This window comes from Panthera onca, chromosome A3 (genome assembly GCF_046562875.1).
Source record: "Panthera onca isolate mPanOnc1 chromosome A3, mPanOnc1 haplotype 2, whole genome shotgun sequence".
NCBI lineage: Eukaryota > Metazoa > Chordata > Mammalia > Carnivora > Felidae > Panthera > Panthera onca.
In genome coordinates this window covers 25,425,878-25,490,000 of record NC_138341.1, presented here as the reverse complement: position 1 = coordinate 25,490,000, position 64,123 = coordinate 25,425,878, and the positions used below count along the sequence as shown (strand labels likewise).

General features: G+C 48.8%; 1 protein-coding gene across 1 annotated transcript; it reads left to right on the top strand.

Moving 5' to 3' along the window:
- Positions 1–3,742: 3,742 nt before the first annotated feature.
- On the top strand, positions 3,743–61,331 carry LOC132677453 (xanthine dehydrogenase/oxidase-like). Its single transcript, XM_078444821.2, has 36 exons — positions 3,743–3,882; positions 10,246–10,303; positions 12,122–12,218; positions 13,652–13,760; positions 16,979–17,105; positions 18,051–18,112; positions 21,448–21,516; positions 21,851–21,940; positions 23,073–23,214; positions 25,576–25,668; positions 26,272–26,423; positions 27,474–27,567; positions 28,922–29,031; positions 31,353–31,537; positions 33,320–33,494; positions 35,224–35,307; positions 36,763–36,932; positions 39,024–39,147; positions 40,765–40,884; positions 41,352–41,448; positions 42,401–42,525; positions 43,310–43,443; positions 43,862–43,949; positions 45,066–45,152; positions 48,882–49,073; positions 49,242–49,387; positions 50,181–50,262; positions 50,815–50,910; positions 52,208–52,336; positions 53,005–53,079; positions 54,567–54,619; positions 56,303–56,417; positions 57,449–57,514; positions 57,778–57,966; positions 59,257–59,433; positions 61,063–61,331. The coding sequence occupies exons 1-36, from the start codon at positions 3,841–3,843 to the stop codon at positions 61,111–61,113; spliced, it is 4,005 nt and encodes a 1,334-aa protein (XP_078300947.2). The 5' UTR covers positions 3,743–3,840; the 3' UTR covers positions 61,114–61,331.
- Positions 61,332–64,123: the final 2,792 nt, after the last annotated feature.

Sequence of the window (64,123 nt, the reverse complement as noted above, 5' to 3'; positions counted from 1 at the left end):
ACAGCAGTGATGCAGTTCTGCTCCCCCACCCAGGGCTCACCACCCGGGCGTGGAAGACACTTCAGCCACCAGCAGGCTGGATTCCAGCTGCACTGAGAATGCCATGCTGACAGTCCTGCGTGTATGTTCCACGTTAGGGGAGAACCGTTGAAGAGATGATTTCTCTGCTGCGGAGTGGGTAACAGACAAGCGTGCTGTGGCATTATTGGCAAGTCAACCTCTTTGCCCCTCATCTTCTTTGTCTGGAAAGAGGAGATAATAATAACTTCCCTGCCCATCTTGCAGGGCTGCTATAAAGATCAAATGAAATCATAATACGCTATTCAGGTGTCAAGAATGTGATTAGGGCTGGATAACAATCTAGATGTCTGGGAGCACACGGGAAGGCAGGTCCTGCACAGCGATGTTCCGGGAACATAGCAAAATCTTGAATCCAGCATGAGCATATCTAAGAGGGAGACCAGTCTTAGGAAACAAACAAAAAACAAAAACAAACTTCATAAAAGAAACCCACCTCCCCCCCGCAAAAAACAAACAAACAACAAACAAAAAACAAACAACCTGAGTAATGGAATATTTTGCAAGAAAAGTGATTCTTTTTTTCTTATCATTTATTTGCTATTGAGAGACAGAGAGAGACAAAGCATGAGCATGGGAAGTGCAGAGAGAGGAGGAGACACAGAATCTGAAGCAGGCTCCAGGTTCTGTGCTGTTAGCATAGAGCCTGACACAGGGCTCGAACCCATCAACCACAAGATCATGACCTGAGATGAAGTTGGACGCTTAACCCACTGAGCCACCCAGGTACCCCTGTTTTTTTCTTTTCAAGTGAAGTTTGTCAAAAGTGAAAAAAAAACAAAACAAAAAGAGAAAATGCCCTAAGGTACAGATCAAAATGCAAATTCAGGTGTGAAGCAAAGAAAGGACCCCCCATGGAGTGAGGCAGCCCAGGCTGGTTCAGGACTGGCAGGAGGACTTCTGCAGGCATCAGGACCTGCCAGGACATGTGTGTGGCCTGCCTGCCCGAGAACCCCTCCAAAGTAATAGAGGCTCGACAGCTGTTGTCTGGCCCTGAGCAGACCTCCAGAGAATATTCCAGAAGTTCTCCTGAATTGCTTTTCCTCCAGGGGGTGCTTGGACCCAAGGGAGCTCACTGTTCCAGAAATAAGGACTTCTCTCGGCAGTGTTTTCATTCTTCACTCTAGTGATTTCCCACAAGTGTTGTTCCAGAAGGGAAGATGCTTCTGTTCAGGGGGCCTCGGGACTCATTTGGCCTTTCTGTGGACTTTGAGACTTCACGTGCCCACACAGTATCTATTATAAACCAAGGCATTCCTTAGGGAAAACAGGGTAAGTTCACATAGCGTAAGCCATAGTGGCCCTATTTCAAGCCCCGAGATCCCATTCATTCAGCCCAAATTTGAGAATTCATCCTAACATTGAAAGCATATGCAGGAGATCTTCAGCTTGGGGAGGTGGGGGGAGGAAATGCTTACTTTGGACTGTTTTCTTCTAATTTGTGACATGTTGAAAACTTACAGAGAAGGAAATGGTCCTTGTTTTCTGTTGGATAATGATCAACCATAGAAAGTCAAAGTTTTGCCAAATCTCAGTATTACGGAGATAAACCAGTTACTATAGTTAGTACAGAAATAAAACCTGAATGACAACAAAGGCCCTTATTAAAAATTTATTTCACTTTTGTTTTTTTAATGCTCACAGTAACAGAGGAATTTCATGTCTAGATAGAGAAAGAGGCTGAAGGTCAGTTGTCTAACCTGGGTCTCATTTAATTCTTACTAGATGGGATTCTTACAAAGTAGGCAGTCACCCCCATTTCATAAATGAGATTGAGACCAAGAGAGTGATTTTTGCCAAAGGTCACACAGCAGTTCTAGAGCCATTATTTAAGCCTGATTACCCAACCCTCAACACTGAGCTCTTTCCTCTGCCCCCCACCTTCACATTGAGAGTCTCCTAGGACTTTGGCTGCAGTCTAGCCAGGAGGAAGTAAAGGGCTTGCAAAACTGGTTGGATCAGTGGATAGAGGAAAAGCCTGTCAACCACAGAGATGTGAGTGTGGTCAGGGAGTATTGCCCTAGTATGAAATACCACCCAGACTCAGTCCTTCTACCTCTCCCCACCTCCTTCCTCCTTCTTCCTTTTGGAGCACTTCTCAATCTTGCCTCTATTGACATTTAAAGACCAGATAATTCTCTGTTGTGTGTGTGTGTGTGTGTGTGTGTGTGTGTGGCTGGGGGGGTGGGGGTGCTGTCCTCTGCATTGCAGGGTGTTTAGTAGCATCCCCAGCCCCCAATTTCTTATCCACTAGATGCCAGTAGCACCTCTCAGTCATGGTAAGGACATGGGAATATTTCCTCCCGCCAACCCTCCAGTTAAGAGCCATTGTTTTATGGTGACGGGTCATCCCACTTTGTTCTGGACTGAGAGGTTGGTCCCAGTATGAGTGTTTAAAGCAGGATAGTGGGGACCAAACAGGGACGCTTGGTCACCCTACAAGTGAGATTTCATCTCCTGCTTAAATAAAGTCTGTGGAGCAAGAGGGCATTGTGTTGACAGTGTCCTGGCAGTCTGCGGTTTCAGTGAGCTGTTGCTACACCGACTACTTCTGCCTGATCCTCCTTTCTTCCTCCAGGTAGCCTGCGAGGGGCTCAGGGGAAGTGACCTCCTTCAAGTGACCTCCATCAGAGAGGCTGGCTGAGTAGCCATGTGCGTTGTTAGAGGACTGAAGAAGACGGGCGGGAACACTCGTGTGTGTGCACGTGTGTGAGCTGGGAGGCACAGGTGGGTGCTGACCACAGAGAGCCTATGGCGCCGTCCAGGTGGGCGACGTTCAGGTGTGTTCACACCAGAAATTGATACTGGATGGGAGAAGGCTTTCAGCTCTGTGTTAAGTTGGCCTGTGCCTCTATGGTGTGGCTGTTTTAATTTATTGATAGTATATTGGTTTATTGTTGATATTTTGAAATATTCTTAGGAGTTACTCTGGGAGCCAATGAGAGGCCTTTCCCTGAGAGAAATAAACAAAAGAAAAACTTCAAAAATCGTTTGTTATCAGGATGATTTTTCTTGTGCTGTTGAGAATACAGGTGCAGTAGTTGGAAATATTTGGGTTCTTGGCAAACTTACCAAGTACTACTAAAACGTATCATTTGCCTCTCAGGCACTCAGCTCTTGGGGTCATGCATATACCCATTTACAGGATGAAACCAGCTGAGTTCTGAAGACAACAATGCTGAGGTCCAATGCTAGGTTTTGCTTCTGGATCACTGGGCTCCGTGGCTTGTGACCCCTGTGGTCCTCCAGGCTGTGGGAGAATGAGTCCTTTGTCTAAGTGCTGAGTCTGGGTTGCTGTAAACCTGAATGGTAAAATGACAAGTGTGGACGTGGAGGGTGTGGGTCATTTCTACTACCGTGGCTCTGCACATGGCCCTTCTTCCTTCTGTGGCTGCAGCAGCGGGGAGAAGAAGCAGGTTCCATGAGGGCAGTGCTAATGACAGCAGGTCACCTGGTGGCAAGGCCCTCCCCTTCCCGGTTTCTGGGTTTTTGCACGGGCCTCCTGCTGTGCTCTTTGACACAGGTGTGGGGAGGGCGATTTACCATGTAGGAGTGTTTGCATTTTTCTTGATTATGTAAACCGGTAGCTTTTGCCAAGAACACCCTGTGCCCTGAGGCTCTAGGCTGGTTTCTTCCCATTGGCTGGCCAGGTTTCATTTTATTGGGAGGTGTAGTTTCCAAGTTGTCAAGGGGCCATACCTGCTGGTGCCTCTTTGGAGCAAAGCACCTGGAGGCAGGGGGCCCACACCCCACCCCGTAACAATGACAGTGGATGAGTTGGTTTTCTTTGTGAATGGCAAAAAGGTAAGATCGAGCTGGCCTTTGGGCTGGCTTCTCCGCTCCCCCGAATGGAAGTTTGTCCTTTGGAAGAGGCCTGTTCTCTCTTTCCTATTCTCTTTCTCTCTCTCCCTCCAAAGGCTTGCTGCATTTGGGGTAACACTGGGGAGAGAAAACCTTCTCAGAGCTAGAACACAGTCAAAACACTCCAGGGGCAAAGGAGTGGGGGGGAGGCAGGCGAGAAGAGCGGTCTCAGTTGCCAGCGACTCTGCAGCAGCAGAGACCCTGGCACAAAGCTGGAAAAGGGCACAGGGTCCTTCCTGGGTGAGACTGGAGGTCACCCACCACGCCTCCGTCTTTGTGTTTATTCCAACACACCCTGAGGCTTTCGTTGTTGTCTTTACTGAGAGAAGAAGCAGGAACTTGTTTTCTTGCTAATACCGGGAAAGAAGATGTTCGTAGCCTTTGATTCAGATATTTCACATACGTAAATGTGACAGCTAACTTGTGAGGACATTTACTGACATCTTGTGGCAAGCCACAGTTTTTTTTTTTTTTTTCCTCCCCGTAAGGGGCATGTTTCTCTCCCCCTCCCCCCCTCCCCAGTATTGCAATAAATGTTTCTAGTCTCTTACTTTGATAAAATAGCCCCTTGGGTGACCTCCATTGGTGCATAGGGACGTGGGGAAGGTAGGGGTTGTGGAGCAGAGGGGGCCTTATGATGTGGGTACCAGTCTTCCAGGCACAGCAAGGCTATGAATCTTTGCCAATTTCACTGCAGGTGAGGGGTGGGGGGGGTGTAAGCACGTGCCTAGTCCCATCCCCTTTCCCCCACCACTGCTGGGGTACCCTGGCCTGCTCCAGAAACTCAGTAGGGAATGAGAGGGACAGTAAAAGGACAGCCATAGTTTTATCTTGTAAATGGCCATGTGTCCAAGGTGCCCAACCCCCTCCAAACAAGGGTAGTTTTATCTGTTTTGCTCTATTGGCACTTTTGAGTTGAGAGATTGGGTGACGTTTGAGGTAATTTTCAAGAACGAACATGTACTTCACAGGGCGGGTAGTGGTTAAATTGTCAGGATGTGTTTGCATGACTAGCAAGGGAATTGCGTGAGCCATGGCAACATCCATGCTCTGAAGACCGTCGGGTTCAGTTTGAGTGGTGCCACCGGGAGGCACTGAGGATGAGGTCAGCCGTGTTCTTCCGGGTTCTTGTGTCTCTCCCTGTAGATTTCTTTTCGGGACTGGCATCTGGCAGCTAGCCATGAGGCAGGGCAAACTTCCCTGTTGACGCTTGTGAGACTTTGGCATCTGACATTTCCAACAACTTTGTTGCACTCAGCGGTTGCGTTGGAGAGTGTCAAGAAACAGTAGAGTTGGCTTTCTGGAAGGGTTACCCGCACAAAGCATCTTCTGTGGCATTTTTCTGGTCAATGTTTGCGAGTGAGCACCTGGATTCAGTGACTTCCAAGGCCGTGTCTTAGTCTCAGATTCTATTATTTGTTATGCCATCAGTTTGTGTGTGACAGGACAAGATTCTGCTCTTCTTTAGGGATGGTGTGCTGTGACCCACTGGATCTGAAAAGGACATTTCAGGGTCCAACTGGCTTGGCAAAGCTGTGTCCCACGTATTTTCGTTTCACTTTAGAAGAGCAATTTCAAATTTCTAGATGGTGTCATCACATCACACTCTACTATCCCTGGAAGCTTTTCCTATTGTCAGTGTCTGTGATGCATACTCAGGTTCTAAGTTATAAACCTGTGGCCTCTTGAGAATCTGCTAGAAAGGGGGAGAAGCAGTATAAGAAGTGATGAGGTGAAAGCATTGCTTGGGAAACAAGACCAAGCAGGGATTCCCAGGCAGATCAAGGCAGCTGTGAATAAGTTTGTTTCCATTTCTATTTCCAAGATCTTTCTATATCTAACTCTTTTGGTGTTGGATATTATGCAGAGAACTTACCAGAGAAGCCGCTGGAATTGGTGACTCACTCTTTTTTTCTTTTAAATTTTTAATGTTTATTCCTGAAATAAAGAGAGAGAGAGAGAGAGAGAGAGAGAGAGAGAGAGAGAGAGAGAGAGAATGAGCGGGGGAGGGCAGAGAGAGAGACACACACACACACAGAATCTGAAGCAGACTCCAGGCTCTGAGCTGTGAGCACAGAGCATGATGCGGGGCTCAAACCCACCAACCGCAAGGTCATGACCTGAGGCAAATTCAGACACTTAACCGACTGAGCCACTCAGGCACCCCAGAAATTAGTGACTCACTCTTAAATGTAAGCCTCTTATTCTCCCTGTGTGAGACCGTCCAGGACTCTGTCTCCACCAGCTCGGGTTCTGGACAGGGTATAAGATGCCACTGATCAAATACCTCAAGTGTTTTCTGTGGCAGTGATGGGCCTTGATGACCAGTGTCATATCCTCTGTTGTAGAGTCAGAGTTGGAGGGAAAGAAAGAACTGCCTAGGATTTTGGTGTTATCGTAGTGACAGTCATTTTGGTGGGTGGGATTCTAGAGGCAGTGATTCTGTTTCATGGAGATTGAGGCACCTGGAGGAATCTGGCAACTTTGGCACGTGGGGCGCAGCCAAAGGTGTCCACGAGTGATCCCCACAAGAAGCAGGTGGCAGCTACAGAGAGCCTCTCAGTGGCTTCCACTCACTCACTCACTCACTCACCCCCATTTACAAGCTCCTCCGTAGACTAAGCCTGTGGAGTATGTACACACTGGAGGAATATGATCTCTAAGACCAGGCATCAGCCATTCAGGAGGTTGTGAACCAGTTAAGGAGAAGGATTTTCATTCGGCAAAGTAATATATTGCAAAATGTGTTTCACAGAAAACTCTCCCCATGAGACCCTCTTTTCAGATATACCTTTTCTGTTTTAGAAGAGGGTGTATTTGTTTATTTTTTTAATGCCTTCCCAGAATCTTATTTTATTACTATCTTTTAATATAATTTATGGTCAAGTTAGCTAACATACAGTATATACAGTGTGCTCTTGGTTTTGGGGGTAGATTCCCACGATTCATCACTTACATACGACACCCAGTGCTCATCCCAACAAGTGCCCTCCTCAATGCTCATCACCCATTTCCCTCCCCCCGCCCCGCCTTCTTAAACCACTTAGCACAGTGTTGGCACATAACAGGTGCCCAATTAATGAGGACAGAATGAGTGCATGAGTGCTAAAAGCCCTTAGAAATCCTCTACTCAAGAAATTTAGTTTGTAAACTTTGCACTTTGAAATTATCTTAAATTTGCCTAAAACATTGTAAGAAGAATACAAAGAGATATTACAGACTACTCACATTCACCAACTTAACATTTTGTCACATTTTACTTTATCATTAACTTTGTCATTCTCTCTCTCTGTACGTACACACACATACACACACGCACACACACACGTCGAGATGTTTATATGGTACACACACGTATTAGATTTTTATGTATCTATTTATAGATATGCATGTAGATATATAGATGTATATAAGTACCTAATTAATTTCATATATTTATTTATGTATGTAATTATAGGAATAAATACATAGGGTATACAATTTTCTTCTTGAACCATTTGAGGGTAAATTTCTGATATAATGCCATTTTACCTGGTAAACCAAGCGTAAGAATATTCTTATAGAGCCAGTGTCTCTAAAAATCAGGGAATGTGGTATTGACCTAACACTATTATCTAATCTGCCACCCCTCTGCAGCATATTCCAATGTCCCCAATAATGTCATTTTTAACTTCTCCTAGGGTCCCAGGGTCATACCACGGCAGGGTCCCAAGCCCGGGACCCAGGGTCATACTCCGTCAGTTGGTCGCCATGTCTGTTAGTTTCCCTCAAGCCAGAATGGCTCCTTAGCTTTCCTTGTCTTTTGTGACACTGAAGTTTATGAAGAGACTAGACCATTATTTCTTAGAATGTCTCTCATTTTGAGTTTGTGTCATGCTTTCTTTTGATTAGATTCAGAGTCTGCATTTTGGGCAGGAATTCCAGAGAAGCGATAAGTGGCTCTCAGTGCGTTGCATCAGGAGGCACATGGTGTCAGTCTCCTCCATTATTTGGGATGCAAACTCTGATCACTTGGTTATGGTGGCATCCACCAGTTTTCTCCTCTTTAAGATTACTTTTTTACCTTTTAGAGTTAATCAATAATCCATGAGAAGATCCTCTGAGTCTGTGAAACTATCTTGATCATCAAGCTTTCACCCACTAGTTTTAGCTCCCATTGATGTTTCTTGACTTGGTCAGTTATTGTGCTGATTGCAAGGTTAGGCTAACTGTATTCATTAGTTGGAACTCTTCTGTCAGAAAGAACTTTCTTTCTCTCCAGCCTGTTTATTTATCAGTTACCACTTTGGACTCGTAAATTTTAGTTTTATTTAATGGTTTATAATCCATTAGAGCTATTATTTGTTTTGATGCTTAAATTTTATCAGAGCAATCTGCTGAACCCAGCATTTCCTAAGCTCATATCCCCATGAAGCGTTTGTCCTTCAGAATGCCCACTGGCCCTGTCAAGAGAGGATTCTGTGGTATTTGCTGGAGCAACCCTGTGGCCGTGCTGTGAGGTGGCACAGCCATTCTCTGTAGGAATTCAAGGAAGGTGGGACCAGGTGTGCCTGGAGTGATATAAAAAGTGTTTGCCGGAGAGGTTTCACTGGAGTATAAAGTCTAGATTGTCAGGAAAGTAGAAGAGGAAAAGGCTGGAAATGAAGGTTAGTAACATAATGGAAAAAGGCCTTGGAAGACAGTCTAAAGAACTTGGATGTTATCTTGAACATATGGGAAGGCACGAAAGGCACAGAACAGGGGCCAGATGTGATGAAAACCAAATTGGACGATAAGCAGAAGCTACAATTTGGGGGGTAGTAGTAAGCTAAGAGGCTTCTTTCTGCAGGAAAGGAGGTAGGAATCTTTATTTGTGTGTTTATGACTTCTCTGAGAGAAAAGAAATAACTCCTTGTGTGCACTTTGTAACCAGGACTTTGGACAAACTGGATCTGTGGGGTGTAATAAAAGAAAGCTAATTTGTTTTTCTACTTTCCTTGAAACTTTCTTCAAGGGGCAAATTCTGTCAGTTTTATGACTTGTTGGGTTTCTCCTAATCAATAAAGCAGTGCTGTGGTCATTTCTAAGTTTCCATACACAGTCTCAGTTCAGGATAGAGAGGTGAGGATAGCAAGAAAGTTCTCATCTAATCAGTGCTGGTTAAGATGGCTTCCCACCACGGGGAGCATTCAACTGTAAGTCTCACGACATCGGGCATGTGCTTTCCTCTGGCCTGCAGCTCTTCCTCAGTCTCCAGTTTAGGGAGGACTACTCCACACAGACTCTGTTGGAGGTCCCATCGCCCTCTGCAGTCAGCGTTCTGGGGATGATTTAAACAACTCCACACCAACTTTCCCTCTTCTGCATGGACTACACTAGGTCCTCAGGCAACCCTCCACATCCTCTGCTTTCCCAAACTCTGAGAGTGCTCACCAATTCCAATGCTGCCATTTCTTCTTCAGTAAGCCTATCTCTAGCTTTTAGATATGCAGACCGCTATATCCCCTGTCTACAAGGGCTGTATGTTAGCTTCACATGTAGGGCTATGGAAGCCCCCTCACAAAGTTTGAGGCATGAGATACCTCCTCTCCTCAAGCTTAACAAGATGTAAGTCTCACAGTACCATTCTCTGGAAAGAAATTCTTGTCACAAATTCTCTCTTTAATCATCCCAATCACCCAAACCCTATTACCCTTGATAACATATGATGAATGTGAGTAGTGAAATAGGTTGTCATGGATTTCCTTTGACTATTTGCACTGAAAACTGGTACCTCACTTTGTAGACCACATTTTCATCTTGTTGAATATATCATTTGTGGACCTTTGGGTTGAGATCTCCTCCACATCTCACATGTGTTGATGTTATTGACTGTGCTAGCCCAACACACACAATATTCCCTGTGACCACAGGCCAACAGACTGGCTCTCTACCGTCTGAGAATGTACATGCTGGGAGGCATAGCCAGAGACCTGCATGCTGCCATTCTTAGTTGTCCCTGGCATTCACAGGTGTGACCTAACAGCTGGAAATGAGATGTTTGACTTTAAGGGGGCTCTGCCTTGGCCAGCCCAACACGGCAGGCGCAATACCTAAGCCCTCCGTGGTAGGTGCAGAGCAAAGCACTAAGACTTCTAGATTTGGAAAATATCGGCATGTACACAGAACGGCTTGTAGATCGTATGTTCATTCTTGTGGAATTATCAAGAAAAAGACCTTGGTTTTCATGATATATTTAGCACATCCCTATTAACTCCACAGATTCTTGGGCAAGACAGTGGCTAAGTATACCTAGGATATCTTTTCTTTTTGTTTTTACTCTTATAGGTGGTGGAGAAGAATGCGGACCCAGAAACAACCCTTTTGGCCTACCTGAGAAGAAAATGTATCCTGACTTTGGAGGGGGAGGGGGCGATGGGGACTCATTCTCTAGGCCTTATGTCACTTTCTGGTGACGGGTGGGAGGCCATGAAGTGTGGAGGACAGAGCCCTAGAGTCTGGCTCTGGGCCCCTGCTTTGTAGCTCTGTCACTCAGCAGCTGTGTGACTTTGGGAAGTCATCTGAACCTTCCAGGAGTAAAATTATCTGCTGTCCACTGAGATGATTCTTCCTGATATTTCTTAAGATCTCTTCCAGGTAAGACTCAAGTGATGCCAGGGTTTAATCCAGGGTGTGTAAAATGAAGAGCTGTGAATGGCCCTCATTAGCCCTAGTTAAGCTTCACCGCCATTCCCCTTGAGGAGGGGGCCTTCCTCAGGAGATCCCTGCTGACCCATAGAGGGCTTCCTGGCAATCTTCCCAGCTCTGTGAAGGCGGAGGGAAGGTCGGAGGAAGGGGTGTTCTTTGGGAAAGGATGCCTGAGCTGGGGAACTGTATAGAGGTGCCATCCATTGTGGAGATGGTAGGCCCCAGGAGGCACGGGACAGTGGAGTCCTGAGGGGCCCTTGGGATGCTCCTCTTCCCTCAGCGAAGGCAGGGTTCTGTAACATCTAATACCTTGTGGTCTTTCAAGGTAGGAAAGTACTCTGAGACCCTAGAACAGAGACAACAGAGAAAATATGATAGGAGGTGGCATTGAAAGAACACTTACTATATGTAGGTGGAGTTCAAGGTGATTTTCATATGTGATCTCACTGATCCCCATAGCCATTCCTTTGACAGAGGAGGAAGTGAGGCTGGCACATGAGAAGGTCCTGCTTCTTGCTCATGTTCTGGGCAAATGCTAACAGAGCCCAGGCTAAAGCCCAGAGCCAGGCTCTTAACCTCCTGACCATACTGGAAACTATTCAGGGTTGGTTGCCGGGATGATGCTCATCCTGACCTCCTCTCACCCCAGGGGCAGGGATGTCCAGTGGCTCATTCAGGTGATATGTCCTGGGACAACAAAGGATTTTTTCAGTTCCCACAGAAAAAAGTCTGAAGTCCATGGCCTTACCTCTAGTTCACTCGCCTCTTATCAGATGGTGTCTGGCTCTCGTGTACTTTGTCCTGGATTTTCCATCTGGAGAGGGCAAGTCTGGCCTATTCCTTAGGCATGTTAGCAAACTCAAAGTTATCAATTTCTGCCAGTGTATGTAAGAGATGGCTCCAATAGTGGTCCCCAACCTCAAAGAATCTTCCTTTTAATTTATGTTCACATAGCCTATGTGGATATTCAAAAGCTCCTCATCCAACCCTAATTTTGGTTCCTGGACTTCATCACCCAAAAGGTTCAAGGTGAAGAGGTGAGACTCAGTAGGTCCCAGAATAGATCAAAGTCTCTTTCAGGCGGGAGTGGTTTTATTGCATACCCAGCCGGGGTGATGTGAGGGCTGCCCCACATGCTCAGCCTTTGAGGTGCCAGATTCACCGGCTCAGTGAGACCACAGGGTTGGGAGCCTAGAAGAGCATGCCAGGAAGACCCTGCAGTCAAGAAAAATCTCCAGGATCGGAGAGCAGTGGGACCCCAGTCCCAGGGAATACTTGGGTGCTGTCTGATGGGACTCTGATACCTTTCTTCTGTGCAGTGGGGATGATCCCATTCTCTGCCTTCTGGAGTGCAGTGCAGCCTTTTCTGGAGGCAGAGGTTGTGTGGGTCTGCTGCCTCCTTGGGTTGAGGGGCTTGAGCCTATGTGGGGTGATGACTGGCTCTGCACATGCACTTCCCAGCGGCCCAGCAAAGACACTTCTGTGAGTTCATGTTCCTTAACCCTTGCCCATCCAGTGGGGCTGAGCGGGACCAAGCTGGGCTGTGGAGAAGGGGGCTGCGGGGCTTGCACGGTGATGCTTTCCAAGTATGATCGTTTCCAGAACAAGATCGTGTATCCTTTGCCAGCTGGCTGATTGTCCATGCAAGGACTGTGATGCAGGGGTCAGGTTGTGAGTGCGTGTGTGCATGTGTGTGTGTGCATGCACACGAGACCTTTCTTGATGTTTATTTAGTTTTGAGACAGAGAGAGACAGAGCATGAAGGTTGAGGGGCAGAGAGAGAGGGAGACACAGAATCCGAAGCAGGCTCCAGGCTTGAGCTGTCAGCACAGAGCCGGACGTGGGACTCAAACTCACAAACTACAAGATCATAACCTGAGCCAAAGTCAGAGGCTTAACTGACTGAGCCACCCAGGCTCTCCTGAGACCTTTCTAAGATCCAGATTAATTTCCCATCCCACGAAATGCTTTACTTGGTCTCAACTGCCTATGGGATAAAGTCCAATCACTGTGCTTAGCACTCATGGCCCATAGAGGAAGGTGTGCCCCACCTTGCCTCTCCAGTTTTCTCCCTTCGTTGGACCAGCATCCCACCCCTGGGACAACTGTGGACTCCTAACACTCTCTTCCCGCTGATTTCCTGGTCTTTGCATAAGTTGTCATCCAAGTCTTAGAGTGCCCTTTTTCTAGGCCTTCTCTAGTTGGCTAACTCTTGCTAGCTCTTTCAGACTGGGTAAAATATTACCTCCTCCGGGAAGCCTTCCTTGACCTCCTAAGGTTGGGTTGGGTACCCCTTGTCTGTGCAGGTCCCACAGCGCCCTGTGCTCAGCCCTCCTGAAACGCTTACTATAAACTCTTTAGATTGCATCTTTATGCTGGCTTCTATTTTCCTGAGTTGACCACAGACTTCTAAAGAGCATCGTACACACCTCCATTTCCTCAGCCCCCAGCAGAATGCCTGGCATGTGACTGGCCCTCAGTAACTGATGTTGAGTAAATGGATGAGGGGTTCATAGAAAAATGGATATCAGGAAGCTCTGTGTAAGGGGCTGGTGTCTCATGTTCCCCGGGGACTGCCCCTCCCTGTTCCCCACAGAGCATGGGAGAAAAGGAGGTAGCTGAGAGCTGGGGAGCAAAAGGGACTGGAGCTTCTGAAACTGGAGAGGCTTCGGAAGGGCCCTACAGAGAGAGGAGCATACACTGTGCCTGGAACCTGTGGCAACTTCCTCTTGACTCAGCCTCCAGGGTCGGGCTAAGAGGTGACTGCGGGTGACCCTGGCGCCCGTGCTCCAGCTCGGAGGCCTAGGATGCACTGATGCATGCTCCATAGGACCCTGCAGGGGCTCGTGTCTCCCCGGGGCATGGCGGGGGGGGGGGGGGGGGGAGGGGCTTCCTTTGTTGCTAGCCCAGAGTCCTGGGTGGAGACTTGAGGACAGCGGTGGAAGAGGCCAGAATGTAACGTAGAGTGAGGAGTAATGACACAAAGCGTCTCAAAGTCTCTGATGGCCTGTGTGGACAATGAAATGACCTTAATCTGGGGCTCCAGCCACTTTTCTGCCAATGCCTGCCTGGCCCCCATCTGCTCTTTGCATCATGTTGCCGTGACGACTGTGGAAGGAATAGGAAGCACCAAGTCGAGGCTGCATCCTGTGCAGGTAACTGGAGGAAACAGAAGCTCAGCCAAGGGCTACAGACTTGCTTTGGAATGTGAGGCTGAGTGTTACTGCCTGGCCGGGAGGTGCTGTGGCCCGGCCACCTCTCCATCTCCTCTGGGGGTGATGAGGTGGAAAGACGAGGCCTCAGGCCGAAAGCTCCCTCCTGGGACCATTGCATGACCCCAAGGGAACCACGAGGTCAACCAGATCTGGTGGCCAGGGCAGTCGGGTCATGCCAGAGCTCGAAGGGGGAAGGGGCGATGGATCTCCCCACCCAGCCCCCTGAGTGTGCTTAGGGAACCCCTGTCATCTCATATTCAAGATTCCAAAAGCTCTGTGCTCTTGATTAAGAAGGCTGCCTATTCCCTGCTCCCTCGAATGGTAATTCCATGGCTCCTCTCATGTCCTGCCTGCAGAAAATACAGATGTGAACTACAATGCCTCTATCGTCACTAACATGGAGGTTAGGATGGGCTTAAGAAGAGAATAGAGGCATCTGAATGTCTGACCGAGGCTTTTTTCCTGATGGTATCAGGCCACCTGGCAGTGGATGGAAATTAGGTACAAAGAGTGGACAGTAATCTGAGAGGTTTTGTGGAGAGAATCCAATGCTTTGGGGCAACGTGGAAAGAAATGATAGCAGAGCGCTGTGGGAAGGGAAGGCCCTTGTCCCCAGAGTGTGGGGAAACTGATGCAGGGGTCTTCTGGACATTATAGTCACAGAAGGTACCAGAGGCAGGCCCACTGGCCATTTGAGGAGACATGTTGCTCAGATCGTGCCTTTCTTGGGCACTTTTACGTGAATGTGGGGTCAGGGCCTCTGGCTGAGCAAGCTGGCTGCATTCTAGGGGAGGCGTGAAATTTTATTTTGAGCTTAAATTTCTTTGAAAGCAGATGAAAGAACAGTTTAAACACAGGGATCATGTCTGAATAATCAGCCAAAACCCTCATTTCCAATGGTACAGGTTCTTATTCCCAATGCACTTATTTTGGCCCCAAGTTGTTGTAGAGCCAGATTTCACTCCCGCTTTTCCACTGGCTTTTCTCTTGTGGTTCCTATGACACTACGCTTTGTTTGAATTCTTCCTACTTCCAAGTTGGTGCCCTGTGCTGGCTCCCTGCCGGTGGAGGTCCTGATTACTGCAATGTCCTCCTGGCTGGGGCCTGGGCCCTTCTCCTCTTGCCCTGCACACTCCCCCTAGGCAAGTTCATACCATCTACGTGTGCACAGCACTCACATTTATATCTTCAGCTTTGACCTCTCCTCACAGGTTAGTTTCATATTTCCAACTGCCTACTTGACACCACTATGTGAATGTCTAATCTCAAACTTGACAAATCCTATTTGGCCCCTGACTTCTTTCTTCCCCAGTCTTCCTCCCTCTGAATCAATGGCAAAAGCATCTGCCCACTTGCTCAAGACAAGACCTAGGAGTCACCTGTGATTCCTTCTCTCCTGTATCACACCCAATCCATCCAGAAGTGGTGTCTACTTGACTCCCAAAGCCTACAATGGCTTCTTCATCTTCTGTCAGTTTCCCCAATTACTGCCTGGTCCGAGTCACATTCCCTCTTGCCTGGACCATTGTTGTGTCCTGGTTCCTGTTTCTACTCTTGTCCCCTGGAAACCATTACGTAGCCAGAGCTAGAATGATTCTTAACAAACATAATTAGATCCTATATACTCTTCCCTGATCCAAATCAGGTCATTAAATTCAACTTCCAAGTCACGTCTTCAGAGTGGCTGTTTCTGACCCCTCCAAGTAAGCCACTGGTCACTCCGGGTCCTGTCAGCTTGTACTAATTCTCTACATAGTATTGGCCTCCACCTGGAATTTTCTTGTCTCTTTTGTCAGTTTCCCTACTAACTTCATGAGACTGGAGACCTCGTCTCTCTTCATTGCTCTGTCTCCAGTGCCTTACCATGTGTGGCATGTACTAAGCTCTCAGTAAATATTTATAAAATGGATGAACATATATGCCAGGCGCTGGAAATGCAATATTTTAGCAATTTTATTTAACATAAGTCCCAGGAGAGACTCTGAAAAGACAATAATAATGATGATGATAATAATAATAATGTAATATGGAGAATCTCCTTGAATGAAAAATCTTGCATAAAAATCTTCTATATGACACATTTCCAAATTCGTATGTCCCCACTGGACTTCAAGGGTTTCCTTCACTTAAGAATGTAGTGATATTCCAGTTTGGAAAAAAATGTGTTCATCTGTTATTTTATTATTATTATTTTTTTAATGTTTACTTATTTTTGAAAGAGAGACAGAGACACAGTGTGAGCGGGGCAGGGCAGAGAGAGAGACACACAATCTGAGGCAGGCTCCAGGCTCCGAGCTGTCAGCACAGAGTCTGATGGGGTCCTCAGACTCACAAATCGTGAGATCATGACCTGAGCCGAAGTCAGAGGCTTAACTGACTGAGCCACCCCGGCGCCTCATGTTCATCTCATTCTTAATAAACGCTGATTGAGGGGCGCCAGGGTGGCTCAGTTGGTTAAGCCTCTGACTTCGGCTCAGGTCATGATCTCACAGTTCTTGGGTTCGAGCCCTGTGTCGGGCTCTGTGCAAACAGCTCAGAGCCTGGAGCCTGCTTCGGATTCTGTGTGTCCCTCTCTCTCTGACCCTCCCCTGCTCACACTCTGTCTCTGCAGGTCTCTGAAAAGTGAATAAACATAAAAAATGTTTTTAAACTGCTGATTGATTTGGATTGCAGGCTAGTGCATTAAAAGAATATGACACAGCTCTTCCATTCACTATGTGCGATTTTGGCTAAATGTTTTAAAACTCTGGGCCTGCTTCGTCCTGTGTCCAATGCAGAGAATGGAGGGTGAGAAGTCCTTCCGGTTCTACTGGTCAGTTTTCTTTGAAGAGGCTTTTCTGTGAATAACTAGCATTGGTCGACTACCTGTTATGTGCCAAGCATGATAATATCAAGGGTGTCATGTGAATTATGTCATTAAATCCTCACCACAGCCCCAGAGATAAGTACTAGGGTGGTCGTCATGATACAGATGAGGGGCCTGTGGCTCCCGAGAGGGTTGGTAACCTGGCCAAGGCCACAGTCAGCACTAAGACTGACTTTGTGCAGTGACTGCTACCCCACGCCACCTGTCGACGTGGACTGGCTTCAGCTGGGTCATCTAGAGAGCCTGAGAGCGTTTGTGCCAATGCATATGTGTACGTGGTCTGTCCCCTTAGGAGAGAATTGCCAAAAGCCATGGCTCCCAGTGCGGGTTCTGCACCCCTGGCATCGTCATGAGCATGTACACGCTGCTCCGGAACCAGCCTGAGCCCACCATTGAGGAGATCGAGGATGCCTTCCAAGGTACGGGCCTGGAGGCACAGCCTAAGGGGTCGAATAGCAGCTGGGGCTTTGCGGAGGTTAGGGAAGGGCCAGAGTGTCAGCCAGGAATGGGTTGGGAGATGGGACACTGCCTTTTGGAGGAAAGGCTCAGGTACCCCAGCGTGGTGGCTACGGTCTGCTGGGAGCTTAGCCCTCTCTGAGTTTGAAGAACACTCACATGGTCTGGAGACCTCCTGGGTCTCCTGCCTTAGTGTTCATCTTCCCGAGGTGTCCTTCAGCGCTCGGATGGGGTGGCACTGCCTGGTTGGCACAGGAGGAGATCATGTGGAAAATTCCACAGAGGCTAGTCACGTGGCTTCCATTCTTCTCAGCTTTTATTAGACAGGATCCTGCAAAGGCCATTTAATGAGGAAGGTGGCTGTGATTCTGAGCCTTGGGCAGGAACTGGCTTCCCACTTGGTCTTTTGTGAATGGGCTCAGAACCCTGGGCATGGTGTCTGTGCCTCTGAATTGAACAGAGAAGACTTGCGTCCTTTCACCATTTCAATTCATCATCGACTCAATCAGTTGTTTTGAGTCCTATCATATGTCAGGCACTATACAAGGTACAAGGGACACAGGGATGTCCCAGGGGATGAAAGATGGTCTCTATGCTCACGGAGTTTGCAGTCTGAATGGGAAGAGAGATTATAATGTAGTTTGATAAACTCATTGAGAAGGCCATGACCAGACACCAGGGGAGCGCTCAGAAGACACCTGATTCGGTCTGGGCAGTGTAGGAAGGCTTCCTGGAAGAAGTGATAGATGTTTTGAAGTCAGAAATACGAGGAGGAGGACAGGGTGTTCCAGGCAGAGACAACAGAATATGTAAAGTGAGTATTCAACTGAGCCAGGAGTAAAGTCACAAGCCCCTCACCTGCCCCCGGTGCCTGTGCTGACAATGCAGCTTTGTCCCTTGGCCCACAGGAAACCTGTGTCGCTGCACGGGCTACAGACCCATCCTCCAGGGCTTCCGGACCTTCGCCAGGGTAAGTGGGGGCTCTGGGACAGCTCCTCAAGCAGCGACACTCCAAAATCCCAGTTGGCAGGGTGCAAGGGCCCCTGGAGGAAGAGGAAAAGGGGGGATGGCCAGCTGGTGGATCTACCTGCATTGGACTCTGTTGTCTTTGTTCCGTCCACGTCAGTAGCACGAGGACTTCCCTTCCAGGGAAGGCTTGTTCCTGGAAGAAGCACGATGCCCAAGGCTAATTTCCTCCAGGGCATTTGGGTCTGACAGTGCTCTTGTGGCCCAGGTGCTGAGCCCTGGTGTTAAGTAACAACCCAGCCCACCCCGCAGCTGCGCCTCTCCTCCTTCCTCTCCCAGCTGCTTTCCGTGGTTGGCACCCTGTGGGGCCTATAAACCTGCTAATGAGGTCTCCAGACAGTGTGTGAATCCCTGCAGTGTTCGTACACCTCCGAGGGAGAAGTCTGGGGCTGGCTGTGCGGGCGCTGATTACATAAACACGACACACACCTGCCATCTGCCAGGGGAGGCGGACAGAGGGCTGGCCTCTCCCTCCTTGGCTTCTCTCCCCAGCTTCTACCTGGCCCCCCAACAGGGTCGAGTTGACTCTGACCCCAATCAAACCGTCTCATCTCAATTTAATTTTGGGTTGGGGGCAGAGTCAGATGCCTTTCACTGACCTTTCGGGGTGCTACATTAGGAAAAGGATATTGTATCCAGATGACCACAAAGAGTGGAGACACAGACAGAGCCTATGGGAGGGAGGGCAGCCCACTCTGCTGAAGGCGTTTGATGACAAAGAACAAGGAGGTGCGGATTTAAATGAAAAAGATCCAAAGACTCCTCCAGTCTTGGAGTCTGCAGACCTGGGTTCAAATCCTAGTCTTTCACTTACCCGATGTATGACCCTGGGCAATTTCCTTGTTTCTCAAATGGGGATTATAATGGCACATACAATATTATAACGTTATAATAATACATATATAATTATAATAATATTACGAAATTATATAATGCCTATAATAATTCTTATAGTGTTTGTGGAAAGTACTTCTTGTAAAGCCCTTAGAACAGTGCCTGGCACATCTTAAATATTAAGTATTTCTTCTCTCACGCAATATTTGATCTACATAAATTGCTCAAGCTTCCCTGAGAGCCAAGGATTGTTAATCTCGCCCACGTATTTATTTCTTAAGAGGCTTCTCAAAGAGCTACAATCTTATCAGCCCTCCTACTTTCTGAAAAAGTGAAGGGCTTTTGAGTGTAGTAGATGGTTATGTCCCTTCTCAGGGTTGGAGTTTTATCATCGTTGAAATGGTCCTCGACCAGCTGCCAGGCGGTGTAGAGCTGAGTGGCCTGAGCTCCCCAAATGACTCGCACACAGGGTGTGCTCAGAAGCTCATGCACACCAGTCGTTGGAGACCCCTGTCCCCAAGGTCTTATTCAGAGCCTTTGAACTCTGACTTTACCCACCGTTCTAACAAACCTGCCTACCTCATTTTCATGCCCATAGCACACATTAGGTAAGTGAGGAGGATTTGCCAGAAGGAGGCACACTGTTCACAGCAGGAAATGGCACTGTCCATCTAGCAGCAGGGAAGGAAATGGAGGAATAGTAAAATGAGCACAAGCCTAGTAGTCTAGTACGCTGAGAAAAGGAGAAATCTCTCCAGGGGAGAAAAACCCAGCCTTATCCAACCTCATTGACATTAGACATTGAGGGAGTGACACATTATTGTACATCCCAGTAATTTATGTCATGGCCATGGCAATGGATTATCAAGAAGAACAATGTCAGGAAGAATGAGCTGACACTTCATCCGGAAAGGGTACTTTGGGGAAATATATCCTTCCCCCGCCAAGCACCGGGTGAGCGAGGCCGATGGCTTGCTGTATGCAGGTTCCCTCGCTTTGGTTAGGGCCTGGTGATTCTCCTGCATCACCCCTCTCCAGGAAGACAGCTGAGAAGAGACACTACAGGGACATTTATTTCTTCCAGAGGAAAAGGCAAGGCCATGGTGGGCGGGTCCAGAGGAGACAGCACTGTGACATCCAAGGCAAGGCTGTGAGTGCAGAAGGTGGCTGTGCACGGGGCAGCACGTGCAGGGACTGAGGCCAGGGCAGGGTTCTCTGTTGGTGACAGGTCTAACAGCACTTTCTTAAATTTTTTTTTTTTCAACATTTTTTATTTTTATTTTTGGGACAGAGAGAGACAGAGCATGAATGGGGGAGGGGCAGAGAGAGAGGGAGACACAGAATCGGAAACAGGCTCCAGGCTCCGAGCCATCAGCCCAGAGCCTGACGCGGGGCTCGAACTCACGGACCGCGAGATCGTGACCTGGCTGAAGTCGGCTGCTTAACCGACTGCGCCACCCAGGCGCCCCTAACAGCACTTTCTTAAAGGCCATACTTTCAGCCTCCGTGGCCCTTTGGGGACTTTCCTGGGCCCACTAGTGGGGTGTGACTCATCCCTTGGGAACTGGCAGCACGGAATGGTGTTTCCCATGATTCAAGTGCAGAAGGGCCACCCCAGACCTGCTGCTGTAGGAACTGGCTGCCTTGGAGGGGTGCCCAGGGCAATGTCTGGGAATTTCTCCCACCTTTGTCTCTGAGCATGATTCCATGATTCTAGAGTGTCTCCCAGGTCCTGAGCTGAGACTCCGTCTTCTCAAGACGGCTCACTCAGGTGGACCCACCCTTTCCCCACCCTCATTTCCTTCGTTCTGGGAGCTCTACCCTGTGCTCTGCCCCTGGCACCCTGAAAGATCTTGAGCTAGTCTTTCCCCAGGGAGATGGGTCATCAGACCTGTACCCATCCTCAAGCATAGGATCACAGTGAGGAGGGAAGTATGTCTAGCTTTCGTGAGGTCATCTGGCACACTGGCTGGACACCTCTTTGAACCCAACACTGGGCCCAGACATGCTTTGAAGGAGCTCCACAAGACCCCAGCCTGGAAAGAGGCCATCCGGGCCCCCTCAGAGCTTGACTGATGTAGAAGTAGAGGCTCTTGGGGGCCCAGAGAATAAAGGGAGAAAATGGAGCTAAAGATATGTTTTGGTAGAGTAGGACTTAGCTTTAATAGAGACATTTTCTCAAAATTTCCTGGTGCTTCCAGGAGAGATCTTACTTGTCTAGTCATGAGTGACTTAGTCTTCATCAACCAAGAAAGGGAGAGTGGTTAGAGCAGAGGTCTTCCGTCTGCACAGAGGTCACTGGAATGGGAGTGGCTGGCGGCTGTTTCTACTGATGCTGGCACAGCAGCAGGCCTCAATTTCGTTGAATATTCATGATCCAGGGTCTGTAGCTTCTGTGCAAACTCTTTGCAAATATTTCTGTGTGAATATCTGTCATCTTTCTAGGATGGTGGGTGCTGCGGAGGAAGTGGGAACGACCTGAAATGTTGCATGAACCAGAAGACAGACCACAAGGTGAGTGGGACCTCCTTTCTCTGGAAGCCTGGGGGCCAATCTCAGATCCAAGGAGCAGCGGACTCTCTTCACAACCTCAGCAGTGCGGCCAGAAGAGGAAACGTTGATGCCCACCCTGAGCGGGGGGAGGGGGGGGTGAATGTGCACATTAGCCCCGGGGCCTCTGCCGAGACCTCCTTGTTCCTGCTTCCCAGGAGCAGCACGGTCCCCCGCCAAGCCTGCTGGGGTGGGGGTGGGGAGGTGCAAACAAGCTCGCTTGGACAAAGGATTGGGTAGATCATACAGGCGTTTTAGAGGAGGAGATGAGGTATCACTCATCTGTTCCCTTTCCCAGCAGATCACTCTCTTGCCATCTCTATTCAACCCGGAGGAGTTCATGCCCCTGGATCCCACCCAGGAACCCATCTTCCCCCCAGAGTTGCTGGTAGGTGATGCCCCGCAGAGAGGCCCCGCTAAGTCTGTGTGCCATGAGCCCCTGGAGACCCACTTTATTCATACCAATGGGGACCTTTGTGTCCTTGTCCTTTGGGTTTTCCTTTCTCCTTCTGACACTGGAGGTCAAGTCCCTCTGTCACATACTCCCAAAGGGACCCACACTTGTCGCACACATGTCACTCTGAGCACAGAGAGTGGATCCCTCCAGGACCCTGTGCAGAGTAACAGGTGCTCCAGAAGCATCTGCTGACCTGGCTACGTCGGGTGTAAAAGTAAGTCCCTTAGCACCCATTCTCCTCCTTGCAAGCAGTCCATTATTTTACAAACCAACAACAAAGAAGCAAAGCTGTACTCAGAGGGCACAATGCATGGCTTGCTGCTCTGGTTTAAGGGCACTCTCACACCCACCCTCCCACCGTGACGATTCTGCTTCTTCGCTCCCACATTCATGGCAAGGAAAGAATCGTGCCTCTCTCTAAGTTCCCGAGTGCAGATTCCCTGGGGGTGTTGAGCACATGAAGACAGCCTGTTGAGTCCAATGGGACAGAAGGAAGGGCTTTGGGGCAGGCCACCGGCACACCTTTCTCTGGATCGTGCAACCTTGAACAAACTGTCAGTTTGATTTGGGGTTTCTCTCGCCCAGCCCCACGTCACCCCACACACACTAGAACCAGCCTCTGCTGCGTTCCCTCCTGACACCCCTTCCTTTGCTACCTCGTCCCCCCCACACCTTGTCCACTGCACCTGCTGGGGACAGCGGGGGTGGGGCAGGGGGCACTGCACTGAACCTGGGCTTTTGGTCAGAACAGTTCAGGTCACCTGGTGGCAGGTGAAGGTCCCATAACGTCCTGGGTCCTCAGGTTCATCCCGCACCTGTGAAAGGTGGGGCTAACGATGCTTCCTCCCCGGAGGTCTCCTAAAGCCTAAGTGAGATCATGTGTGTGCCACGTCCTCCCTGCCTCAGTACGTGCAAGTTCCCCTCCCTTCTCCCCGGACCTGGATCCTCGTTCTGAATTCAGTATTGAACAGATCAGTAGAAGACTAGACCCCTTTGGGGACCTAAATTCATCAGGGAATGGCCGTAGGAAGGAGACTGTGTGGCAAGAAACTACATTTTCCAGAGGCTGAAAGATACTCCTCAGAAGCAGCTGCGTTTTGAAGGCGAGCGAGTGACCTGGATCCAGGCCTCAACCCTGCAGGAGCTGCTGGACCTCAAAGCCCAGGACCCCGAGGCCAAGCTGGTGGTGGGGAACACGGAGATCGGTGAGAGCGGGCCCGGCCTGCAGCCTGCAGGGGGCCAGTCTGCCTGGGCAACCCCACGCTGGCTGTGTGTCCTCAGGAAACTTGCTTTTCCTCCCCTGGCCCTGGTTCCCATTATATACAGGGAGGAATAACACCTCCTCAAAGGGCTGTTCTGAGTATTGGATGAGATCCTTACTGACCGCTCTCCGGAAACACGTCGGGTGCCAGCTATGTGCCGGGAACTGTGGGAGGAGCTGGGCTACCCAGATCAGTGTCTTCGTTCGTTCTCTGGAGTACCTCCCAGTGGAAGTGAGGGGGGAGCAGTGGAAGTCAAGGTTCTAGGCCAGTGACAGATGCTAGGGGTTCCAGAAATGTCATTCTCTTGTCCCCCACTTTTTCTGGGGGGTGATGTGGTAAAGGCAAAGGGGAGATGTGCCAGTGTGCCTGTGTCTGTGTTGCCCACGACTGTGGCCACCGGCCCTGTTCCTGCTACCACCTGGGACGTTAAGCTCAGAATACATGAATGGGCCAGGGTGGCTGGGGGATGTGTAGCTCTCTTCCCCAGTGCTCGAAGGGATGGAAGCAGAGGTGCCCAGGTCGCTGCTAATGTCCATCCGTTCCTGGAGCTGGCTTGGCCCTTTTCTCCTTTGCTGGCTCCCAAGCCCAGGGAGGCTCCAAGGAGAGGATCGTGGCATAGCCAAGGTCTTAGAGGACCTCTGGTTTCGGGGCAATCGACATACTTTTAAGCCGCCACAACCATCCTGTGGGAGACTCCTGGCTGTTGTTCTGGAAAGAGTCCCTGGGTCCTGGGTTTTTGTTGGATCTGAGGACACAGAGAGGAGGGCCTGGCTTGGCTCTAAGCTAGCAGAGTACAGATGCGGCCCCGGCCCCGTGAGCACAGGTGTGGTACAGAGACCCCAGCTGCAGTAACGTGGACACGTGAGATGTGCCTCAGGTGATGTGGTCCTGAGGGTCTGCGTAGCTGTGGCCCTGGGGTCCAGGGCAGCAGGAGTTAAAGTGGAGGACGACTGTCTGGAAGAGTCTTTGATCTCCTTTGACATGTGACATGTTCCTTGTCATGGGTCACCTAACATCCTGGACCCAGTTAGATTCTAATAGAAGGGAATCCATAAACATTTCATGAGCTCCAAGTGAGAGGGAATTTCTTACGACCACTCCCTCTGCCTCACCCCTTCTCCCTTATATATACACACAGCAGTGTAACCACTGACAGCCAGGGTAGGGTGCTGGGGAAGCCGGGCATAGAGAGAACCTTGTCAAGACAGGACACGGATGGCCTCTGTCTGCAGTCTTTATCCTGGGAACCGGTATTCAAACAGGCCAGACTCCGCAAAGCCTGGGCCACCCACCAGACACTCTGAATAGCCCCCGAGAGGGTGGGGAGGATGGGCAGACATTTCTTTTTGAACCTTCCCATCTGTAGGTCTGTGGGAGGGGCTGGGAGGTGCAGAGCTAACCAGGTCTCAGGAACAGAACAGAGGGGCATCTGCTCACAGACCTTTCTAACTTGACAGAAGGCCGGTAGAGACGTGTGGTCCTGCAAAGTCCTGCTCAGGCAGGTGTCGGGGACCAGGAGGCAGATTTGATGTTTTCTCTCTCAGACGATTTTCCTTTTTGTCTGAATGCTAGACTTTCGTGTTATTAGGACTATTATACCCCAACTCTAAGAATTGTCTGTTCTTAGCTGTGTAATGTGGGCAAGAGCCTCACCTTCCTGTGCCTCAGTTTCTCTTCCTATAAACTGAAAATCACAGTATCTCCCAAGGCTATTGTGAGGATTTAATGAGTTAAAACATGTAAAGTGCTTACACGGGTTCCTGACATATTTTAGCATGCTGCGGCTTCATCTATTATCCCCCACCCCTGTCCCATACACAGACACACACTCAACACACAGGTTAATTCACATTTCATCTCATTTAACACTAAAAGACACGTCAGCAGGGCCTACGGTGGTTCCATGTGTGCGAAGTGTGTATGACAGGATCAAGCAGGCTCTCCTTACTGAAGAGCAGAAAATCTGAAGGTGTTGAAGGTCCAAGCACAGAGTCAGAAAGCTAAATTTAAAAAAAAGGAAGGTTTTCTGGGTGATAAAAGAAATCAAAAGGCAAAAAAGAATTTCATCTCATCTGAATTCCACTAGGATTTTTGGGGGGAGGGAGAGAAAGACAAGTTTGCCGGCTGATAGTGTGGAAACCGCACTGAACCCCACATCTTATCTCCTGCACCTGCCAGTCCTAAGACACCCACAGAGCATGATGCGATCGTGAATATGTCATAGGTCCTGTGTGCGTGGTGGGAACAATGCCGAGGCCCGCCTGGTAGAAGCCTGTTAACTTCGGGTTTCTTGTTTTTCTCGAGGCATTGAGATGAAATTTAAGAATAAGCTGTTTCCTAAGATGGTCTGCCCAGCCTGGATCCCTGAGCTGAATTCAGTGGAGCATGGACCTGAGGGTAAGGAGGGGTTTGCCCTGAGCCCACGGAAGGCTGTGATGCTGCGGATGGGTCCCTTGGGAGGGGTGGCCGGTGCCAGGAGAGCCTCTCCTTTGGCTCCGCGGCCACCTGCTTCTCCTGGAGCTGCCTTGCGTGGGGAGCAGGGACCCCCTTCATTGCCTTCCTCCACTGAGCATCTGTGGCAGACTGCCAGTGGGCAAGGGGGCTGTGAGATTCTCCACAGTCATTCTCAATCCTGGCTCCACATTAGAATCGCTCACAGGGGGAGGGGGTCAGTGCTGGGAGATCTTGGGCACTTTCAAAAAAAAACAGGACTTCTCCCTCAGAGATCTGATTTTATTGAGATGACAACCACTGGTTTAGAGAAGTGAGCATTCTGGTTGTAGGATCAAGAGGGCTGTGGTTCAGTCCTGGCTGGTGTATTAGCTGGGTGGCATGGGGCAAGTCACTTCACCTCTCTGGGCGTTAATTCCTCATCCTTATAAGGATGTGAGAGCTGGTTCATCGTCACTCAGGTACCAGTAAAGCATCGTAGGGGCTGTGTGTCCAAATGTTTTCTGAACTGTGAAGGGAATCGCTGTTTTTCTGCGCACGTGTTCCCAGGTATCTCCTTCGGAGCCTCGTGTCCCTTGAGCTTTGTGGAAAAGACGCTGCTCGATGCAGTCGCCAACCTTCCTGCCCACCAAACAGAGGTGTTCAAAGGTGTTTTGGAGCAGCTGCGCTGGTTTGCTGGGAAGCAGGTCAAGTCTGTGGCGGTGAGTCCCTGTTCAGGAGCCCTCAAGGCTGAGGTCATGGGGCCTTTTGTCACAAGGCAGATGCGCTAGTCTGTCGTCTGCTGAAGATCTGGTGCGCCCAAAACTCTAGTGTTTAGAACTTGTGGGGTGTTTGTTAAAAATGCAGTTTCCTGGGCACTGCTCTCAGAGATTCCGACTCAGTAGGGCTGGGATGGAGCCCCAAAGGTGCTTCTGGGGAAGGGGGCCTACGGGTCACTCTTGGAAGCACATGCTGTGTGCCTCAGTCTTTACCCCTGAGGTTGGCAAGATGGAGCCTCCTGCCCACCTTGTTCCTGAACTTGGCCGAAGCTATCAGCAAGTGGGTGAGAGATTGAGCCAAATGTAGTCTTGGACTACCTTTCATCGTTGGGGGGAGAGCCAGAGGTAGACACCCCCAGAGAGGAGGGAGGGGTCCAGCTGTTGGCTGTTCACAACTAAACTCCAGACTAGCCCCCAGGTTCCGCATTTGCTAGCGGCATTCACACACCCAGGACCATTGGCGGCTCACAACAGCTGACGGTGTAGGGTTGGCGGGGGGGGGGGGGGGGGGAAGGAAAGCCACCCCATCCATTCTATTTTGTTGTTTTCAATTAGAACAAGACCCAAAGGAAACAGCCCCCACCCTGTTCCCTCACCCTACCCCAAGCACCTGACACCTCTGATTGTGGCTGAGTAGACAGAAGCTCAGAAAGCTCCACTAAATTCTGCAGCTGGGTGGGGATCTACTTCCAGGAAGTATTTGCTTGCATCATGTGATAAACCACCTCAACCCTTTCAGAAAAAGTTTGGATGAAATTGAGCAGATTTCAAGGAGCTGACCCACATTACCGACGAGTAAATTTTAGACCTGAGATCCAATCCCAAGTGTTCGGATCTCAGGTTTTGCACGTGGTTCTGAATGCTTGAGTTACACCGGTCTTGTGCCTTCAGCAGGCAGGTGTCCCCCACCTGCCCTGTGTTCTGCAGCCGGCTGTGAGAGCAAAGTTTTCCTGAGTGGGCTGGGCTCTCACGCACACTCTCTGCTTGTTCTAGTCCATCGGAGGGAACATCATCACCGCCAGCCCCATCTCTGACCTCAACCCTGTGTTCATGGCCAGTGGGGCCAAGCTGACCATCGTGTCCACAGGTGAGAGCTACGTCATGCAGAAGTCAGGAAAGAGGGCCCCACGGGGGAGAAGGCTCACAAGATAGGTGACTTTTTGGAGAGACAGGGCCCACAATTCAATGACCCAGCCGTCCTAAGGTTTGGATCCCTGGGAACTGCAAGGGAGATATACCCAGATTGGGGGCCAGGAGAGCCAGACCATTTCCTTATTAAGAATTCCCAACAGGATCTGTCACCTAGAAGCCTTACCTAGTAGTGTGCTAGAGCCAGAATGCACTGGCTCGCCACAGCCCACAGCTGGATTTTCAGGGAGTCTGTGAGTGTTTGATAGACATGGCCATTATTAAAAATTGAATTGTAGAAACTTACAATAAAATAAATTACATTAAAAATAAAGGTAATAAGTGCTCAAAATTCATCACGTCCTAATATTTGAGTTTATTTTACTATTGCCCATGCCCTTAGAGTTATTCCCATCTGTTATATCTGTAGAGTGGAAATGCTAAGTAAGATATGCTGCTATGCACCGTCCTTGTTGGAGGGTCCTCGAGACCATCCCCAGTTTTGATGACTCCTAGGAAGTCAGGGAGGACTCCCAGCACTCAGCCTATCGTCATACTCATGGCTATGACTTATTAAGTGGGAGGACACAAAGTAAACTTGGCAAAGTGAAGAGGGACCTGGGGCACAGTCTGGAGGAATCCAGGCACAAGCTTCCAGAGACTTCTCCCGGTGGCGTCACACAGGACACACATCATTCCCTCAGTCACAAGCTGCATTGTGATAACACACGTGAAGTGTTGTCTGCTGGGGAAGCTCGTCAGAGACTGAACAGCTAGGGCTTTTTGGGGGGTTGTTTGCGTAGCCCTTCTTGGCAGGTACCAAAAGTCCAGGCACCCAGACAGAAAGCAGATGTTCAGCATAAACCATGCTGTTTGTATGAACAGTTTAGACACAGTCAGTCATCTTATCGGGGAATCTGCTGAAATGCAAGTTCCCAGAAGACAGCCATGGCCAACCATTGTAGGCAGTCCTTTCAGAGGACAGCAGGCGTGTCATGTCAACTCTTTGCCACCCTCTTTCCAACTTCATGTTCACTGATGTCACTCCGGGAGCCTGAAATTGGCTATGGTGGGAGTATTGACCGTAGAAATTAGCAAGTACTGCAAATCTGGACTCCCTCCGCCCACACATAGTCCATTGTTAAACATTCACCAGCACATCCCTGCGTAAGGATTTTAGATGGAGGACCTTGGCCCTAATTGTGCCAGCACTGCCCTCTGACTGTGGGTACCAGAGACCAGGATGGGGAATTTACCGGTGCCTCGTTCTCTGCTTTCTCACACTGGCTGCTCTGCATCCGGCCTGTGTACAGGCACCAGGAGGACGGTTCGGATGGATCACACCTTCTTCCCCGCGTACAGAAAGACCCTGCTAGCTCCGGAGGAGATACTGCTTTCCATCGAGATCCCCTACAGCAGGGAGGTGAGCTGCTCAGGAGCGTCCCATGTCACTCTTACCGCAGCGAGGCTCCAGACAAGAGACCGGAGTCTGCCTCGGGGACCAAGCTCAGCATCTCTCAACTTTAACAAAGTCTCTGAACACCTCCTTTCACCAGCCATAGTGTTCTCTGGGCAATGAAGAGCTTCAGGGCAGGGAAGAGGGCATTCCATGGACTCATGGCACGTGATCATGGGCAAATCATTTCAGATTTCTGAGCCTCAGCTTCCTCGTCTGTAAAACGGACACAGTGTTACCTACCTGGGAGGTTATTGTGAGGATTGAAATCAGGTATGCCTAAGGTTCCAGGCCGATGTCCAGAAACCAGTGGGGATCTCCATCTGGTAGCTAGCAACATGATTTCAAGAGCACATCCAGCCACTGAGCACTTCTGCCCCAGGTCAGAGGAGACTGGGGCTTGCACGCTGAGTGGAGGGGCTGCCCGTGGGTCAGGCCCACACATGTTGATGAGGTGTTTATTTGCTGACCTTGCTCTGAGTTGGCGTGGTTGCATTTCTGCTCATGGGAGTTTTTCTGTCCTGTTGAGGCAAGTCTGGGCACTTCTGGCTGCCTCGCTGTTGTTCCTGGGGGCTCATGGTGGCGTCACCAGGTGCCTTTCTCTCCTCCCTCACCAGCTACACATTCCATAATGGGCCGTGTAGAAAACTGATCTGTGTGAGGCTGGGAAAGCAGCTATGATGGAGAGTATTAGGAGTTTTACCCAGGTAGCGCTTGAGCGCGCGTTACGAGGCATGTTCGCCCATGCTAATTTTGGCCCCCTTAATGAGAATGCTAAATAAATTAGAGCCATGATGTCCCTGAGGTGGTTTCTTACTGATTTTCTAGCTTGTCCTTATAGACCATTTTGAGCAGTGATTCCCAGACTTTTTGTATTTCACAGATCAGTAAATTTTCCTCTTTTTAATTATGAGTTGGAGAAGGGAGGAGGGAACAGGCATACAAGAGTCCAGTTTTTATTTTGCCAGATAGGGACATTAGCCAAAAACATTTCATAGGGGCGCCTGGGTGGCTCAGTCAGCTAAGCTTCTGACTTCAGCTCAGGTCACGATCTCACGGTTCGTGAGTGCAAGCCCCACATTGGGCTCTCTGCTGTCAGCACAGAGCCCGCTTCAGATCCTCTGTCCCTCTCTCTCTGTCTCTGTCCCTCCTCTGCTCATTCTGTCTCTCTCTCAAAAATAAATAAATACACTGAAGAAAATCTTTAAAAACAAAAACCATGTCATGACAGAAAGGAGATTTTAATACCCAGAAGTAGGGAGGATTTCTCAAGAAAGGACAGCTGCCAATCTGACACTGACATGGCGTGGCACCCCAGTGGACACGTCACCGTGGACTGGCACAGTCCTGTTCCAGAACCAAGCGCAGACTCCAGGCTCACGGTCCCGGGGCCATGCTTGACATCGGGAATCCGGACTAGCGTCATGGTCAGGAGGAAGCCCGATGACTTCTTCAAACAGAAGCTTGTGGCCAGTGTGGGCGTCCACAGTGAGCCTCGTTGGGCTTTCTCAACAACGCTTCCCTTAAGCCTCTGCCTTTGACGTTAATCAGAATTTGCGGTGCCAGGTGGTTTCAGACCTCAAGCAGAACCTGGCCAGAAAGGGCTTGATATGAGATCGTTCTTACCTGGAAAGCGACTCACGCAGCCCTCCTATCCTGACAGACAGGGCCTGCCTGGAGCCCAGCGGGAAATGTGTGCTCAAAGCACAAAGGCAGCTAGTGTTTCATAGTGTGGTTCATTCTTTCAGGAAGCAAGGTTTCTAACCGTGAACAATAGACCAGTGGGAGAGACAAGCTAGAGAGAGCACGTGCACAGGTGTGGGTGAGGGTGCATTTCACACGCCTGGTGGCATCTCGTTGTATCTGCTCGAGAGGTAGTTAAGCCAACAGAGGTTTGGGCACAGCCGAGAGGCTGGGTGGGCTCTGAAGCTGGGCGCCAGGATGGGAGGACTGGGGGCTGGGGGACCCCGAGGAGCCTTTGTGAACATGTCTTTCCTCCTCCCAGCTGTTGGTTGAGAGAACCCTGCTCTCCTTTTCCTTGACTTTGGGTGTTCCTGACCGACAGGGGAAATCTCTCCCCTTTCCCAGCTTCTGGGAGTGTTGTCCGGGCCTCGTGCTGAGCACGGGACAGTCGGCGCTGCCACATCTTTGAGTCCCACCGGCAGCCCCTTGCGGGGTTGCCATGGCCCTGTCCCTTCACCTGCCCTTTCACCCCGGTGTTTCAGCCTCACCATCTGCAGTTGTAGCAAATGCAGGGGAGAAGCAGGAACCTTTCTCTTGTTTTGCAGGGTGAGTATTTCTCAGCCTTTAAGCAGGCCTCTCGGAGAGAAGATGACATCGCCAAGGTGACCAGCGGCATGAGGGTCCTGTTCAACCCGGGAACCGCGCAGGTGAAGGAGCTGGCCCTTTGCTACGGCGGAATGCACGACAGAACCGTCTCGGCCCTCAAGACCACGCGGAAGCAGATAGCAAAGTGAGAGCTGCCGGCAGAGTGAAACGACCAGTGCCGCTCCGACTCCCGCAGTGCTGCTAGCTGCCGGGACTGCCGGCGGCGTTACTCTTGCTGCCGCTACAGCCATGACTTCCGCCCTTACCAGGGTTACCGCTGCTGCCACCCTGGCTGCCGCTACCCGTAGCTCGATTCCTGGTAGCATGGCTGTTGCTGCGCTGGTTCCACCCTGCCTGCTACGACTCTGCTGCTCTTGGTACCGCTGGGCCCGCCGTTGCTGCGGCCACGAGCGGCCACCGTTGCCATTGCTCTCACGGCTGGGCCTCTACTGCAATTACTGCGGCTGGCACTACTCACACTGGTACTGCTGCTTCTGTTGCTACTCTTCCCGCTGCTGTCACTGCTGCTGTTTCTGCCACCGTCTCTCCTTGGACTAGTGTTGCCGCTGTGCCTTCCACTGCTGTTCCCAGCGATGCCACCACTGCAGTCTCTCTACCGCTGATGCTCGTATTGCGGCTCTATTCTTCCTGCGGCTCCTCCCGAGAGTACTGCCGACAGCGTTGCTGCTGCCACTGTGTTAATGCTGTTGCTGCCACCGTTGTGTGTGTCCCCACCGTGACTCTCGCCACGACTCACGGTCATGCCTCTGCTGCTCCTCCCGCTACTAGTCACAGTGTCGCCAGCGCTGCTGCTACGGCTCTCACCACTGTTCCTCTTTCCACGACTTCTACGCCTTCTGCTTTTGCTTCTACCACGGCTGTTACTTCTGCTGCTCCTGTTCCGGCCACTGCTAGTATCCCTCCTGCGGTATTGCTGCTGCCCCTCCTGCTGTACTCTGACTGGGGCTACTCCTACTACCGTGGCTAGTGTGTGGTAGCAGTTATCCCAAGCCCTTACCCAGTGCTGGCCTCTGTAACGCTGCCAATAACCAGATGGATAAATAAGGCTTACGTTTGGCGTTTGGCTCTTTGGTTCCGATGCCTGGCTCCAACACTTTCCAGACGGCTCAGAGAAGTCAAGTTACCAAATCTTCCCGTGCCTCAGTTTCCTCATCGGTAAAGGAGTATACAGATTTTCCATGCTACACTTTTACATGGAAATGAAAAGTGATCTTTCGTAAAAAGCACGGAGGACATTGCTTAGGACGTTATAAGGACTGAATAGATTTAGTTAGTATAATTTTGTGGTCGTTTTAACATTGTGTCTATTTTTATTTGTATTATTTCTGTATGTATATATTTATTTATATTTATTTTTATATTTTAGCGAGAGACAGAGAGAGAGAGAGAGAGAGAGAGAATCTTAAGAAGTGGGGCTGACCTGAGCGGAAATGAAGAGTTGGGTGCTCAACCGACTGAGCCATCAAGGCACCCAAATTGTGTCTAGTTTTAAATTTTAGGAAACCGAGGGGTGCCCGGGTGCCTCACTCGGTTAAGTGTCTGACTTTGTCTTGATCTCAGGGTCATGATCTCAGGGTTCATGAGTTTGAGCCCGCATCGGGTCTGTGCCAACAGCGCGGAGCCTGGAGCCTGCTTCAGGTTCCTAGTGTCCCTCCCTCTCTGCCCCTCCCATGCTTGACTTGCATCTCTCTCTCTCAAAAATAGAGAAACATTAAAAAAAGGTTTTTTGAAAAAGATGAGGAAACTAAGGCTCAAGCAAGTAACTTACCTAAAGTTACACAAGTATAAGTATCCAAGCCAAATTTTGAACCAAGTTTCATATGACTACGGCCCTGTGCCTACCACCCCACACAAGTGATTCTGATGGCTGAGTAGGAGCGCTCTCCCGCCTTCTGCTCTCTGGCAGTTTCTGGAACGAGGAGCTGCTGCAGAACGTGTGTGCGGGCCTGGCGGAGGAGTTGTCCCTGGCCCCCGACGCCCCTGGCGGCATGGTGGAGTTTCGGCGTACCCTCACCCTCAGCTTCTTCTTCAAGTTCTACCTGACAGTGCTTCAGAAACTGGGCATACAGAACTCGAAAGATGTGAGTGTGGGGTGTGGGCAAGATACAGACTCTCTGCAGGACTTTTGTTTGGGAATTTAGGAAGCCAGTCTGAGGGAGGGGTACGGTGGACCAGGTGGTAAATTGGCTTCTCCCTTCTGACATCTAAGGACAGAGGAGCCTTTGCTCCAAGGACACACGGCCCAGGGAACCACATGGAGATGGGAACCAACGGGATGGTCGAGAGGCAGAACACTGAACTGGGCGTCAACGACTAGGGTTCTGGTCCCGACTGAATCGTTACCTCCCTTGAAACTTGAATAGGTCACAACTCTCTTTAAGTCTCAGTTGGGAAATCTGCTGATCTGGGTGGTAGACCAGATGATCCTTTTGACAGGCTAGCTGTTTCAACTGTGGTTTTGTAGTTAGAATAGAACGTGGAGTGAGATGAGAAGGTAGAGGGTGGAATGAGAATGTAATGGGTGCTGCTGCAGTCAGGAGACAGTGGTCACAGAGAGGGTGTGCATTCTGGAAAGGGTGTGGCTGAGCGGAAGCCCAGCTCCCCATATTGGTTCAGTAAGCATTTACTTTGCACCGTCTATGCATAACATTGCACTTGGCCCCGGGGGCAGCCTTGTGTGGGAGAGAACGTGATCACTAAAGGCCAGCCTAGAGTGACAACTGAGCAGATGGCGTGGGGAGTGCAAAGGAGAGAAGCTTCCACAGATGTGGGGACCGCAGACAGAAATCCCTCTTTAAAAAGCATCCCTAATAGCTTTCTTCTTTTTCTTTTTAAAAAGCATTTGTTTATTTATTTTGAGAGATAGAGAGAGAGAGTCCATGCATGCACGTGAGTGGGCAGGGGCAGAGAGAGAATCCCAAGTAGGCTCTGCACTGACAGCACAGAACCCAACGTGGGGCTCGACCTCAGAACTGTGAGATCATGACCTGAGCTGAAAGCAAGGGTCAGATGCTTAATTGACTGAGCCACCCAGGCACCTTGAGTTTTTTCTGATTATAAGAGTAATACATTTCCTGTGGCAAACTTAAAAACACAGAAATATATTAAAAATTAAAATAGAAAATAAAAAACATTTCAACTTTTTAAATAAAAAATTAAATACTTTTTTTATTACTTTTCTTTTTAATTAAATAGCTTTTCTCTCAGATTCTAGAGGAAACCACTGCTACTAGTCTTGCTTTTTCCTCTGATCTTTTTTCTACATTCATTTGTCCATCTTCTGTCATTCTCTCTTTTCTCTTTCTTTCTATCTCTCCTTCCATCCCTCTCTCTACATACCTGTCGTCTTCCTATCTTTTGATCTGGACACATCATTTTCTAAACAGATTTAGGGTCATGCTGCATATAGAGTTTTCCATTTCCCCTGATTCTGTTGAGATTATATTGTGCGCATTTTCCATATCATTAAATATTTCCCATAGAAATGAGGAGGAAGAAGGTTTCCAGCAAGGCAAGGAGAGAGAGAGAGCAGCGTGAATAAATGCAGGAGGGAGGGAAACCATTTGGTGTGTTGGAGGAAGCACAAACATTCACCATGCAGGCTGCAGGGGTGGGAAGGGGCCCGAGGCTGTTATAAAATGCTGGGCTCTCAGAGCCCACGTTCTGATGTTGAGATAGATCCAGCCGGCACGAGGAGTGTACGATGAGGAGGTGAGGGGAACAGTTGTTACTGTTGCCACTTGGGGACAACCAAGGGTGGGATCAATGATAGAACTAGTCATGATCACTACTGTTAACTTACCTCCACAGAAGTGCGGCAAGCTGGACCCCACCCATGCCAGTGCCACCTTACTCTTTCAGAAAGACCCTCCAGCCAACGTCCAGCTCTTCCAAGTGAGTATACCTGATGTATGGCTGATATCACAGGCCCTTGCAGGGCACATCAGATGATGCTGACCTTTGGTGAATGACTGACTTGAGTCGTATGTAGGTGCTTAAAGCTCCTACTGCTTTGCATAAATATCCGGTGAAGAAAATGGGAATCGTATTAATGTCAATGAAGCTCTTTTCCTCCTTCCGTACCTAAATTTTGTCTCTCTTGAGATTACTCTCATCTTCACCTGCTCCTTAAAGAATAAAAAAAAACCTGTTGTCCCGATTTTGTCTTTTCTGGTGCCTCTGTGGGGCTGATGTGCAAAGCCAGGAGTTCTCCTGGCCATAACAACAAAACAACAACTTTCTGTCAATGGCAAGTTTTTGAGAAGCACTAGGTAAAGGGTCAACTTTCTCTGTAGACACTTTGGGTTTTGTGGGCCCTATAGTTTCAGTTGATGCTCCTCAACTTTGTCATTATAGCATAAGAGCAACCAGAGGTAACACGTAAATGAATGTGTGTGGTATGTACCAATAAAACTTTATTTATAGAAGCAGGCAGTGGGCCAGATTTGGCCCACAGGCCACAACTTGTGGAACCATGCAGTAGAGGCTAGTGGTCCAGAGTGTGAACTCTGGGCTCCACTGCCAGGACTTGAATTCAAACTCTGCCAGTTTGTAACTGTGTAACCTTCGACAAGTCACTTCCTCTCTGTGGCTTTTGGGCAAGTTAATTATGCCCACCTGCAAGTGTCCCTATGATGGCACCTGTTTCCTAGGATGGTTCTGAGGATTAAATGTGTTAGTAAAAGTAAATAGCTTAGATTAGCTCCTGGGATATATTAAATACTCAGTGACATGTTAGCCATTATTATTATGTCTTTGAAAAACCACATACAACAGAATTTTGTTACAAATCCATTTTGGAACACTTTGGCAAGTACAGAAAGATATAAAGAAGAAACGAAAATGACCCCAAGATCCCACCTCCAAGAGAAAATCAATGTATTTTTGTTGACTTCTTTCCTTTTTTTCCTTTGCATATATGGACATTGACATGCTATGTTTATAACATACATATTTTTCCTACAGAATTCAAATCATCCTACGCACACACAATGTTTTATGTCCTGTGTTTACATGTAATGTGAACATTCTTGCCTTCTAATTTAAAGTCTTCAAAAGTATGTCTTAATAGTTGCATACTGTTTGATTGGATGCACGTAGCACCAGCTTTTTACTCCACCCCCCACGAGTGCACATTGAGGTTCTTCTTTAGTTATTTATTTTTCCCCCCGTATGGGGACACTGTGACCACCTCGGCTCTGCTGGTCTGTTCCTTTGCCCTGTGTCCCTCCTGCCTCCTCCGTCTTCACTCAGGTTTGCTTTGGCCTGAAGCTCCCTGCAGTTTCCCCAGGCCTGTAGGGAAACAGTGTCTTATGCAGCTCAGCTTGACTGATGACCATGTTGTTCCAGGAGGTGCCCAAGGGTCAGTGCGAGGAGGACATGGTGGGTCGGCCCCTGCCCCACCTGGCCGCGGCCATGCAAGCGTCTGGGGAGGCCGTGTACTGTGACGACATCCCTCGCTACGAGAATGAGCTGTCCCTCCGGTTGGTCACCAGCACCCGGGCCCACGCCAAGATCAAGTGAGTGGAGTAAATATCCTGAGGGAGGAGGGTGCTGGGAAGCTCCTCCAGGGCCTTCCAGTCTAGAGAGGGACTGGGAACTCACCTGAAAACCAGCCTGGAGAGGAGCGGGAGAGGTTAGGGACTCAGTGGTGCCTGGCAGGGTGAGGGGATGCTGTTGGAGGCATAGGCAGGGGCCAGAACAGGAGAGCCTCGGAATGCTGAACCGGGACATTGCATTTGAGCCAAAAAGCAGTGAGGAGCTTTTAACAGGAGCAGGTCAGCTCTGCACTTTGATATTGGGCTAAACTTCAATGCAGTATTTCAGGAGAACTTGAGTCAGCACTAAGGGGAAGAGCGTGGCGTTAGAGTCAGACCGACCCGGGATCGAGTCTCTGTTCCAGTGTTTACCAGCTGTGACCTTGGCCTGGGATGCCTAAGCTCACAGTTTCTCTATTCATAGCCGGGTGTTTTCATGATGATCAGTGACAGAGTCTGCAAAGGACCTAGCAGAGAAGAGCCACCTGTGCCCGTCTGTTGAATTTGGAGAGCCCAAATGACAAGCATCGCCACCTCTATAATAATACTAATACCCAACACTCATGTGGCACTTAATATTTGCTGCGGCCTTTAAAGCATTTTCCATACATTGGCAGCTTTACTCCTCACAACAACCCTACAGGCAGGTCCTGTTATGATCCCCATGTTCCAGATGAGGAAGCTGAGGCACAAGGGCGGTAAGTTACGTGCCCGAGGTGACTGAGTTGGTAAGCAGCCAAGCGGGAGTTTGAAGCCAGGCAGCATTAGCAGCCGAGCTGTGCTGCCTCTTGATGTTCAGGCCAGAGACTGCATTGATCTCCTGGTGGGCATCAGACACATATCCTGTTGAACAGAGCAGCTAGGAGAAACCCTCCCTTGGGCGCTGCCACTGCTTGGATTAGGGATCCCATCTCCCCATCATTGGTTTTTCCCTCTGGCGCTCCTAGCTGCCTGGAGACAGGCTGCAGGAATGGTAACCTGGACACCGAGAAAACTTAACAGGTAAGTAAAGTCTTCTAGCTCTCTGAAAAAACTGTTTCAGACGATGTGGTTGCCATCTCTGGGGTAAATTCATTTGCTTTATCCTTGTCTTGAGCCCACACTGACCACACTGGCCACGATCCACATTGTCTACGTTCTTTGCTCCATCTGAGCGATGTGTGAATGGATGGAGGAGGGTGGGGGGCTCTGTAGTAACGGCAATGACCTGGACTTTCCCGGCTGCGTGCACTTGGAAAGAAGCGAGGACCTGGCTTTGGCTCTTCATAACCTAACCTCAGTCCTAATCCCACCTACGTTGCTCTCTGCTGGGTGACTTTGGAAAAGCTGCTCAATTTCCCTGAGCTTGAGTTGCCCCAAATGTAGAAGGAGGATAATGATGATGACGTTCTGGGCTCTGGTGAGGTTTGCCTGTTGGAAGTTGCTCGGCCCTTCAGAGTGGTTTCCATACCTTTCTGTGAGGTGCCTCTGCTCTATCTCCCCTTGGGGGCCCGGGCCAGAGTGAGCAGAACATAGTAGAGACTGTTATTAGTGAAACAGTCTCCAGGTGTTCTCCCTCTCGGGCCTGATGATGGCCGGGCTGCCCTGCTCTTCTGGGATAGCTTCATGAAGGTGGGGAGACAAATTTGGCTGTGTGACGATGTTCAGGGACATTCGATCAGTGGTGCAGCAAGGGCCCAAAAGTGATGATTCTGTGTGGGTATTAGCTGTGATGTGGGTATGAGCTGGAGCTCTCAAGAGTAAATGCTACTCACTGTGATGTGGTTCCGTAGTAGAAGGTCCATGGGGGTGGGCCTGTCCTGTTCATTTTTTGTTCTCCACAGCACTCAGCATGGTGGCCTTCACAGGGTACGTATTTCATGAGCATTTGCAGAATAGGATAGGGTAGGATAGCCTATGGAAAGTAGGCTAGGATAGAATATAGAATCTGGAAAAGATAGCATAGACTAGAGGATGGAGAAGGAAGGAATTTGAATGGAGGAAAAATCAACATGAGGACAGTGGTATCCAGTTGGTGGTGGGTCTTCTGCTTCAGTTTCCCACCTGGGCCCCTCACTGTGCTCATTCTTGCAGGTCCATAGATACTTCAGAAGCTCAGAAGGTGCCAGGGTTTGTCTGCTTTATCTCTGCTGATGATGTTCCCGGGAGTAATATAACTGGAATTGGTAATGATGAAATGGTGTTTGCAAAGGATAAGGTATGTGTTGGATTTTGTTTTTAGATATGAAGTTAGTGGAATGGGCACTTGAGTTTTAGTTTGCGCTCATTCCTCCAAATCCTTAATCTTACAAAGATTACACATTGGTACATACTGTAGCCTTCATCGTGCAGGGCAATCAGTACAGGGATGGAATCGGTCTGGTGGCACTTTTAACTTTCACTTATGTTTACTTGTTTATTTCATTGTTGGTGGCTTGTTGCACATGTTAGGATGACTCCAGGCCAAACTGGTATTAAAACAAGACTGGTGATTATTTTTTAAACTGCCAGTTAGGTTCTTCAGGGGATAAATAGCCCCTTTGTGAAAAGAAAATAAAAATATGGTAAACAAACTACCAGAATAAAAATCACAATGTTGTCACTATGTGTATTGAAAATTCACTTACATGAAAATTCATCTATTGATATCAAGCATATATGGAGTTTTGACACACACACACATGCACGCATACATGTTTCGAAACTTTCAAGGTGGAAGTCACTTGACAATTTTAATACAGTTCAAATGCAAATTGGAGATGAGTTGGCGTTGCCTAAGGGCATATTCACTTTATTATTAATGTACAAGAGAAAGAGAGAATAAAAAACTACAACTATGAGACACAAGGACTCCATTTAACAAGAGAACAAATTGCTTTTGCAAATTTCGAGAACCTCTAAGTCTACTGCTAACATGATGGTTAGTGAGAATTAGCTGGGATAAACCACCACAGCCCAATCAATTAAGTTAACAACTCAACTGGGTCCTCAAGAGATAACTATCAGAGACAGTATGGCTTTCTACTGTCAGAAACCTCATATTGCAAAGTGATGAGTTGGACAATTTTTTTTGGTTCATGTTTGGGGATTTTTGGAAGAAAAATGCCTCTGAAGGAATGGAATCATTAAGTGGTGAGAAAATGACAATCATTGTTCTGAAAATCTAACAAAAACTGGTTTATTTATCAAGTCTGAGAACCCAAATTTGGGAAATACTGCTTCTGGGCATCTAGATGAAGTGCAAGACATGATTGCTGCCTTTGAGAAACTTTAGGTGTAAATCTGGAAACAGAAATTCAAAGGGAGAGGGATGCTAGAAAGAAAATGGAACTGGAAGCCAGGGCCTGAGATTTAGTCATGGTCTATTAATGAGCCAAGGCAAGACTATGATCTTGTCTTCTGGGTCTGTGTCTCTTGACCTGAAGAACAAGGGTGTTGGAGTGCATCTGAGTCAACAAATAGACTTCATGCTTCCGTACCGTCCATTCTGCTCACGGCGACATGACTAATCAATCACCACTTTCCATCCTGGGCAACTTCTCAACAAGCTGCCAGCGGTAAATCATGAAATTGGTCCCTGAGATAAAGCGAGTTTGCCATCTTGATACTCGTGATCTCCAAGTCCTAGTCCAGTTCCACTACTTCTAAATCCTCAATGAAGAAGCACATAATCCCAAACAGTAGGACAAAGACATGCCAAGATCCCAGAGGCATTCCTGGATGTCCCTTAAGGAAACTGTGGGGGCAAGGACTTCCTTCACCTTTTGGGCAATCCAAAATCGTTTGCTTCATGAGGAATGCATTATATGCTTTAACAGTTTGGCTCGGTTCCCAGGTGACTTGCATTGGGCACATCATTGGTGCTGTGGTCACCGACACCCGAGAACATGCCCAGAGAGCCGCTCAAGCGGTGAGAATCACCTATGAAGATCTTCCAGCCATTATCACAATAGAGGTAACTGAGAAAGGACTGCATGGGGAGGGGTGAGCCCCCTGTCCCTGGAGGCGCCTTTACTGGGATACTTTAGAGGGGGTTCCAGCAGCAGGTGGGATTCGATTAGACAGGAAGAGGTAAACCCTTCAGCCCCAGGATTGTGTGTTCTTTGGAAACCTTCCCCATCATGATCCCAGACTCAGTCTGCCAGAGGCCAGACTAGGTCCCTCCTTCCAATGCCAGCTCCCATTGGTTCCTTGAGGGACTCTACTTTTCCTCAAGATCCAAGCGTGTCCAACTATCTCTGAGGAAATGGAGGCACATGGCCCCAGGCTACATGCAAGCTTACTTGAAGTCTGTGTAGGACCCTTGTACAGATGCCTGTGTGAGAAGAGGGAGGGTGGTTGCAATAACCTCTCTTCCCTCTGGTGGGAATGACCTTCCTTCTCCTGAAAGTCTGGTCACTGAATCGTCTTTGTGGTCCTCAGGATGCTATAGCAAAAGACTCCTTTTATGAGCCTGAGCTGAAGATAGAGAAAGGAAACCTCACGAAGGGGTTTTCGGAAGCAGACAACATTGTTTCAGGTACGGCCGTGCCATATAGTCCTGGGGTATGGGCTGGCCCTGGTTTATGAATTAAATTCAAGAGCTGGACCTTGAGTCCTGGAGCAGGGGAGTGAATTTTTAACAGAAGAGTCCTCCTGATGTTTGTAGCAAAATAGTGGACAGTTGGCAGGGAAAGACCCTCTCTCATTTTTTAAATTTTAAAATGTTTATTTATTTTTGAGAGAGAGAGAGAGAGCGAGAGAGAGCATAGGCTGGGGAGGGGTAGAGAGAGAGGGAGACACAGATTTGGAAGCAGGCTCCAGGCTCTGAGCTGTCTGCACAGAGCCCTACGAAGGGCTCGAACTCACCAACCAGGATCATGACCTGAGCCGAAGTTGAACGCTTCATTGACTGAGCCACCCAGGTGCCCCTAGACCCTCTGCCATCTTAATGTCCACCTCCTGTCTCTAGGTTACATATGTGTATGTGGTTCTGGGTAGCTGGGAAGGCTGTCTGGGGAATTAGTGGCTACAGGTCCTGGCCCTCCCTGTGGGCCTGCGGGGCACCCGTCTGCTGGTGACATCCCTTTGGGTATTGTTTCCTACATTGTCCATAGTGTATTCCTAAGCCACTGGTGAGTCAACTCTCCAACTGGCCTAATAGCTTCCGTTCCAGAAGGTGCTCTCATTTTTAGCTTTTCAGTCACATCTGTTAATTCCTTCTTTACCATTCTCCAAATTTTACCAAAGAGTTTGAAGGTCTGCAGTGAAAGAAAGCTTCATGCCTGATGCATTTTCGTATCATTCTGGTTTCTTTGTTGGGGTGGGGGATTTGGCTCCCCCAGGTGGCTAAGGCTTTGAGACCCTTTTCACCCCTGCTGGGAACTAGAGGTACCTGTATGTGAGCAGCTGGTTGCTGCCCAGGGCCCTGGGGAAGTGCACTCTCCTTCAGCAAACTCTGGATCACCATGGGGGTCACATTGCCTCCCCAGGCGAGTTGTACATTGGTGGCCAAGAGCACTTCTACCTGGAGACTCACTGCACCATCGCTGTCCCCAAAGGCGAGGCAGGGGAGATGGAGCTCTTTGTGTCTACACAGAACACCATGAAGACCCAGGTACCGTCCTGTGGGTCAGCTCCAGGGCCTGGGCATGGCACTGGGGAGCATCAGGCCGACTAGGAGCTGGCGATGTAGGACATGAGAAAAGGGAGATCTGGGCTGGTCCAGAAGGGGATCTGAGGGTAGTGGTCCTGGAGCCAGACCCTATCAACCAACAAGCTGGTGTCACTGAGTTGTGACATAACCTTTCTTGGTTTCCTCTTCCATACAATGGGCCTGGTAGGGTGTTGTAATGACTAGTTGTTTACTACTAGGATGGCATCTAATAAGAGTTGGTTTTTATTTTTCCAGTGAGATATGGCCTTGGTCAAATCATATCCGATCTCAGGCTCCTCATCTGTAAAACGTGGGTGATGGGTTTAGTGATAGCCACAGAGACCACTAAATTATCTGTGGCAGCTCAAATATGGCGGCTCCCCATTTCTCTATTGCTGGTAAGGCGACAGTACTGGCCAGCATTGTGGGCAGCTGGTCCTACCCCCGCAACTCACCAGTTCTTGGCTGGATGAAATGAACTTTGGCTCTGAAAGTCTGCTGTGGCCAGCCGCTGACCCCCCTTGCTAGAAACAAGTGTCTGAATTCAGTCTGCACTGACTAATGAGTGTTAGACTTCAGCACCTCGAGATCAAGGGCTGCCTGGGGAGGTGAGGGGGATTCCGGAATCAAGGAATTTCAGAACTGACGGCACTAAGTAGGCTTGTGGAGGGCGGGCGGCTCTAGGTCAGGGTGAGGTAAGTCCAGATGATGTGTTCAGTGCAAGTAATTATTCTTTTGTCCACAGAGCTTTGTTGCAAACATGTTGGGGGTTCCGGCAAACCGGATTTTGGTCCGGGTGAAGAGAATGGGAGGAGGCTTTGGAGGGAAAGACACCCGGAGCAGTCTGGTGTCTACAGCAGTGGCTCTGGCTGCATACAAGTGAGTCCCCCTAGCCAGCTCAGAGAAGGAGAATAAGGCTGCCTCTGCCAAGAAGGCTTTCTGGATTTCTCCCTTTTAGAAGTAGATTTCTCTTGCTTTGAATTTCCACAGCCTTCTGCTTTTAGAACTCTTGGGCATTGGGGTGAGGGTAACACCACGTGTTTCTTTGTGTTCGATGCATGGATCCATGTTTAGCCTCCCCTGCCTGGCTGTGAGGGCCCTCAAGGCAAGGGCACACATCATATCCTTACATTCCCCATGTGTCCAGCAGCTTTATTTCTAGACAGTGAAGCAACCCAGCTCCAGTCCGCTTGTGCGCCAGGTGGAAAAAGAAGTCTCCCTTGCTTCCTCCCTGAGACCCAAGGATTGGGCTGTTGCAGAAGCTCCCAGGGTGCTAACCCTCTGATGCCTCCCTTAGGACGGGCCGCCCCGTGCGCTGCATGCTGGATCGTGACGAGGACATGCTGATAACTGGTGGCAGACATCCCTTCTTGGCCAGATACAAGGTTCTAGTTGTCGGGAGCTATGTTGGGGCGGAAGGGGAATGCCATCTCACTGGGAAACCTGGAGATGAAGATCCAGGGATCCTGGGATGTTCTCTTACGTTTTTCACGAATACCTGTAGAAGTTCAAAGAAGAAATAGCAATGAGAAAAATTTAAATCTGCCAACAGCAACATAGAAGGGCGATGCTGGCCGGCCACTTCCCGAGTGAGGTCGCAGCATGGTGTTTACACCTTTTGTGAATTTTCTCTGCCCCATACCTAGTCTTTCTCCTCTCAGGCTCGGAAGCATGAGTTTTCAGTAGCCCTGGGGTAAATCCCTCCTGCAGAATGACCTAATGTGTTCATAGCCAGATGCAAAGATCAGAATGACTACTTTATAATTTACAGTGAGAAATAAAGCTTCCAGGTTGTTAGGGTGGGCACCTGCTCCACCAGACCAGGGGTGGCGGTCCCTTTGCTGAGTCTGTGTGGATGACCAGCATCCTGTCCCTCTAAACACTAGTACAACCTGACAGATCCCAGTCTGGGAGCCCTTTCTCTCCATTAGGTGGCTTTGAACATCCCCCTGTGACCTCTTCTCGTTTTGTTTCCTGATTGAACTCCCCCGAAGGGATTATATTTCCCTTCTTCCCAAATTCCTGCAGACCTGAAGAAAGTCCCAGGTCCTTACTTATGAAACGGGCTATAAAATTTGTTCTGATGGCTACCTAAGGTCAGGGATGTGAAAGCATATTCCTGCTTGTTGTGCACATTCCTGCTTGCTGTGGCTTGCTGGCCAAAATGTGTGAGGCATATCTCCAGTATCTCTCTGTTTCTCTTCCTGGCTCTCCCCTTTCTGCTTCCTCACTCCCTCTCGTAGAACCAGAGCCAGTGGTACTAGGTTCTAGGTAGAAGGAAGGGGGAGCATGGGGAGAGGGTGTGTCCAGGGTTGAGGACCCATGGAGTGTCACTGGAGAGATGTCAGGTCCTCTCTGCTTCACCTGTTAGCTCCAGTGACTTTGTTTTCATGGTATGATGTCTTGTTATTTCTGCTTCCTCCAGGTAGCATAAGTGGGAGAGGATGACTCGGGTTAGGTGGAGGAAGGGGCTATCGAGAACTCACTCTCGTTTTCATCAGGTTGGCTTCATGAAGACTGGGAGGGTTGTGGCTCTGAAGGTGGAGCATTACAGCAATGCGGGGAACACCCTGGATCTCTCCCAGTATGTAAGTAGGGTGCGCACCTGCGTGAGGGGAGTGACTGGGAGGTCATGGGCAGGCCCCACAGCCCCATAGGTACAGGCCTCCTCACTTCTTGCCTGGGACTATTGCAGTAGCCTCCCCATTGGTCTCCACCTTCAGGCTTTCTACCCCTGGTTAAAATCTAAAGCACAGAGATAATCCTATTACTTTTCTCATTGGGAGTTCTTCCTTTGGGGTGTTGGGTGGCACAGTCAGTTAAGCATCATCGGATTTCACTTCAGGTCATGATCTCACGGTCTGAGATCGAGTCTTGCATCAAAAAAAAAAAAAAAAAGAAATCATAGTAATAATAAAAAGAAAAGGAAATCCTTCCTTATTTTTCAGATATTTTGCCAAGCAAGCCAAATGACTTACAAAACTTTATGCAGATTATGGTGACATTGTGTATATGTGTCTGTAAAATGAAAATATACCTCTGTTTTACATATATATACACATATATATGTATATATATATATATATATGTATTATATATATAATGATGTGCATGGAAAATTCCAAAAGAACATACACTAAACAGTGATTAGATGGGATGAAGGTGAGGGGATCACTCACTATCATTTTCTGTGTAACACATTTTTCGTGGTGTTTGAATTTTAAGTAATGAATTTCTTTCTTCTTTTTTTTGGTAACAGTTTCACTGAAATATACAATTTAAGGGTTTTTAGTAAATATTAAGAATTATGTAACCATTATCATACTGTAATTTTCGAACACTTCCATTACCTGAACGTCATCTCTTTCCATCACTCCCGTTCTCACCCGCTACCCAGCCCAGACATCCACCAATCTACTTTCTGTCTTTATAGATTGTCCTCTTGTAGTCCATTCATATAAATAGACTCATACACTGTGTAATCTTTTGTGTTTGACTTTTTTTCTCAGGTTCAATTATTTATTTATAGTTTTATTTATTTAAGTGATCTCTACATCCAGCGTGGGGCTCAAACTCACAACCCTGAGATCAAGAGTCGCACGTTCCTCTGACTGAGCCAGCCAGGCGCCCCTCAGGATAATATTTTAAGATTCCTTAGTCCTTCATTCTTTTCTCTTGATGATATTTCATTATATGGATAGGCCATTTTTTGTTTTCTACTCACCACTGAAGAGACTTTTGAGTTGTTCCTAGTTTTCAGCTTTTATGGATAAGGCTACATTGAACATTCTCATACTAGTCTTGTATAGACATGAAATTTTGTTAATTTGTGTTAACTTTGTGTTAATTTTGTTGATTTTGAAATTAGCAGTTACCTTTGTGGTATTACTTTTTATAATTTTCTTAAATCAGAATTTTATAACCATACTAGGTACAAACGTGTAGACTTTTCTTATAAAAGTCAGTCAGACATTTCAGGGCAAACAGAAGTTCCTGTTAGCCCCACTCCCCATGCCACTCCTCCTTGCTAGGGGCTAACTGGTTCCACTATAAAACTTCACACTTCAGATGCAGTGTAAAAACTGCTCAAAATAAGCAACACATTTAGTCTTCTCACCATTTGCAACCTGGGCCTCTTGGTGTTTTGGAAAAATCAGGTTGAAAAAGATACAGTGCTTGTCCCCAAAGATCTTAGAAGCTTTTAAATCCAATCCAGCGAACATTTATTGAGCGCCTAGGGTGGCAACATAAAGAATAGATGGCATTGTTTCTGCCCCGGGAAGTTCACAGTACGGTGGGGGAGACAGATAATAAAAGACAAAATGAAATAGAAGTACGAGTTAGAGTGCTAAGGGAAAGCAAAAACGGAATTAATTGAGACATACTCAAAACATCTAGGATGACTAAGACTAAAATAATCGAGGGCACGAAAAGCAGCCTGTCTGAGAGAGAGAATATACATGGGGAAGTAAACCAAACCCAAAATGAAACGAACAAATAAAAGCTGCCATTGATCTCATCAGGAAGATGAGTTATTACACCTTCAAGAAAGCATAGGAGGCCATAAACATGAAGCATTTGGAGAATAAAAACTAACTCTGGTGAGATAAAACTCTGAAAGCAAAAGGGTTGAAAGACACTTCAGCAAATCTCTCCAAACAAAAGAAAAAAAAATACAGAAAAATTGGAAAGAAAATACAATGAAATTCGAGGACTAGTCCAGGAGACCCAAACAATAGAAGTTTCAGAGAGAAAGAATGGAAACAAGAGAGAGGAGGCAACTATCAAGAAGTAACTCAAGAAATCTCCCCAAACTATGGAACTGGAGAGTGTTATGCTAAGTGAAATGAGCCATGCAGAGAAAGACAGATACCATATGGTTTCACTCTTATGTGGATCCTGAGAAACTTAACAGAAACCCATGGGGGAGGGGAAGGAAAAAAAAAAAGAGGTTAGAGTGGAAGAGAGCCAAAGCATAAGAGACTTTTAAAAACTGAGACAAACTGAGGGTTGATGGGGGGTGGGAGGGAGGGGAGGGTGGGTGATGGGTATTGAGGAGGGCACCTTTTGGGATGAGCACTGGGTGTTGTATGGAAACCAATTTGACAATAAACTTCATATATTGAAAAAAAAAAAAAAAAGAAATCTCCCCAAACTAATGGGCATACACTTTAAGGTTAAAAGAGCCCATCCAGTAACAAGCACAATGAAGGAAAACAGAACTATGCTAAGTTATATCACTGTGAACTTGGAGAAACCTGGAGATAAACATTTTACAACTTGCAGGGAGGAGAAAAACACAACTATTTCCAAGAACTGGGAAGACATCGATTGGATTTGTCAATACTGGAGAGCTCGAATGCACTACCAAAATGTCTTCAGAATGTTGAGGGAAACTGGAAAACCTAATTCCAACCAAGAATCCTATATATAACCAAATCATCAGTTAAGGGTAAGAGTAGAAGAAAGACATTTCAGACATGCAAGTTTCAAAAATGTACTTCACGAAGTATTAGACTCTTTAAACTACTTGCCATACAACTTCAATGGGAAAAGAAACTGCTTTAAAAAGAATTCAAGGGTGCCTGGGTGGCTCAGTCGGTTAAGCGTCTGACTTTGGCTCAGGACATGATCTAGTGGTCCGTGAGTTCGAGCCCTGCATCAGGCTCTGTGCTGACAGCTCTGAGCCTGGAGCCTGCTTCAGATTCTGTCTCCCTCTCTCTTCCCCTCCCCCACTTGTGCTCTGTCTCTCTATCACTCAAGAAAATAAATAAACATTAAAAAATTAAAAGTAATTCGTAAAATCACCTCTTTTTTAATTTCTTTTTTAAGAGAGGCAACTGAGCAGTCCTAACTGGGGAGTCTGGGAAGGGCTTCCCCAGGGAGGAATTGAATGAGGATGTTAGTAGATGGGAAACGTGCAGGGGAGGGCGGGCATATCAGGTGAGAGTAACATATAGTCAGAAGAGAGGAAAAAATATATTGGGGAAAAGTCATAAAGAGTCTTGAGTTCCATGCTGAAAGATGTATGAACTTTACTCCGAAAAGATTAAGTGCCATTTTTAAGCAAGAGGTTGACACGAAATGACCTTATGTTGTAGTTTGAGGCAGAGATTAGAGGAGGGAGAGACACAGAGGCCAGGAGCCCAGTAAGGAGTCTGTTGCAGTATCAGAGAAGAAATAATTTGGGCCTGAGGAGGAGCAGTGGCCAGTGGGGCTGGAAAGGCAAGGATGGGTGCAGCCCTCAACATCCCTTTCTTGAGGAGCCAATGAAATCGGTGCACTGCTCTCTCCCATTTTGGTTTCCTCTGCTGCAGATAATGGAACGAGCTTTATTCCACATAGACAACAGTTATAATGTCCCCAACATCCGGGGCACTGGGCGGATGTGCAAGACCAACCTGCCCTCCAACACAGCCTTCAGGGGCTTTGGGGGGCCCCAGGCAATGCTCATTGCCGAGTATTGGATGAGTGAAGTCGCAGTGACCTGTGGGCTGCCGGCAGAGGAAGTAAGCTGGGAATTTGGTGGCACAGGTTCACCTACTTTGAGGGGACAGTGATTTGTGTCTTGGGCATTTCCCATGGGGGCAGAGGAGAGGGGTTGGATCCTTAACTTTAGGTTGTATCCGTTCATCTCTTGCCACCAACAAGGCCTCAGTGTCTCTCTCCTTGCAAAGGTGCGAAGGAAAAACATGTATAAGGAAGGGGACCTGACCCACTTCAACCAGAAGCTTGAGGGGTTCAACTTGTTCAGGTGCTGGGATGAATGCCTAGCAAGCTCTCAGTATCATGCCCGGAAGAGGGAGGTTGACAAGTTCAACGAGTAAGCACCGGGAGGGGAGGAGTCTGATATTCTGGCATTCTTTCGGGTTTCATATTCCACAGCCCATTTGCCATACTCAGAATACCAAGCTAGTAAGGTGCTTGAGGGTGCTGAGTTTGCTGACCACTCCCAGCCTTCTCTTTAAGATACTCAAATGATTTGTTCAGCCTAGGGGCAGATGGGCATATACAGCCTGCACTCAGTATAGCCCATCAATATGGTTCACTTTTACACTCATCTGCTGTTGGGGCACACCAGTCGAGGACTAAGAATACCACAGTTTTACAGTGGCCTCTAACATGAATCTATCACTGTGACCTTACAGTTACTCCATCTCCTTGGGCCCCAGTTTCAGCATCTGCAAAGTGGGGGTAATTACACTGGCCCTGATTCCTCACTGAGGTGCCCAGAAAACCAAACAGAAAGCACAGAGAAGGTGTTACCACTATCATCAGTGAGTGTCATAAGTGACTGTCTTCCCTGGTACAATCACAGTCCAAGGTCACCAGGGCACCCTGACTCTGCCTGAGCTCCATTCTGGGAGGAAGTGATGATACTTTCAAGTGCAGACCCTCAGGGTTGGGTCCTCCTTCAGCAGAGCTGAAGAACACAAATCGCACCCCTTTTTCATTTGGTTTACCCAACTGGGGCACAACTCAGTTATGATAAGTACCATGTGGGCTGCTCCAAGGATGCCTTGTTCCAACTTTACAAAGATGTTGACTGAAACTACATCTGAGCTGACACAACCATGATAGAAAAGGTTCTATGAGACTCTTCCTTTTTTCTCCAGGGAGAATTGTTGGAAGAAGAGAGGGTTGTCCATAATTCCTACCAAGTATGGAGTAAGCTTCTCTATTCCTTTTCTAAATCAAGTAAGTGCCTTATATAATTTTGTGCGTCTCCACTGGGCTGGGGCCCCATTTCCCCCTCTGTCTGCACTATCACATGGAAAAGGCCATTGTGGCTGGTACCAGAGCAGAGTGGAGGGGCTCTCTGCTGTTTAAATGGACTTGAACTTGCATATCCCTATTTGTCCAGGATGTCACAGGTCAGTGAAGGCAGCACGAGACTCAGAGATCTGGGGTCAACTCTCAGGTCTCCTTCTTCCTGACTAAAGGGCTACAGACAGCTACTCTGCCTTTCTGATCCTATGGCTTCATCTAAAAATGAGCACAAAGACATTTGACCTCCTTCCCTCTGTGGAAGACACACAGAAAGAGAGAGAGTGGAAATTTTTCGGGAACTATTGAAGGGCTACATGATTAAATCACAAGATTCACGGTGCTTTAATTTGAGTCTGAGGCTTTAATCCAAAATGCTGCTTCCGGTTTTCTTTCTCCTGGGCTCCAGAAATATTGGCCCCAAGCATCTGGCTGAGTTAGGATTGACCCAATTTTGTGTTTGGAATCCTTCTCTTCCTGTAGGCAGGAGCCCTGGTTCACGTGTATACAGATGGCTCTGTGCTGCTGATCCATGGAGGCACTGAGATGGGCCAAGGTCTTCACACCAAGATGGTCCAGGTGAGCAGCCTGCACATGGGGGCAGGGGTGGGGGGGTCCTCTCCGACATCATGGCATCCATGTGAGGGAGGATGCTATGAGCAAGTGAGTGGTGGCACACCTTAGAAGCAGAAGCCGGCCTCAGCTGTGGTCGGTCCCGGCTCTGCTGCCCATTTTCGTGTGACCTCGGGCAAGTCTTCTCCCTTCTTGGACTCTGTGTCTTCCTCTGTGCAAAGCGGTTGGCCGGGTGACCACTCAGGTCACTTCCGTTACCCACATTCTAGGGCCGTGGGGTTGTGTTGGTTTACAAATTGCTTGGGAGCTTCTTGGGAGTAATCTGAAACTGGCCCCTGGACTCAGAAGGCAGAGGCAGACAGAAAAAAGAGGCCCAGGTTGGCAGGTCACAGTTCTAAGATGCAAAGGGAACTTACATGAGAGGCTTGCCTTGGGTGGCAGCAAGACAAATGGATCCCTACCCCCACCCACCAAATCTTAAACGTTTGTAGGGAGAGAGGCCTCAACTGGGTTTAGCCAAGGTACTGTGCAGGTGTTCTCAATCCCACGTCATCATCTCGAGGCTGTGTCCTAGAAGCAGCATCCAAGAGCCAGAAAGGCAAGCAGAACCCACATTCCAAGGACAGGGGAAGTGGTGAGGAGCCTCTGATCCTTTGAGTCCAGCTCATGGGTCAACTGGTGGTCACATTAAAAAACAAAAAAGGTTACTTATTTATTTTGAGAGAGATAGAGCATGAGCAGGGGAGGGACTAAGAGAGAGGGAGAGAGAGTTCTGCACTGTCAGTGTGCAGAGCCTGACTCGGGGCTTGAACTCATGAACTGTGAGATCATGACCTGTGCTGAAACCAGGAGTCAGACGCTTAACCAACTGAGCCCCGAGGAGCCCCCTGGTTGGTCACATATTTTTGATGACCTTGCCTAACACTGTGTAAGTGGCTGTGTTGTGTGTATAAAGGCTTCCCCCACACAGAGGAGCTAGGACATTGGAACTGGAGTAGAGTTGGAACACCTGCTTAGCTCATGGACTGGCCAGAGTAGATTTTTTAAAAAGCCAAGGTTAGCTTTAGAAAGCACTGCTAGTCACCATTAGGTTTATGAATTTTTTTTTTTTTGTAGCAAAATCACTCCATAAAGTTTTGCTTCCAATTGAGACAGATATAAGAACATCCCAGTCTCAGTGGGCTTATGGCTTATAAAATTATTATATTGCCTGTAATGGTGAACCTTAAACGGTCTTGGGGAGAAGGCAGCCAAGCCCCATGCCAAGCCCTCCCTGAGAAAGTGATGTTGTCTCTTTTCTCAGGTGGCCAGCAGAGCACTGAAAATCCCCACCTCTAAGATTTACATCAGCGAGACAAGCACGAACACCGTGCCTAACACGTCTCCCACAGCTGCCTCCGTCAGCACTGACCTCAACGGACAGGCCATCTATGTAAGGAGCCTGGGGAGCCAGCAGAGCTGAGGGCCAGTCAAGGGCTTTGGGCCCAGAGCACTCCCTGGGGTGGAAGCTGGAATGGTCCTTATAGGCTCTTTGGCTGTGGCCATGCCTTTGGCTGTCTTATCCAAGAGAATGCTGTTCCTCCCAACACCATGTTGAAAGAGAGACCTAAAAGCCACAATCACTTCTGTCAAAGTCAAGAAGGATGAGTGTAGGATGGGGAGGAGACTTGGAGGGTCCCAGGGGGCGTTCTGCAAAGACATACTCCCCAGTGTTAGAACTGGCCACAAGACCATGGACTGAAGTTGGAATTCGATTTTGCAGCTGGCCAGGTCAGACCAACTCACTTCTCTTTCCACATAGAGGTTGTAATTAACAGATGAGTCTGATGGGAGAAGTCACTTCCTTTGGGTTCCCTCAAATATTTCATCTTCTGTAGCCTAAGAATCGGGTGTTCTCCCAGCAAGGGCCAATGCCAGTTCCTGTGGCAGGGTCCTGGAGTGGAAGCCACCCAGTCATTCCTAAGAGGGTGGCAAGACTATTTGAGTGGCACCTTGGGCACAGCATTACTTGGAGGTAGCCTTGCTGAAGCCCTTGGGGTTTTGCCTGGGCCAGGAAATACAGAAGACTGATATGTCTGGTGTGTGGGCATGTGTTCTTAGGAAGCTTGTCAGACCATTCTGAAAAGGCTGGAACCCTTCAAGAAAAAGAATCCCAGTGGCTCCTGGGAAGACTGGGTAAGTCTGAGCTGATCCAACGTGCTTTTGAAGAGGAGAGAAATTAAAGGCAGGTTCTCTGTCCCTGCCGCAGCAGGAATAGGTCACGATCTAGTCCCAGAGGCAGAGAAGCTGAGTGTTCCATAGGGTTCCACAGCACAAGTAAATGCTCCACCTGCTGGGCCCCTTTCTCTAGGGTTTTCATAGTGGAGGGAAGGCACTGGAGGAAAACTTCTGAGCCAGGATCTTGACAACCCCATGGCGACTGGGGGTTTGGCTGCCCTGAGCCTGAGAAGGTAGGGTGACCGCTGAAGGTGCCTGACTCGGGCCTGGTTCCATACCCCGCTTGTCCTGAGGCTTGAGGAGTCTGGTTTTCCTCAAACCTGCTCTCCGAGGGCTGCTTCGCAGTACTTCCCCTTCCTCAGCTCTGGAGTCTGGGTCCACTGAGGCTCCATCTGTGAAGGAGTGGGGAAAAAGACATTTCCCAAGAGTTTATATCCTTCCTGTGGTTTTTTACAAGTGGCAGGCAAGCCACTCGTCTCATCACAAGAATGAGTCCAGTTCTCTGGTTTCTGGTTTGGTGCCTGTGTGTCGGGAACCCTCAGAGGGAAGCGGTAAGGAAGTCTCTCTCTGGGGGCAGGCGGGGGGCTTCATCTCTTCCAACAAGCAGACATCTCAGTGGCAGCCCTGCTTTACTATCTCCCAGAGTAGAGTTGGGGTGGGAAAGTGAGCACAGTGGGAACATAGAAAATGAGCCCACACCTGACCCACCTCAGATTGTACTAGTCTCCCTCCATAGACTCAAAGAAAATAGCTATTTTTCTCAGACCCACTTGCCTTATTGTGCCGCACGTGACCTCTACTTCCCTTCCACACTCACAGATACCGCACACATATACCCCACGAATGTAGGTTGATTTTGGTAGTTTGGATTTTAGCGAGGAGACCCGGAGAGGCAAACTTGAGCTGGTCGTTGAGGGGAGAAAAGGATCGGGAGAGATACAATGCAGGAACCACACGAATGGAGGTGCAGAGGTGTGGGAACATGGAGGGACTAAAATACATGAGTTTGGCTGGCATGGTGATGACACGTGGGCAACATAAAGCCAGAGAGAGGATTGGGGTCCTTAATGTGAAGCATTTGCTCTATGGACAATGGGGAGTCAGCCAAAGTTATAGAGTAGGGGAGTGATGTAGGCAGTATGGTATGTTAAGATGCTCACTGTGATTGGGTTGGGCTACCTGGCAGCGTGGGGAGGCTATGTGATGGGGGAGGAGGCTACTGTAGTCCCCCAGGCTTCCAATGGCGGGGACCTAGTGCAGGTGAGAGCACAGTGCGGTCACCCAGTGCAGTGAGAATGTGAGGCAGGGTGTGGAAGCGAGGACCACCGGTACAAATAGTCAGTCAGCTTCCGGAGGAGAAGGGGAAGCTCATGAAAACTTAGTGCTGGGTCAGGGATTCTGGCACCCATGCTCAGCCCTTCCTGTTGTCTCTTTCCTCTCTTCAGGTCACAGCTGCCTACCTGGACGCAGTGAGCTTGTCTGCTACTGGGTTTTATAAGTAAGGACAGTGCTGCTGTCACCCACCTCACAAACTGTGGTCATCCTAGCCTCTGAAGTCCCCTCCCGCACCAAATGCTCTCAGCCTTTGGTCAGGAGAGAGCAGTCCCACCGAGACGCTTCAGTAGACCTGTGTCAATTTCAATTGAAAGATGCTCTGAAATACCTGGCATTGCCAACCTATGTGCCAACGAGGCAAAAGCATGAGCTGCCATTAAGAGAAGACCTGTGTTCTAGTTCTGGTCTTAAAGTGTACCATTCCATTTGGAGAAATGAGGGATTCTCTCTGAGCCCTTTTCCTCATTTATGACGTGGTGGGACCATCCCTCCCTCGGCATTCCCCTAGACCCAGGGCTGTCTGCTGTGTGGCGTTACCCTTGTGTGTTAGTTACTCTGCTGTGTGCGTTGGCTTTCTTTACGGAGGCTTTCCTGGGACAGAAAGACAGGAAGATTTAGAACACGTGGTCTCATTACAAAGTGCAGAGTTCAGGGGAACTTGACGTGGGACTTGGAAAAGAGCACATGCCTTCTGCTACTTTGAACTCCAGTAGCAGTACGAAGAGCTAGAGACCCCGCCCAGCTGATGTAAAGGCTGGAAGAAGATGGGATCCAATTTGCTATCTCCCATAATGTTCTAGTTTTCTCTGGAGAATTTAATTAGGACCTTTTCTTTCACAGATCAGTGGGTTTGGAAAAATAGTTCAGTATGCATTTTAGGCGAAGTCACGTTTTGCCAGTGCTCTTTGGGTTATGTGACATTTGACTTGCACAGGCAGAGATTAGAACAGATGTTCTCGGATGTTCTCGTTCCGTTGTCAGAGTTGGTAAGACTGGGTAGGATACAGGAACACCCAGGTGAAGATGATGACCTGGTGGGTTCTCCTGGGAGAAGCCTTTTCCCTCAGCTCCAAGTTGGTTTTGTTTTCATGCAGATTCCGATCCCTTCAGCTCAGGTTATTTCTGTGTCATGCGTAGAAAAACGGAGAGGCAGAGTACTGTGAATTCCAGGTGGGAGAATATGCACGCACACACGTGTGGCTCGTGTGAACTTGGAATTGTATAAGATACTCAGGATCAAAGAAGAAAAACGTAGAAGAGAGCATCTGCTTTTATGAATAGCACTTTCCCCGAATCATTTGTTGACACCGAGAAGGGGCCAGTAGCCAAGGAGAAATGCAGGCAAGGGGTTAAAGGTACACCCAGGCTGACATGAGATGCTGACCTTGACTCTCCTCTGGAGAAAGGCGAGCAGCCCAGGAGGTGGCACAGGCAGGGGCTTTGGTTCTGAGAGCTTGAACTCTAATCCAACACTTCCTTTGGGTGTGGCTTTCGTGTCCTTCGTGAACTTGGGCAAATGTGTCACCTGCTTCTACCACATAGAGGCGGGCACACAGATACTATACACCCCTGGGCTGTACAGAAGGCATCACATAAGGGCCATTGGCAGATCCTAGCAGACATGAGGCAAGAAACTCTGGAATACCTGGGTTTCATTAGCAGGTCCAAAATATTAAAAATATGTGGACTCTTTTGAAGGGCAGCTGAATGAATAAGTAAAACCTGTGGAGTCTTAGGATTTTGTGGGACAAGCTGTGTGTGTGTGTGTGTGTGTGTGTGTGTGTGTGTAGGTGGGGGGGCATGTTAATCTTAATACATATGCAGTGTTTTCTGTTTTCTCCTCCAGAACACCCAACATTGGCTACAGCTTTGAGACGAACTCTGGGAATCCCTTCCACTACTTCAGCTATGGGGTGGCTTGCTCTGAAGTGGAAATCGACTGCTTAACAGGGGATCATAAAGTAAGGAGTTTGCAAAATCTTAGTACTAAGTTAGAGGAAAGAGAAGAGAAACAAGTGAGTTGCAAACATCAAGAGCCAGTAGAGACACACTTTCTGGTTGGGAGAATAATGTGTGATGTCACAGCCTGGCAAACTTCCGATGAAGGACCAGAGAGTAAATATTTGAGGCTCTCTGGGCCACAAAGACTCTGCCTCAACTACTCAATTCCATCACTGTAGCACAAGATCAGCCATGGATGTATGCAAATAAATGGGCATGGCTGTGTTCCAGTATGATGTGATTTGTGCACACTGAATGTGAATTTCTCATAGTTTTCACATGTTGCAACATATTCTTATTTTTGTCAGTCATCTAAAACCGTAAACACCATTGGGGCACCTGGGTGGCTCAGTCGGTTAACGTCCGGCTTCGGCTCAGGTCATGATGTCACGGTTGATGGATTTGGACCCCACATTCAGCTCTGTGCTAATAGCTCAGAGCCTGGAGCCTGCTTCAGACTCTGTGTCTCCCTCTCTCTCTATCCCTGCCCTGCTCGTACTCTGTCTCTCTCTCTCTCACAAATAAATAAAACATTCCAAATTTTTTAAGAAAACGTAAACACCATAATTAGCTCACAGGTCCTACAAAAACAGGGCACAGACTGAAATCAGCCTATGGAATGTAGTTTGTTGTCCCCTTCCTTACACTATCTGTCCAGACTCAGGTTCCAAGCCCCAGGAGCCTGGGAACCAGCCTTCCTGCTCATGGGTGTGTGTGTGTTTGTGTGTGTGTGCCCACAGTTCCTTCTTATCGCCTGAAGAGTGTGGCCACTCCCTTCCCCTGCCTAGTGGTCACAGACTCAAACCTCGGCATTCACGATGCCAGTGCAGACTGACAGGGATAGGATCACCCTGCCTGAGCATGCCCGGGGCACGCTGCTTCTGAAAGTCCTATCTGGGTTGACACAATAATTTAAGGGTCACTGCGCCCCATCTATCATTCCGCACATTCCTTTCTTCTCACACTATTTGTATTTTGCCATCCACTTTAGAACCTCCGCACAGACATTGTCATGGATGTCGGCACCAGTCTGAACCCTGCCATTGATATTGGACAGGTAAGGCACATGGGTGACCAGGGTGGTCATGGACTTGGCCAACCTTCAGTGCTAATGCCTTCGCTCTGCCTACACCACTGCCTGGCGAAGGCCCAGATAGCTGATCCCAGGCTGGGCAGGAGCCAGCTGGGCTGTCTGCAGAGGGCTGTTTTCAGCTTCTTTCCATGCCCACTCCCCGTGGGGCTTGGCGCCTATTGTGGGAAGCGGTATCTGTCCTTGGGGAGGGGTAGGCAGAGTGGCCATGGTCTCTGTCTGGCCTGCAGGTAGAAGGGGCGTTTGTCCAGGGCCTTGGCCTGTTCACCCTGGAGGAGCTGCACTACTCCCCGGAGGGGAGCCTGCACACCCGTGGCCCCAGCACCTACAAGATCCCTGCGTTTGGCAGCATCCCCAGTGAGTTCAGGGTGTCGCTGCTCCGTGACTGTCCCAACAAGAAGGCCATCTATGCGTCCAAGGTACTGTTGCCCTGGGTCTGCACTGTGGGAGGACATGGGGGTAAGACCCACCTACCGCATGGGTCTGCAGGGGGCTTGTCTGGAAGAGACCAGGGTGCTTGACACGAGTTTTGGCGAGGATGGTGGAGCGATGGGCAGTCCCTGCCTGGGAAAAAGAAAACTGGGATGACACCAGCTCTGTGTGGTCAAAGCCAGCTCCTTTGGGTGCACTCGGAGAGATTCCTTTAATCCAGTCCTGTAGGTCAAGTCCTGACCGACATCTATGTCTCAGGTGTGCATCTTGAGCTTGGTCCTAAAGAGGACCCCACAGGTACACACCCCTCCCTGTTATCCCTTAAAAATAGCACATTCACTGCAGATGGGGCAATACTTCTGTGCAATCCCTTGTGCCTCCTTCAGTGGCTGGCACCTGACTTGAAACTTGATCTGCACGTCTCAAGGATTAGAGTCATCCCTTATTTCCTCCCGGTCCCCAGTAATTATGAAAAATGGTTGAAAATCCCATAAGCTGATTGATACAGTCCTAATCAAAGAAGGAAAACACATAATCACTTGTAACCAGTGAAACATACCCATTTGTTCCTTTCATGATTTACTTCACTGTGGTTGGGTCTGGGACACTTTTTGATCTCGCCATCGACTCTCACGCTTTAGCATGCCTTGGGATCACTGCAGGCTCATGATAAAAATACATTTTGGTGAGACCTGTCCCTAGAAATTTGGTTCAGGAGGGCTGGAGTAGGACCCTGCAACATGCATTTTTAATAAGCATCTCTAGTACTTTTGATACATGGAATTTCTGGTCAGTGCTTTGGGGGAACAAAACCAACTCTGCTAGTAAATGTTTAATTCCTATTGGTCGTGATGCCTAGATTCCAGATGACGCTGTAAGTATAATTAGGGTGCCTACAAGTATAATTAAGGTGCCTGTAAATGTGGGTGTCAGAGTTGCAGGTAGAGGATTCCCCCAGCCTTATAACTGCGAGGAAAGGGTCCAAATTCAGGTCAGACACTTTGTCCATAAAATATAATTATTTAAAACAGCTTTGAATGGTGCATTTTCTTTGCATGGTGTCATCAGAGAAAAGTGATACAGTAAGAGTTGAGAATGCCATGGAGGTTGAGTCATTGACCAGATTGATCTCAGCCCTGAAGAATTATGAGCAGCCTTCCTGCCTTGCTGGCTGTGACCCGCTGGGGCTGGCTGGGGTTCCTGGCATCTCCAGCCCTCCTGGCGCAGAGGCTGGGGTCCTGTTGCCTGACTCCCTGTCCTGCGCTCTGTCCGCCCAGGCTGTCGGCGAACCGCCCCTCTTCCTGGCAGCCTCCATCTTCTTCGCCATCAAGGATGCCATCCATGCAGCTCGAGCTGGGAACCCGGATTGTAAGGCAAAGAAGCTTTTCCAGCTAAACAGCCCTGCCACCCCGGAGAAGATCCGCAATGCCTGCGTGGACCAGTTCACCAGGCTGGTATGAGGCCCCTCGAGCACCCACTCCATTGGGGGGAGGCCGGGCAGAGGCGGCCCATGCAGAGAGGAGAGCGGGATGCCAGGCTGTCTGTCCACTGGGCAGCCTTGGGTCCTCGCTGCCTTCCTTGTGCCATTGAGGCACCTCCTCGAACTTGCTGGAAAAGAGCAAGAAATGAAGTTTGTAGCTGGGCTTCCTTAGAGGAAAGAGGGCTCTTTGGTGCACAGCTGTCAGCCACAGATTTAATTTTTTCCCTTGAAGATGAGGGTGATGGGTAAACGTCCGGAAGAGCCTAGTCTCTAGCGTCCATCACTAGCACTTTGGGGACCCTTCTTTGCGAAAGCCACCGTGTGAGTGCTGTGGAGACGGAGACGAAAAGGGGAGTTAAGGAATTGATTAGATGCACCACGTTCGTTCTGAGATGACCACGTGCCATACTGATGCTGGCACACACGGAGCCCACAGAGACTTTGTGGTATTTTAGGAAACCAGCTAATTGTATTATGTGGTGGCTGGTTATGACCTTAGTGTACGTAGCAGCATGTAGCAGGAATTCTGTGGTCTTTGGACCATGGGAAGCGCTTCCATGATACTTGTAGTGCGCAACGCCTGGCCACAGAAGACCATGCAGGGACAGATTCTTCCCCTGTTGCCTCTGAGTTGTGCTGAAGCAGGCTCCGCCCACACAGGACCCTCCAACTGCCTTTACAACAGCAGCCCCTGTTGAGTTAGCAGAGCCAGATTCTTCCTGATAACCCAAGTTGGATTTCCTCCTGGGTATTTGATAGAAGATTTATTGGGCCTTTTTGGTTTAGAGGTGAAATGGGTACTCGTGGACCGAAAGGGTTCCAGGGATGGGAGGTTGCGGGAGAAGTCTTGAAAGCAGGCCAATCTGCCTTTTCAGGCCTCAGCACCAAGGGTGAGGGAGACCGAGGGGTCCCCAGGTAGGCCACTGTCATCTGCCAATAGCTTTAGCTATGGGGTAAGACCACCAGACCACGTGTCGAGTTTCTAGGCAGTGAGGATGCCCACAACTCTGCAGCAACCTTCCCACAGCCCAGAACCTTCTCACCATGGCCACATGCTGACAGTTTCCCAAACCCCTTCCCTGGGAAATGAGGTACTGCCTGGCTCCCGATAAGCTTACCCAGGTGGCCAAGTTAGCTCCTTGAAAAGAATCTGATGCAGAACTCATTGATTTAATGAAACCCTCCAGGTCCTCAGACCTAAAGCACAGATTCTGACCCAAGCCCCTTTGCTCTGTTATAATACACCAGTGAGTTAAATCCCTGCAGCAGGTTTGCATGAGTAACTGATTCTATGACCCAACCATGATTTCACGGACTGTGTGTAGCACGTGTGAAGGGATCACTTCCGTATTTGGTCATTCCTGTGGCTTCGGGGCCTACTAGAGTGCCTCCCACATGGGAAGTGTTTGGCAAAACAAAGGAATGACTAGGCAGTTAGGGGGCCCTGCCCTGGGGGCACTCCCAACAGCTGAGACTGCAGAGGGATGGCTGGCCTTGGAATGGTGCCCGGCAGTGGTGGGAGGTGGCATGTGCATCCGAGTGGGCAACGTGTCCTGTGCTATGGGAAGACCCCAGCGATGAGTTTTCTATCATTCCTTCCTAGTGTGTCACTGGCACTGCAGAAAGCTGTAAGCCCTGGTCTGTGAGGGTCTGACGAGAAAGCCCCCAGCACAGTCTGCTTATGCTGCGCGGGAGTTTCCATGGAGCATGAGACATGCCTGCAGAACATGATCTATACATGTCATGGGGTGACAGTGCTGTGAGTCATCAGGATGATGTCTGGAAGCACACGGAATGCATTGGAAGATTTTGTTTTGTTTTCGCTGAAGATTTTGATCAAAAATATGGTTCGCAAACATAATGATAAGCAAATTCAGAACTCTGAGGCCACGTGGCTAATATGCAATGAGAGTCTTTGTATGTCTGCTTTAATCATGTATGTCAAATAGGTGTACGTGCTCTGTCCCAGCTCACAGGCAAGGCTGTACAGCCTCAGGTGCTGACAGTGTCTGTCCTTCAAAGAAGATGCCCCCCCAGCCTCCGGAAGTTTCCATCCTAAACCAGAGTCTTCCCTTCAAACCAATGAACATCACATTATAACCGCTGACCCATAGTCAACTTTGCAATGGGACAGTGGGGTGAGATTCAAATCCCTAACCACCTTTGATCATTGAAGAGAATAGACACTGAAACGAATTCAAGGTTAATCTAACCTTGTTAAGTGGCAGCAAGGAAATTATTCTATAGCATCCAAAGCCGACCAACCCATTTACTGAGCACCTACAATGTGCTAGGTTTCTTTCTCTTCCCCTTTGTACAGTAAAAGAAATCAGGTTTAAAATGTTTCACTCGAGGGGCTCCTGGGTGGCTCAGTTGGTTCAATGTCTGATTCTTGATTTCGGCTCAGGTCATGATGTCACGGTTCGTGAGATCGAGCCCCGCGCCGGGCTCTGTGCTGACAGTGCACAGAGCCTGATTGGGATCTTCTCTCTCTCTCTCTCTCCCTCTGTCTCTGCCTCTACCATGTGCATGTTCTCTCTGTCTCTCGAAACCAATAAACTTTATAAAAAATTAAAAATCTTCATTCATTGCCAGAGTAATTTCCATTTAGAAATCATGCAACCAAAAGCAAGATCAGCCCGAAGAATCACAGTCAAGAAGCCTGGGTTCTCATCCCAGCTGCGTCTCTATCTGTGTGACCTCAGTCTGTCACTTCTCTTTTCTGTGCTTTTCCTTACTCTAGAAGGAGAGAACTGGACTGGACTAATCCCTAAGGCCTTCCCTGGCTCTGAAAGTCTATAAATATACGACCCGAAAACTCTAGTTACATAAGGGCTCTGCAGCTATCAGAGACGTGGCTCCCTTACTGTGATGTGACATCTGGGCTTATTGAACTCTGCTTCGATTCTCCCAAGTTCTTGAAGTTGGTGAAGAGCACAGGAGAGGAGCAAGCATCCCTCTAGCTGTTCCAACAGGTGATTTCATCGCTGTATGGTGCTGGGTGAACGATGTGACATCGTCCTGCGCCTTCACTGCTCCAAACACCCAACCTTGTCCCAGATGGGGCCATGGCTCTGGCCACGGAGGGAGAACAGGGCAAACCATACAGTTGAGCCCAGCGCTTGATGCCACTAAGAAATGAAATGGTCAACTTGTTGGCATGTGAGAAATGCTTATTAACCATCATGATCTCACCAAATGGGAATATCTGCCATATCTTAGCTTCATTTCTAGAGAACACAGGCACACAAAACACTCACACACATGCACTCACACTACACACACACACTTTCTTACAAAATTCCTTTCCTCAGAATAGTCTAGATATGCCAGCCATGTTACAGCACAGTTAAAAGTGAGGAATATTTTATTTTATTTTATTTTATTTTATTTTATTTTATTTATTTTATTTTATATGTAATTTATTGTCAAATTGGTTTCCATACAACAATCAGTGCTCATCCCAACAGGTACCCTCCTCAATGCCCATCACCCATTTTCCCCTCACCCCACCCCCCCCCCCCAACCCTCAGTTTGTTCTCAGTATTTAAGAGTCTCTTATAGTTTGCCTCCTTCCCTCTCTGTAATTCCCACCCCCCCACCATTCTCCTCCCCCCTGGTCTTCTGTGCAGTTTCTCAGGATCCACATATGAGTGAAAACATATGGTATCTGTCTTTCTTTCCTGACTTATTTCACTCAGCATAACACTCTCCGGTTCCATCCACATTGCTACAAATGGCCAGATTTCATTCTTTAAAAGTGAGGAACATTTTAAGTTGAACTAATAGTTCCATGGAGATCCATGCAGGTCCGTTTCATTGACTATCTGGAATGTTCTAGAACATTAGGACAGTAGCCCAAGATGGAGATGTGTCAGCTGTTATTAGCCAGGCTGTAAGCACTGGATAATGACTGTGAATTCTCTCCTGAGCTTAGCAACAGAGGCAAGGCAGGGTGGTTAAGAAAATCAAACAAGCGAGCGCTCCGTGCGCTGTACATCACTGTTATGCCGAGGTGGTGTTCTCAGACACCTGGCCTTGCCCTGCTGTCCTAACCTGTAAACCTTCCGGAGTCTGTGAGGCAGGGTGCCTGGTGTTCCTGCCAACAGCGCCTGCAGTATCGCACCGCGACCTGCAGAGGGCGGAAGACGACCGGACAGGAGACCAAAGCCTCCAGGGGCACCACCTCTGGGATCAGTTACCAGGGAACTGACTGAGCATCTCGGAGTGGACCGAGTGTCTTCAAAGGCCCCTCCAGGAGTTGGACCTAAAGCCGACTTAGGGCTTCAGAATGGCAAAATCTCCGCCAAAGAGCCCGTGGCAGTGAGCTTTTGATGCGGGGCTAGTATGGGGAAGGGAAAGGCAAGTCTTCTTTCCTGAGCGTCTGCAACTTGCCAGATGCCACATTTCGTGCTTTACCTGCAGGGTTTCCTTGAACCCTCCCAGGGGCCTTAAGAAGTGTTCACTGAATCTCTGAAGGAGAAGCCCTACCCGCAACTCCACAGAGGACTTTCCATTCGGGGGTGTTTACTGCTGGGGAAACACCACAGGCGGTGCCCTCAGCGAGCCTGCTGTAGACCGGGAGTCGTTGAGCCTGACAGCGCGGACTCGGGCTCAGGAGGCTGGCAGAGGCTGCCGGAGGCCCCTGGATGCTATCTCTTCCG

Coding starts and splice junctions, on each gene's coding strand:
- LOC132677453 (XM_078444821.2), top strand. CDS start 3,841: ATGACAGTGGATGAGTTGGTTTTCTTTGTGAATGGCAAAAAG. Junction 27,568..28,921: donor GCTGACCATCGTGTCCACAG/GTGAGAGCTACG, acceptor GCCTGTGTACAG/GCACCAGGAGGACGGTTCGG. Junction 49,074..49,241: donor GTGGGCTGCCGGCAGAGGAA/GTAAGCTGGGAA, acceptor CTCCTTGCAAAG/GTGCGAAGGAAAAACATGTA.